This window comes from Phocoena sinus, chromosome 3 (assembly GCF_008692025.1).
Source record: "Phocoena sinus isolate mPhoSin1 chromosome 3, mPhoSin1.pri, whole genome shotgun sequence".
In the NCBI taxonomy this organism is placed as follows: Eukaryota; Metazoa; Chordata; class Mammalia; order Artiodactyla; family Phocoenidae; genus Phocoena; species Phocoena sinus.
In genome coordinates, this window is record NC_045765.1 from 88,343,535 (window position 1) to 88,415,623 (window position 72,089).

A 72,089-nucleotide genomic window follows, 5' to 3' on the forward strand; every position below is an offset into this window, starting at 1 on the left:
CACGGGTATCTACATGTCACTTGAGGCTTTGCCCCACAGGGTTGCAAAGGGAGTTTAAACTGAGGAAGATAGGAGAGGAAAGACGAAACCTTAAGGTACTTCAGCTTGAGGATGGATGGTTACAGGAGAATGAAACTGCAAAGGCTGAAAAAGAGCTGCCTAAGTGGTATAGGAAAACTAGGAGAGGATGATGTTATGGAAGCAGAGGTAAGAAAGCAGTTGAGAGAGGAAACAACAGTGATGACAAATCACACCGATAAAATAAAGTGAGAACTGAAAAAAATGTTATTTGATTTATCAAAATGGAGTTTCAGGGCATGGATTTGGTAGCAGATTACCCCAGTTAGAATCCCACCTCCTTCATTTACTAGCTAGGTATACTAGAGGAAGCCACCTAAACTCTTTGCCTCAGTTTTCTCATTTGTAATACAGGCTGTTTTGAACAGTGCTTATTGAAGTGTGCTCTGCGGACACGTGGGGTTTCCAGAGCCACTTTGAGGAGATTTGTGAGATCAAAACTACTTTCATAATTGTGTTAAGAAATTATTTGCCTTTTTGACTGAGTTGACTTGCAAAAGCCAAGGAGGTAGCACTAAAATGTATTATTACCATTGTATTCTTCTCCACAGTTCACCTGCAGGTAAAAGAAAAAAAGTCAATTTCCTATAAGAATGTTATTGAAGAACCAGTAAAAATATTAATTTCAATACATTTTTATCTTTCATGTTATATAATGAAATGTGTAAATATTGCCAAGTCATATTATATAATGAAATATGTAAATATTGCCAAGACCTATGTATCTCAGTGAACCAACATTTTCCAAATGCCTAATGCATAATGTTCCAAAATTCTACATAGGTAAAAATAACCATTTGATGTTCAAAATACTCCAGCGTTCAAATGTAGCAGACTATAAAAAATTTATTGACATGATTTTGAATCCAAAACTGAAATAACCTTTAGGTTATTAAAATAGTCCTCCCTTTTCCAACTAGATATCTCAGTGAGGCTGGAATTTCTTCATATGATTCCTAAACATCATATCACAACAGATTGAATGCAAAAGAAGATATGAGAGTCTAGCTGTCTTTTATTAAATCAGTTATTAAAAAGATTTGAAAAATATAAAAGAATGCCACTTTTTTCACTACATTGCTTTTGTGCTGGAAAATATTTTTATTTGCATTAAAAGTTAGTTATGTTACTTTACAATGGCTTTATTATTGTTAAACTAATTACTAAATAAATATTTCAGGTTGTCTCAATTTTATTTTAGAATATGAAAAATGTCAACATATTAAGCCTAAATAAGCAATACTCAAATCTTTAATAATTTTAAGAGTAAAAAGTGATTTTGAGACACAAAGTTTGAGAATCACAGGTTTTGATGATAAAATAAGGTAACTCTTAAAAAGTATGAGTTGAGGAGTTAGTGACAGGGAGGGCAGGGGGCCTGGGCTTAGTATTGGGGGAGGAGGTGGCCAGTTTAGGGTCTTAGGGGACAGGTGGGGGAGATGGCAGAGTTAGATGGGACTCGGGGGGGTGGAGGGTGCCAGGAGAAGGAAGGTTGAAGGGGAGACTAGATGTTGGGGGAACTGTGCTGGGAAGAGGTGCGTTGGAAGTGCCCACAGTAACCCGCAATAACCCGGGGATCGGACAACACCTCAGGCCTGGCTGTCGCAGCTGCCTGCTGGAGAAGGGGAGCCTGACTTCTAGGAGGGTGCCGCTCCTGTGTAGGCTGAGCGGCCCCCAGTGCCCTGGTTTGTATGGAAGGAGGAAGGCAGAGAGACAGAAGGAGGAGGCTGATGGTCTCGCGGCCCCTGCTGGAGGCACACTTGGGCAGTCGACGCCCTGAAAATGAGCAGGAAGGAAGGCAGTGGGGTACAGGGACGCAGATGGGCAGGGAGGGCAGAACCTGAACTTGTCAATACCAGCAGCCCCCTTTTTTTCCAGACAGATGGTTGTGAACCCGCCTGGGGATGAGGCCTGGTGTTGTGGAAACTGAACTTAGCTTCGCGGGGCTGACAGTTCTGGCCCAGGGCGGTATGTAATTCTGGCTCTGCCTGGGACAGGGTCCAGCCAGGCCCAGGTGGGTGGAACCCAGGTCTGGGTGTGAGGGTGGTCTAGGGAGTGATGGAGGTCAGGTGCCACCCTGAGCGGTTACTGGTATGGCGCCTCGTGTATCTGACAGGCGGGAGCTGTAGGCAGACAAAATTGACGCCCACTTTATTTTCCAGGTGGCAGTGCACCCCTTTGGACTTTTCCTCTAGGTTCCATGCTTACCTCTTCTGTGACCTCACTCTGTCCCTCCTCCTCCCTCTAACTCTCTCGAGGTTACCCCTTTACTTAAAACGTTGCTTCTGGTAATCTGATAAGCCGGGAAAGTTGCTGGAGTCCCTGCCGGAGTCGGTATTGTTGATAATCCCGAAGGAGGAGAGGCGTCACCAGCGGAGACTCTGGGTGGGCAGGTTGGTCTTGCTTGCCGGTGGAGAGGGTGGGGATTGAAGATGCACCCTTGGGTGGGCCCACAGCGATGGTACCAGCTGAAAGCTACAAAAATGCTTCGTAGACCGTGGTTTGTTACTATAGTGTTCATCATGGCAAGCTGATGGCATCAGGAGAAATGGAGCTGCTGGCCAGTGTGAGTCGTAGCAGTGCAGGAGGAGAGACCCTGGAGGAGGAGAGAGCCCGCCTAAATTGATTGAATTTCCAGAGGCTTAGGAGGAGGAGTTCTCCAATGTCCTGTTTCCAGGCCTTGCTCAGGAAGCCCTGTATTCGTTCAGGAGACCATCCTTTAAGGTTTTCAGATGAGCTTATGAGGGGGCAATCTTTAAAAGTCAAAGCAGATGCATTCGGGGCCTTCAGCAGATGTGTCGCTTTTGAGTGTGTAATCCGGGAGCAGTGATCTCTGGGCACGTGAATGCCAGCAGGCACCTCTCCTGTTCTGCGGTGGAGGTTTTCAGATGCTGCATCTTCTAAATTCAGTCTCCTGTTGTATTAGTTCTGTGCTACGAACCTTGCTTCCAGAGGACTCTTAAACTGTAGAACATTTCAAGGCGATGCCACAACACAGAGTGCTACCTTGTAGATGGAGCTTACAGATGGATCCCCGTGACCCTCTCATCTACCAGCCCGCCTTCCTGTACATTGGTCAGAGGAATTCTTAGTGTGATGATATAATCTGTGTGTTGGGAAAGTGTTCAAGATTGAAATGCCTTAGGCAAATACTTAAATAAGCCAACTGGCAAATTGAGGGGGTCATTGTACTGTGCTGGAGGTACGAGTTGGTCATGCCCAAATTGTGATAGAAATGGCAGGTCTGGTTTGGGCATTCCTACTAAGAAGGGAGTGGTCAGGATACCAATAGTGATCTTTGATTCATCTTGCTCTATGTGTTTTTTAACTTCAATTTTACTTGATCAGATTTCAGAGTAATCTTAGTGTTCAAATGGGAGGACCCTGAGGTGACGGGTGGTGGGGAGGGAAAAGCCTGCAGCAGGTTCTGGGAGGGGTGGGAGTGAAGAAAGGGAGAAGGGGGGAGGGTTGTGGTTAGGTGTAGGTTGTAGAGGGTGGGAGTGGTAGGGAATGTGGGTTGAAGGGAATTCTCTGGAGAAAAGATCAGTAGGCAGAGCTCTGGGGAATTATATAGAGCTCATGGGCGAAGAAAATACTAGTTAATAGTAAATTGTTAATGCTAGTTAAATTATCACTTGGAAGCACAAAAAATAAGTGACTTGGAAACTTTCTAAAATGCTTAGAACTCTGCTAAGTGCAGGGGACAAAGCAAAATTGTTTTGCTTTTCTGCAAGATGGGGAAGACTGAAAAGGTAACTGAAGACCTGGTTATCAGTGGCTTGAAAGATTGGTGTCAGAAACTTGCATCAGGGCTTCCCTGGTGGTGCAGTGGTTGAAAGTCCGCCTGCCGATGCAGGGGACATGGGTTCGTGCCCTGGTCCGGGAAGATCCCACATGCCGCGGAGCGGCTGGGCCTGTGAGCCGTGGCCACTGAGCCTGCGCGTCCGGAGCCTGTGCTCCGCGACGGGAGAGGCCACAACAGTGAGAGGCCCACGTACCCAAAAAAAAAAAAAAAAAAAAAAAGTATGAGTTAATTCTCGTAAAGTACTTAGAACACTGTCTCAAAATTCTTTATAAGTGTTGATAAATAGAGATAGATAGATGATAGAAAAATAGATTAGACAGATAGATAAGTAGACAGACAGATAGGCAGGTAGAGAGACAGATACACAATAATTGGTTAAATTAACTGAAGTGTTTTGGGTAAATACGGAGATGGAAACCAGATTGAAATATATAGGAAAGAGGGAGATATTTTGGAAATACAAACATCACCCATAGGCAAACTTATTTTCTGCCTCCTCTCGAATTTGATCCTGTATGAAAATACTGATGTGTTACCCCACTTACTAACCTATAGATGTGACCTGACACCTTTTATAAGGAGACACAGGAGAAAAAAATCAATGAAAGAAAACTAAAGGCTTGATAGAGCAGTGTGATAGAGACAGAAACTTCAGTGAGAATTCCATTAGGCAAGTTAGTGCTTCAGGGAAGGAAAAACACCTGAAAAACAGAACTTAGATACTTAATTTTAAAATAAAGACTCCTAATCTGATTTTCTCTGTGAGAGAAGTCTGCTTCTTCTCTTTATCCTAAAAGAGTCCTTAAATATGCCGGCTGTTTATAGTTAAAAAGAAAGTCACATAGACAAAAAGCCTCTTTCTCATTTCTACAAGTCAAAGGTTCATCTGAAAATCCATCAGAATATTTTAAAGAAATGTGAAACCCTGTGAAAAGAAGAGGCTCATGGTACATGATAAATGCATTTATGGAGGCAGTAGGTCATATATTAATTATATCTTTGGCAGCCTGGAACTTTAACACATGTCCTTAACATGCCTTCAAGGAGTAGGAGTGAGGAAAAGGAAAAGGAAAAGGACAGTGGCCCTTAATTTTTTTGTTGGAAAGGAGGTCATTTTTCCATTGTGACTCCAGTGTTAGATATGGACACTCACCCCAGAAAAATGTGCATGGACCCAGTCTTCTAACATACAATCAAGAGACTATACAACCTGCCTAAAGACCATCCATGGATTTTCCAAAAGATGATGGACCCCAGGTTAGGAAATGCTGGAATCAGGGAGAGTAATTTAGGAGTAAAAATGACACTTCCTAGCACCATTCTCCATCAAGTTGCTCTAGATTTTTAACACACCAAAACCAGTCTTCTGTGTGCCTGGCATATAGATGAGGCTTAATAAAGGAATAAAATTGTATTCATGGAAAGAAACACTCATTTAGCCCAGCTTCCTTACTTCACATAAGTGATAATTAAAATCTAGAGACATTAAAATTTTCGCTCAGTTACAAAATCAATCAGAGAACTAGCTGACCCTTTTCACATTCGAGTCGTTTTTCCCCAGCTCTCTTGGAAACAAAGAGTTACATCTGCTCAACATTGTAGAAGATTAGTGTCCACACACTGTTGGATTCCAAATCTAGGAATATACATGATCAAAATTGGAAGACTACATAGTAAGGTAAGGGAGATGTTTTACTTCGGGAAACTAAGAATACAACTGTAGAATAAAAGTTGATGAGACACAATTAAACAGCAGCAGTTGCATCCACAAAGTGTAGAAAACATCTTAGGAATGCATCATACATGGTAAAGGCGCATATGGGTTGAATCGGTTGTGAATACAGTTCAATATATCGGTTGGGAATATAGTTATTCACAACTGTAATCATATGATTACAAAACGCCCTTGTATCTGCCAAAGTCACAGAAGGAAAGATATTATAACAAAAGGGGTAAGGGAGGAGCACTTACCTAAGGGACTATTTACAGACTCTGGATAGTGTTAAGGTAAACCAAGAAGAGATGATGCACAATGCCAGGGCTGGCAATGTGGAAAGTCATTACACTCTTTAGGACTGAAAGAGCAGCTGCTGTAAAGGAAGGCAGTAGAGGGGGAGGTGTGGGAATAAATGCCCCTGCCTCACTCTCCTTTCACCCTCAAATCTCCTACCAATGACTTACTTGGCCAAATCAGAAGCCAGAGGTCAAGGGTACCCATTCACGCAGTTGAAAATGATTAACCTCTCAGGCCACAGAACTAGGTGAGAATGACAGATCTGGAGGGATAAATAGAGAATATCTGGAAAATCCCTAGAACATATGGTTGGCTTCTCACAAGCTGTAGGAAACTCAGAGCTGCTCCTTGAGCACCCACAAAGTTCTGTGCATAAGACCACATATTTCTAGATCTCATATCTCTAAGGGGAGCCACTGAACAGAGGGAGCAATTGACTCCCATATTCAATTTACACTAATGCAGCCAATATCAGAAATCACCTTAAACTAATGGGCTATGGAAGAAATACAAGGATCTCATTCTGTGTTTCAAAATCTAACTTCACCAGGCAAGGTGAAGAGATCAAAAAATGCTTCCTAAGGAGATGTTGCCTGAAGGAATAATGTTCAGCAATGTAGTGCCCATGAGGAACTCCGAATGGTAAAACTAAAGTAATCAATTGATGAGGGAGGGGAAGAATCAACCCCCCAAGATTATTGCTTGCTACTTCTCAAAAGGGGTCACACAGTTATTGGCCAGTAGCCCCTCAGAATAGCTTTCTGCTAAGGACGCTGGGAGTTCAAGACTAATAAGGAAAAGTCTTTGGAAGCAGCTAACAGAACTATAATACTCGGCTCTAACACTGAGGGAAAATTTTGCCTAAAAAGTACCCAAAGCCTAAGGCAGCCAGTAATGCCTGGAATAAAAGATGTAATGCAAGGAGGCATCTGATTCTGTGCTGGGGATAAGAAAGGCTTTAAGCCCACAAGGTACTGTGCACATTCCTATCCCTCCTACCCCTTGCCCATTCTTGGGGTACACAATAATTTGTAATAGGAATGTAACCTTTACTGTTTGAATATCTCCAGCAAGAGGACAAAATGCTGCCCCAAAGTCTCTTTGAACAAAGAGGAAAAATATTAGCCTCTCAGTGAATCCGAAACCTAAAGGGACACTGAAGTCAATCTTCAGATTGTCAGCAGTAAGAGGTGCATGAAAGAGGTTTATATTTCACTTCACTTTATAATCTTGACCTTAGTCAAAATAAATTTTGATATTCAAACTGAAGCATAATCCCTGATTGCTATTCTTACTTTAAACTTGAATAACCTCAGTAAATTGTGCAGACAGGTGCTTAATGAAGCCTATATTTATAAAACAATATTTTTCTTCACAGGAGTATGGACTCTAATACATCTCTTCTAATTGGAATCAAGTTTCCTGATCAGAGCTCCTCTGGCCTTCCTTAAACCATATGTTCAGAGTATATGGAATCAAGCCACTGTGCCAGCTGTGTTCTCATTATGTAAAATGCACTATAGTTTGGATAGCATGGTTGACACAGATTACTCGGTTTTGACAGAAGTATGCCAACAAACATGTATGTGTAAACATGTGAGGTGAAACTGAAGACTGGGAAAGCAGGCCTAGAGTGGGGCTATTCAAATAAGTGAATTTTCAGAACACAGACTATTTCTCATTGTAAATACAGTTACTCCCAAAAAAATGTATTGGGTTGGCCAAAAGGTTCGTTCATTTTTTTCCATAAGATGGCTCTAGTAGCACTTAGTTGTCTTCAAATTCATTAAAAACAATTTTGTTAGATTGTATGTGACAGCTGTCATATCAGCATGCATTTAAAAAAAGACATCAAAATTGGTGAATTTTTGTGTAGCCATTTCAATATTGAAGATGGAAGAAAAAAAGCAACATTTTAGGCATATTATGCTTTATTATTTCAAGAAAGGTAAAACTGGAACCGAAATGCAGAAAAAGATTTGTGTAATGTATGGAGAAAGTGCTGTGACTGATCAAACGTGTCAAAAGTGGTTTGCGAAGTTTCGTGCTGGAGATTTCTCACTGAACGATGCTCCACGGTCAGGTAGACCAGTTGAAGTTGACAGCAATCAAGTCAAGACATTCACTGAGAGCAATCAACATTATACGACGTGGGAGATAGCCGACATACCCAAAATATCCAAATCAAGTGTTGAAAATCATTTGCACCAGCTTGGTTATGTTCATCGCTTTGATGTTCGGGTTCCACAGTAGTTAAGCAAAAAAACCCTCTTGACCGTATTTTTGCATGCGATTCTCTACTGAAACGTAAGGAAAATGTTCCGTTTTTAAAACAAATTGTGACAGGCAGTGAAAAGTGGATACTGTACAATAGTGTGGAATGGAAGAGATTGTGGGGCAAGCAAAATGAACCACCACCAATCACACCAAAGGTCAGTCTTCATCCAAAGAAGGTGATGTTGTGTATATGGTGGGATTGGAAGGGAGTCCTCTATTATGAGCTCCTTCTGGAAAACCAAATGATTAATTCCAAAAAGTACTGCTCCCAGTTAGACCAACTGAAAGCAGCACTTGACGAAAAGCGTCCTGAATTAGTCAACAGAAAACACATAATCTTCCATCAGGATACTGCAAGACCACATGTTTCTTTGATGACCAGGCAAAAACTGTTACAGCTTGTCTGGGAAGTTCTTATTCATCCGCCATATTCACCAGACATTGCACCTCTGGATTTCCATTTATTTCAGTCTTTACAAAATTCTCTTAATGGAAAAAATTTCATTTCCCTGGGAGACTGTAAAAGGCACCTGGAGCAGTTCTTTGCTCAAAAAGATAAAAAGTTTTGGGAAGATGGAATTAAGAAGTTGCCTGAAAAATGGCAGAAGGTAGTGGAACAAAAGGGTGGATATGTTGTTCAATAAAGTTCTTGGTGAAAATGAAAAATGTGTCTTTTATTTTTACTTAAAAAGTGAAGGCACTTTTTGGCCAACCCAGTAGAAGGGAATATTGTTTTTGACTGACTTGACTATCAATGGAAAGCACTGGTAATCCTGGAAAGTTATATAAGTGTGTATGTAGCACAACACAGACTTTTCTTAGCTACGTTTAAGATATAGCAAAAACCAAGGGAAAATATTCTCATATTCCTTTGGGATAGAAACAATTTTTTAAAACTCTGTAAGTCAAATTTTAAAAGATAATTTAAGTAGATATTATTAATGTTTAAAATTATTCCTTCACCTCCCTTCAAAATTATTATGCACCCCTCCCCCACTACCATCAGGTTGTGACGTGCGTCTCCTGTTTCCTTCGTTGCCTTGTTGAACTCAGGCATGGACACGGTGATTTATTTAGGTCCATGAAGTGTCATTTCTAAGCAAAAGTTTTAAGAACCAGCATGTGAGTCGTCTACTCTCTTTCCTCTCTCTGGAACAATCAGTAGTAGTGTTCTACATAGAGACTGATCTATCAGCCTGTATCCTAGAGTAAATAGGTTAGAACAGAACAGTAACTGATGAGTGATGGATGTATTGCACAAGGTAGAAATAAGTTTTCTTGTAAACCATTTAGATTTTTCAGGTTGTTACTTCAGCATAATCTAACCTGTCCTAACTGATGTAATAATACATTGAAAAATTCATGTTAATAAGTCCAACTTTTTAATCTTTTTCCCCTTGTTGGTGAGATTTTAAATAGTGTGTGTTCTTTATTGTGCTTCCAAACTGGAGGATGAATCCTAATCAAAAAGTCTAAAAGAAATTACACTCTCACACTAAAGATATTTAAAATAATTCACCCAGGGAAAACTACATTATATTTGTTACGATTTTTGTTGTTTATGTTCCTTATACTTGCAAGCAATTTGTTATGAAGCAGCTACAAACTGTTTACAAAAAAACCTAAGTGTAAGAATAAGATGCCAGTCATCCTTAGTGTCACTTAGCACCAGAATTCTAAAGATTACATAAAAGTCAAAGTCAAATAAATGCTAAGGAGCCAACAGATTTAAATTCAGCTTTGAATTTTGGCCGGTGATTAGACTCCATTTTTGAGAACTGAGCTATCCAAAGTTAGAGAGGATTATTTACTCTACTGTAGTGGAACTAAAATATCCAAAGCAAATTCAGATAGAAAAAAGCAAGTTTCTAATCAATAGGAATCCATTCAGAACTCAAGATTTAATCACACTAATATGATTACAGTAGTCCCCACTTATATTCAGGGAATATGATCCAAGATACCCAGCGGACGCCTGAAGCCTCTGATAATACCAAACCCTATATATAGCATGTTTTTTCCTATACCTAGGTATATCATAGGTATCTATGATAAAATTTAATTTATAAATTAGGCATAATAAGAGATTAACAAGAACTAATAATAAAAGAGAATAATTATAACAATATACTGTAATAAAAGTTACACAAATGTGGCTTATTTCTTTCTCAAAATATCTTATTATGCTATATTCACCCTTCCTCTTGTGATGATATGACAAAATGCCTACATGATGAGATGAAGTTAGGTAAATGATGTAGGCATTGTGATGTAGCATTAGGCTACTAGTCTCCTTACATCAATTTCAGGTGGTCTTGAATCATCTAGCCATAATGATGTCAATAGTTAGATATCAGGAGCAGAAGATGTTGATGGCTGGGGATCCTGGGCAGGAAGTGATGGGACAGCACAAGATTTCATCACGCTACTTGGAATAGCACATAATTTTAAATTTATGAATTGTTTATTTCTGCAATTTTCCATTTAATATTTTCAGACTACAGTTGACTGCAGGTAACTGAAATGGCAAAAAATGAAACCTCAGAGAAGGGGGGACTACTGTACATATATTATTCAAGGTCTTCTCTCAGACATGTCAAAGTCACGTGGAAAGTATAAAGAATATGAACAATGAAGTCAGATATAAAAGGGCCTAAATGCCATCCTGACTTCTTACAAACCACATGACCTGAAACAAGTTATTTAATCTATTTCCTCTTCAATGAAATGGGAATTAGGCTACTCATAGGTTTGGTGTAAATATGACATAGTGTGAAATGCAGCTATGAAAAAAAATGAATATAGTATTACATGAGTTCACTTTATATTGATTTATATTTTAGTTATGTACCTACAACTATATTAATAAGAAAAAGGATATATTGTGTTAGGTGGTAAGAAATGCCATGAGAAAAGAAATAGAGCAAGGTTGGAGAATAAAGAGGGGGTGTGGTACCTGTTGTGAATTTAAATAGGATGGTCAGGTAGGCCTCACCGAGAAGATGACCTTTAAGCCAAAATTTTAAAAGATAATAGGTAAACAGAGTAATAACATATCTTCTAGAACAAGGGCTCTATACAGTGCATTACTTAGCATTTGCAGGAGGCTACATATTGATTCATGGATGGAATGAAGAATGTGTGTTCATCTAGTCTCAAAATTTTTCTTTCATAGGGGTAAGCTGCAAAAATACTGAGCAGCAGTCTGTAGACTTACTTCACGGCAGCCTAGAGAGAGGAAATTATATGCTCAGTTAATCTTTAATATGTAATTTCCTTACTGCAGGGAGACAGCAGAATGTAGTAAATAGCCCCAGAGAAGTACACTCTGGAGCATAATGTCCTTTTCGGAAGATGCATGGTGTCAGTTTATCTGAGGTAATATATGAAAAAGAAGCAATTGTGCAACTGCTTAGGGGAAACTCCTATACCTCTAACATTATGAATCTAAAAATCCCTAAAATAACACATATATGAGGGAAAAAGTAAAAGTAAACATGGGTCTGAACTTCATTAGGCAGCTTTCCTTCATCCTTCAGTAGTCAGCCATGTTAAACCACAGTGGGTCCCAGGCTGAATTTTAAACTTTCTTTATACCAGGAGCTGATCTAGACCCAAGGGAGTAAAGTCACTAAGCGTGTCCTAACGAAGGTTCCCAAACCCTCCACAGCCTACCTTATACCTCACACTTCTCTTAGTGCTGAAATAGCCAACTACTTTGTTCCACCCATTTCATCCCTTTCACCACTTGAAAAAATAAAATGGCTGAAGGATTTGGTGACCCCTGGGTGAGGCAGAAATTCACAGGCTGTATATTTGCATTCTTTTATCCTGAATATCTGGCTCAATATAAGCACGGAGAAGTCAGTTAAGGTAGTACTTCAGAGGCTAAAAGGAACAGACAGTGTAACACTCAAAATTGATTTGCCCCTGGGGATCTAACTCTTCTGCAGTGCTTATTAAAACTTAACTTAGATTTTAAAAAGGTTTAAAAAACCCTTTTAAAAGTGTTTTCCAGTGTGACCTCACTCCAACTGACTGTCCTGCTTGGTTAAGCTTACGGTAGAAGGAATGGAATTTTTCTGCTGGGTTGTAAATGATTGTATAGACAAAGGGAATAGTTAAAATGCTTTTACTTGTGATAAAATTGACTGAACTACCATAGAGGTTCCAAATCTCCCTAATTAAGCTCTGAAATGGCTTCTGCATTCTTTTTTGAAACCAGGGGGAATTCTGTTGAAATGAACAAATATTTCATATGGTTAAGTATTCATTAAAACGAGCAACAGGGAATGAGCACAGTATCCAATATCAAGAGGAAAACTGTAAAATGGAAAAGGATAGATAAATTAATAACCTAGGATTTTGGTACCCTGACCAAATCGTCACCTGTTGTTCTTGTTTTTCTAATTATTCTTCCTTGAGAATTATAGCTGCGCCTGTAATTCTCAAGTATGTACAAAGTTAATAAAAGGAGTTAAAGTTGTTAAGTTCAGGCTGTTTATTTTACTTACAACCATTTGAATAAAAGATAATACACATTTCTTTTTTATAAGAAATTTCAAAGAATAAGAGACTTAGCACTTTCTAAAAATAAAAAAGTAAATACCCATGCAACTGATTTGTACATTATGTAGGGTACCATTTAGTATTTTGCTGTCTTTTTTTTCCAGATACAAAAGTGTTGAATTCAGTATAGTAATTCAATTTAAATTCCAGGAATTATTTGCTGATATTAACTTGTAATCTTTAAAAAAAGATGCTTAAAGCAAATTAAAACAAAGCTTTGTCTAAGTGAAACTGTTATAGACAATTTGCTCTAAATGGACATTTACTTGTTATTATTCACCTAATTTATACTCAAACATAAAGTTATTTTGCAATGTAAAACTTAGATATAAATAGCCATTAAATACTGAAAAAAATTAAATACTAAGACATTTCCAGTATCATATCAATTGAAGTATCCTGTACACTGCATTTCCTCATCAAACACAACACACAGACACACACATTCACACATACACTTTGCATGGGTGTGACCATTAAAACAATAACCCTGTGGCACAGTGGTATTGAATAAGGAACAATTCAATTCAAATTTCACTGCCAGTCAGATATGGAATTTTTCAATGTGAGCAGTAGTGTTTTAACCCAGATGCTTATATTTTGTCTTAATTTTGAGAATATATAATGATGAGGCAAAAATTGTCTTTAGTGATGTTGTCTTGATAAGGTAACATCTGGAAGATCTTCCCACTCCTATCAGATAGCAAATAAATATTTCAATGGACTAAAACTTATGCCAAAATAGAAAGATGTGTTACATTTTGCTGTCTCTGAAATAAGGAAGTTAAAGACACAAGTTCATACAAAAGAAAGATCATGTTTAATAGGCATTGTTTACTCTCAGTGAAAATAGAGGCATCCTATTTATATCCGATCATATGTTCTAGGACCAAAATCACCTAAACCACAAACTATAGCAACCCCTTTGGGAAGATACATTCTTATCTGGTATACACCATGCTCTTAGCATTCTATTTTTTTCCATAATTTTCTATATTCTATTTCACCAAGTTTGTTCTCAGGAGTCTTGGTAACACCTCATGGCAGTCATTAACTAACCAATAATTTAGAAGTCAAGAGGCTAAAGGAAAGTTTTTCCTTTAGGGGTACAACTTTCAACAAGACGGGCAGACACAGAGACTGAAACAAATTTTGAAAGTTGTATATACAACAAAGAACATATTAGTTTTGAAAATTTCTGTCATGACACCTGTTGGAAGCAAAATTACATCTAGTTCCAGTTCTCTCAAACAGAGTATACAGAAGATAAAGACCTATGTCAAATAAAGTGGCTTGTCCAGAAGGAAGTGTTTGAACTGTGACAAAGCTACATTCTTAGCAATTTTCTCTTGGTTGTATATTTTAAAGAGACACAAAATATCACCTCTAGAAAGAAAAGACCACGTTTCAATTCCTCATATAATTAAGCAAAAAAGACCTGTATAAACTGGCTTCAAAAGCATAATTGTTTTTCTAGCTTTTGTACCTCTAGAGGTACATAGCATAAGGAGCAATTTAATTTCAATTTATTTGAACTTCTTGACAAATATAGAATACTTGAACTTGAGCAGTATTTGTTTAACCCAGACATATGATGTTGAAATGTGTTAAATCAGAAGACAAATGAATCCGGAAACCTGCGATAATCAGGAAGATTTGACCACCTGGCAGCCCTGTAACAGTATAAATACACTTTTAGCGTTGTCTTTTGTCCCATGAGTTAGGGCACTAATTTTATATTCAGGTTATGTGGCAGAGACTATTTCTGGATAGGGACTAAGGACTACCAATATTTGCTGGGTCAGTGAGAAGAGTGTCAGCACTACTGTTGCCACTCCCAGAGAAAATTAATGTATGGAAATTAGAGAAGTTGGTTTGTCTGAGTACTGGGCTAGAATGCCAATGGATGAAAAAAAGAATGACCTTCAAACACAGAAGGGGAGAGCTTTAACAAAGACAGCAAGGCAGTGGGAGCAGGGAAATAATTATTCACAATTATTTGCAATTCACAAAAAACAAATACTAAAATGAAATCATCTTTAGATAGAAATACAAAGAAAACTTCTATATCCAATTTCAGCTTTTCCTTCCTTGTAAGGAAACACGAATGTTGTATTTCTCAACATATAGTTTGACAAAGACCAATGTCAATTATATCTAAAAAATATTACTGAAATAGCTTTGGACCCTATATTCTATTCATCTTTTTCTTATTAAATATCATGGATAGAGTTCTAAACTTTTTAAATCAAGGTTAATGATACTCTATTATTATTTTTTTCTTCCTCCTATTTTTGGGATGACTCACAAATAAGATATAAATATAACTGATAATAGAGAAATGTTAAAGACACAACACAATTATTTCCATACAATATATCAGAGAAATGTAAGTGCCACACTAGTAATTCACTTTCTGCCATATTTTGTGTGATATTCATCCACAGTATAGAAAACATGCAACATAAGACAAGTAAAACAATAAACAAAAGCCCTTATGGAAAAGAATTGAAGTGCATCATAAAAATGCTTTGTTTCAACATAAGGCATAATTGGGTGCTAATGTGCATATTAAAATCAAATGTGTGTAAGCAATTTTCTCTCTAGTGCCCTTAGTTAAATACAGCCTTGGTTATCCTACTAGTTCTACTTTGGAAGGAGTACCTGGCAGTCACAGAATGGCTTGCCTCACCCTGCATTTCAAAAAAAAGGTACAGATAGTAACTAGGAAATTGTGTTAATAAATTAAAGTTTGCTACCACTAGTTGTATTTTTATCCTTTACTTAAGAATTAAGGGATCATGAGGGAAAGAACGAAGGCACGGATAGTTTAAAATTAGACCTGAAAAAAAGAAAATTGTATGTTACCATAGCACCCCTGATTCTCAGGCTTGATTTTCTTTACACTTGGAGAATAAATGTTCCATTATCAAATATATGTTACTCTGCTGACATTTGTGAGTATTTTTTCTGTCCAATTCAGAAATATCATTACTAGGCATAATCCTCTCTGGGTGCCAGGGCAGTCTGCTTACTTGGAATTTTTCAATTAAGCATCTTAATTGGACCTACAAGGGCACTGGAATTAATTTAGAATATGAAAGCAATGAACCATTTGGGAATAAAAATCTCAAAGTAACATTTTACTTACTTATTATCCATATTTCATTCTGAAAGTTACATTGGGGGTACTACTGCATCAATCTGCATGGTTTATGAAAACACACTTTAGAGGTGCCTACAAGGTTCTTCATCTTTTAAAGTGTCAGTTCAGGGTTTTCCATTTCCCTGGACATAATAGATGCCAATCCAATGTCCTTAAAAAAAATGCACAGGAAACGATCCCTTTTTTACATGAGGTCATGGGTGAATCCAAATGTCATAAGCTGATTTCCCCATTGATCAATTAAGGTGTTGTACTTGACCCATTTAAAAAATATACATGCATAATGTTAACTTTACAATAGAATTTACATAATAAATACATTGTTATATTTTAATTTCTCTCTACTTTTAACATTCTGTATCAATGACATTGCTGAACAGTCTGCTTCAGAGCAAATATTTGCTGGAATATTTGCCAGGCTAACGTACTTTCATTTGTGAGTGATTCCTATCCATATGCTTATGTATCAATGTATTATTGCTCAATTTTTTTTTTTTTTTTCTGTACGCGGGCCTCTCACTGTTGTGGCCTCTCCCGTTGTGGAGCACAGGCTCCGGACGCACAGGCTCAACGGCCATGGCTCACTGGCCCAGTCGCTCCGCAGCATGTGGGATCTTCCCGGACCAGGGCACGAACCCGTGTCCCCTGCATCGGCAGGTGGACTCTCAACCACTGCGCCACCAGCGAAGCCCTCAAATGTATTTTTTACAACTCATTAAACTCTACTTTTTCACCAAAATTAATAAAATACAAATGTTTAATGTAATAAGTTCTGATTCATATTTTCTAGTCTGATAAAAAATTGTAATTTAAAGTCCTTTAAATTTTCAGCATTTCTTATTTCATTCTTGACATTGATAGAAAAAGCACAAATTTAAAGGAGGAAAAAGTTCCCCTTAACCTTCTTAGAGCCCCTGACTGGGTCCTAAAATTAAACTGACAAGGGCAATTTGACAGAAGAAAAGCATACAAAAGTATTTAATGTAAGTTTTATGTGACATGGGAACCTTCATAAGAACATGGAGACCCAAGAAACTTATCTGAGTATTTTTATGCTACATTTGATGAAGAGTGGACACTCATGGAGAAATATGATAAGTCAAGGAATATAAGGCAAGTGTACTAAACTGGAGGAAACTTAGGAAGGCCTGTTTGTTAGGATTTTTCTCAGGGTTTTTTTGTCTTTGGACATAAGGATACTCCATTTCTCCTGGAATAGGAAGGACACCTCTCATACAAGGGTTTTCTAACATGTTTCAGGGGAGAAGAGTAGGAGAAAGGTCAAAATGAACTCCCTGCTTCTTCCGTTTTCTCAAACTCCTTCAGTTTAAAATACTCAATATGCCAAGGTACCATATTTTGTGCGTATGTGTCCTGAACTCCACCACAGATCACAACTCAGATTATAATTGCATAAGATTCATTTCATACAGAGTAGAATTCTAAAGTCAACTAGAATTTTTGAACTAGTTATGCAAACAGGTATGAACTGGACTGACCATACAATTTATTTTCTAACCCAGGGTATTTTAGAATGAAAATGGGTGCTAATAATAGTTACACAGCTAGCAAAGTTACAAAACAGGAAGGAAATATGGTCACTCTGGGATAAGCAAATGTTGATTGTGAAGCAAAATATTTGTTTGGTATGTGCAGAAACATTTCAAATGGGATCAGCATTTCAAGGGAACTTATGAATTGAGAAAAACTAAAAAGTGACAAATTACTGCTTTTTCCAGCTTTTAGGATTTATGACAGAGACATAAAATTAGGACGCTGCATAACATGATATAGGCAATGATACCATCTCTCATCACTTAGTAACTGCATAATATATTCTCATTTTGAAACTATTTTAAGGTAAGAAAGAAATCTTCACCCAGTTGTTTCACTCTCATTTTTGCAATTGTATGGGGGACACCGAGGGATATATGAATTCATCATACACATTTTGACTCCATAATGTAACTTCTAACTGTTCATTCACAGATATTATGTACAGATAATGGAAGATGATCTTGGGAATCATAATTGCCATAATATAAATTAATTAATAATTATCTTTAACTTTAAACCATCCTTTGCTTGAGGAAAAAAGAGTCATAATTACTAGAAAAGGGTCATTGTGTCCAAAGCAAATAACAAAAATTCATAATAATTTACCTTATCTCTTTAAGCTGAATAGACCACATAAAGCAGTGCCCAGAACACTGTAAATAAAATTATTTGCTTTAAAAAGCATACTAGGTGGGAGTCAAGAGGGCAGTGTAGGAAGACGCAGAGTTAGTGTCTCCCCACAGCTAGGGCACCTGCCAGCCACTGGTGGGGGACTCTGATGCCCAAGGAGACAGGAGGAATCCCAAAGTGAACTGATAGGTCATAGGGGGACTGAGGTGGGAAGAGAAGTGGAGGCCAGACAGGATCGGCGCCCCTGAGACTGGGGAGATCAGGAGAGGCAGGCGGGAGGGACTCTCTGGGAAGAGTGGGAGAGGAGCAGAGGGTAACTGCCCCGCCCACTCGGGCACTGGGAGCCTGCTGAGCTCCCAGGCCAGTCCCCTGTCCTCTAAGGCCCCCTTCAGGCCATGTGGGTCTTTGGGGGCATAGGAGGGAGGCTGGGGAGATCAGGAGAGGCAGGTGAGAGGGGTCCTCCCAGACTGGAGGAGCAGGAGAGGAGAGGAGGGTGTTTGCCCCACCCACTCGAGCCCAGGAAGCCTGCTGGGCTCCCAGGTGAGGTACCCTGCCCTCTGAGACTGGCGGTGGGGGGCATGGCTGGGCCACTCCTGTTCCTTGAGCCTAAGCCCCACCCCGCACAGCTCCCAGGGCCTTTTACAGCCTATGGGTCCTGAGCATTGGCCCTGCCCACTGCCCAAACCTTGCCCTTGCTTAAGCCCCACCCTCCACAGCCAAGGCTTCCCCCCCCTTTTGTTTTCATTTTCCTCCTCCTCCTTTTTACTACTGTGGTACGTACCTTACAGTTGTTAATTCATCTATATTTTTATGTTCTTCCTAATATATCTGTTAGTTTCCTAGTCTAATTTTATTTTTTAATTTGTTATTGTTTGTTTTTTTCGTTTTTTAGGGTTTTTTTTTGCCAACCCAGGTGGCTTGTGGGATCTTGGTTCACAAGCCTAGGGTTGGGCCGAAGCTCCTGCAGTGGGAGCTCCAAGTCTGGACCACTGGACTAACAGAGAACCTCAGATCCCAGGGAATATTCATTGGAGTGAGGTCCCACGGAGTTCCTCATCTCAGCACTGAGACCCAGCTCTATGCAATAGCCTACAAACCCCAGTGTTGGAAGCCTCAGGCCAAACAACCTGTAAGCCAGGAACACAATCCACTCATTAAAAAAAAAAAAAAAAAATGAGATGGCAAAAAAATATGTCACAGATGAAGAAGCAAGGTAAAAACCTACAAGACCAAATAAATGAAGAGGAAATAGGCAACCTACCTGAAAAAGAATTCAGAGTAATGATAGTAAAGATGATCCAGAATCTCAGAAATAGAATGGAGGTATGGATTGAGAAAATACAAGAAATATTTAATAAAGATCTAGAAGAACTAAATAACAAACAAACAGAGATGATAAACACAATAACTGAAATGAAAAATACACTAGAAGGAATCAATAACAGAATAACTGAGGCAGAAGAACGAATAAGTGAGCTGGAAGACAAAATGGTGGAAATAACTGCCAAGGAGCAGAATAAAGAAAAAAGAATGAAAAGAATTGAAGACAATCTCAGAGACCTCTGCGAAAATGCTAAATGCACCAACGTTTGAATTATAGGGGTCCCAGAAGAAGAAGAGAAAAAGAAAGGGTCTGAGAAAATATTTGTTGAGATTATAGTTGAAAACTTCCCTGACGTGGGAAAGGAAATATTCACGCAAGTCCAGGAAGTACAGACAGTCCCAAACAGGATAAACGCTAGGAAAAACACACCAAAACACATATTAATCAAAATAACAAAAATTAAATTTAAAGAAAAAATATTAAAAGCAGCAAGGGAAAAACAAAAAATAACATACAAAGGAATCCCCATAAGATTATCAGCTGATTTTTCAGTGCAAGCTCTGCAGGCCAGAAGGGAGTCGCAGGATATACTTAAAGTGATGAAAGAGAAAAACCTACAACCAAGATTACTCTACCCGGCAAGGATCTCATTCAGATTCGATGGAGAAGTCAAAAGCTTTTCAGACAAGCAAAAGCCAAGAGAATTCAGCACCAACAAACCAGCTTTACAACAAATGCTAAAGAAACTTCTCTAGGCGGGAAACATAAGAGAAGAAAAAGACCCACAAAAACAAACCCAAAACAACTAAGAAAATGGTAATAGGGACATACATGTCAATAATGACCTTGAATGTAAATGGATTAAATGCCTCAACCAAAAGACACAGACGGGCTATATGGATATAAAAACAAGACCCATATATATGCTGTCAACAACAGACCCAATTCAGACCTAGGGACACATACAGACTGCAAGTGAAGGGATGGAAAAAGATATTTCATGCAAATGGAAATCAAAAGAGACCTGGAGTAGCAATATTTGTACGAGATAAAATAGACTTTAAAATAAAGACTGTTATAAGAGATAAGGAGGGACAGTACACAATGATTAAGGGATCAATCCAAGAAGAAAACATAACAATTATAAATACTTATGCACCCAACATAGGAGAACCTCAATACATAAGGCAAATGCTAACAACCATGAAAGGAAAAATCGACAGTAACACAATAATAGTAGGGGACTTTAACATCCCACTTACACCAATGGATAGATCAACCAAACAGAAAATAAATACGGAAACACGAACTTTAAATGACACAGTAACAGATAGATCTATTGATATTTATAGAACATTCCACCCAAAGTGGCAGAATACACTTTCTTCTCAAGTGCACATGGAACATTCTCCAGTGTAGATGACATCTTGGGTCACAAATCAAGCCTCAGAAAATTTAACAAAATTGAAATCGAATCAAGCATCTTTTCTGACCACAACGCTATGAGATTAGATAGAAATCAATTACAGGAAAAAAACTGTAGAAAACACAAATACATGGAGGCTAAACAGTGCGCTACTAAATAACCAAGAGATCACTGAAGAACTCAAAGAAGAAATAAAAAAATACCTAGAAACAAATGACAACGAAAACATGACGACCCAAAACCTATGGGACACAGAGAAAGCAGTTCTAAGAGGGAAGTTTATAGCAATACAATCTCACCTCAAGAAACAAGAAAAATCTCAAATAAACAATATAACCCTACACTTAAAACAACTAGAGAAAGAAAATCAAAGAAAACCCAAAGAAATCATAATGATCAGAGCAGAAATAAATGAAATAGAAATGAAGAAAACAATAGCAAAGATCAGTAAAACTAAAAGATGGTTCTTTGAGGAGATAAACAAGATTGATAAAACTTTAGCCAGACTCATCAAGAAAAAAGGGGAGAGGAGGCAAATCAATAAAATTAGAAATGAAAGAGGAGAAATCACAATGGACACTGCAGAAATACAAAGGATTATGAGACTAGTACAAACAACTAAATGCCAATAAAATGGACAACCACAAAGAAATGAAAAAATTCTTGGAAAGGTATAATTTTCCAAGACTGAACCAGGAAGAATTAGAAAATACAAACAGACCTATCACAAGTAATGAAATTGAAACCGTAATTAAAAATCTTCCACCAAACAGAAGCCCAGGACCAGATGGCTTCACAGGCAAATTCTATCAAACATTTAGAGAGAGCTAACACCGATCCTTCTCAAACTCTTCCAAAAAATTGCAGAGGGAGAAACATCCCAAATTAATTCTACAAAGCCACCATTACCCTGATACCAAAATCAGAAAAAAATATCATAAAAGTAGAAAGTTATAGACCAATATCACTGATGAACATAGATGCAGAAATCCTCAACAAAATACTAGCAAACAGAACCCAACAGCACATCAAAAGGATCATACACCATGATCAAGTGGGATTTATCCCAGGGATGCAAGGATTCTTCAATATATGCAAATCAATCAATGTGATACACTACATTAAGAAATTAAGGAATAAAAACCATATGATCATCTCAATAGATGCAGAAAAAGCTTTTGACAAAATTAAACACCCATTCACGATAAAAACTCTCCAGAAAACAGACATAGAGGGAACCTACCCCCACATAATAAAGGCCATATATGACAAATCCACTGCAAGCATCATACTCAATGGTGAAAAACTGAAAGCATTTCCTCTAAGATCAGGAACAAGACAAGGATGTCCACTCTCACCACTATTATTCAACATAGTTTTGGAAGTCCTAGCCACAGCAATCAGAGAAGAAAAAGAAATAAAAGGAATACGAATTGGAAAAGAAGAAGTAAAACTGTCACTGTTTTCTGATGACATGATACTATACATAGAAAATCCTAAAGATGCCACCAGAAAACTACTAGAAATGAATTTGATAAGGTTTCAGGATACAAAATTAATGCACAGAAATCTCTGGCGTTCCTATACACTAATGATGAAGAATCTGAAAGAGAAATTAAGGAAACACTCCCATTTGCCATTAAGGAAACACTCCCATTTACCATTGCAACAAAAAGAAAAAAATACCTAGGAATAAACCTGCCTAAGGAGGTGAAAGACTTGTACTCAAAAAACTATAAAACACTGATGAAAGAAATCAAAGATGACATAAACAGATGGAGAAATATACCACATTCTTGGATTGGAATAATCAATATTGTGACAATGACTATACTACCCAAAGCAATCCACAGATTCAGCGCAACTGAATTGTATCAAACTACCAATCTATCAAACTACCAATGGCATTCTTCACAGATTTAGAACAAAAAGTTTTACAATTCATATGGAAACACAAAAGACCCCAAATAGCCAAAGCAATCTTGAGAAAGAAAAACAGAGCAGGAGGAATCAGGCTTCCCGACTTCAAACTATATCACAAAGCTACAGTAATCAAGACAGCATGGTACTGGCATAAAAACATATATATAGATCAATGGTACAAGATAGAATGCCCAGAGATAAACCCACGTACATATGGGCACCTAATTTACGACAAAGGAAGCAAGAACATACAACAGAGAAAAGACAGCTTCTTCAATAGGTGGTGTTGGGAAAACTGGACAGCTACATATAAAAGAATGAAATTAGAACACTCCCTAACACCATACACAAAAATAAACTCAAAATGGATAAAGACCTAAATGTAAGGCCAGACACTATAAAACTCTTAGAGGAAAACATAGGAGAAACACTCTTTGACATAAACCACAGCAAAATCTTTTTTGACCCACCTCCTAGAGTAACGGAAATAAAAATAAACAAATGGGACCTAATGAAACTTAAAAACTTTTGTACAGCAAAGGAAACCATAAATAAGACAAAAACGACAACCCTCAGAATGGGAGAAGATATTTGCAAATGAAACAACAGAGAAAGGATTAATCTCCAAAATATACAAACAGCTCATGGAGCTCAATATCAAAAGAACAAACAATCCAGTTAAAAAATGCACGGAAGACCTACATAGACATTTCACCAAGGAAGACATACAGATGGCCAAGAGGCACATGAAAAGATGCTCAATGGCACTAATTATTAGAGAAATGCAAATCAAAACTACAGTGAGGTATCACCTCACGCCAGTCAGAATGGCCATCATTAAAAAATCTAGAAACAGCAAGTGCTGGAAAGGGTGTGGTGAAAAGGGAACCCTCCTCCACTGTTGGTGGGAATGTAAATTGATACAACCACTATGGAAAACAGTATGGAGGACCTTAAAAAGTAAAAACAGAACTACCATATGACCCAGCAATCCCAGTACTGGGCATATACCCTGGGAAAACCATAACTCAAAAAGAGACATGTATCACAATGTTCACTGCAGCACTATTTACAATAGCCAGGACATGGAACCAACCTAAATGTCCATCGACAGATGAATGGATAAAGAAGATGTGGCACATATACAAAGTGGAATATTAGCCATAAAAAGAAATGAAATTGAGTTATCTGTAGTGAGGTGGATGGACCTAGAGTCTGTCATACAGAGTGAAGTAAGTCAGAAAGAGAAAAACAAATACTGTATGCTAATGCCTATATATGGAATCTAAAAAAAAAAAAAAGGTACTGATGAACCTAGTTGCAGGGCAGGAATAAAGAGGTAGACATAGAAAACTGACTTGAGGACATGGGGCGGGAGGGTGAAGCTGCGGTGAAGTGAGAGTAGCATAGACATACATACACTACCGAATGTAAAATAGTTGGCTGGTAGGAAGCAGCAGCATGGCACAGGGAGATTGGCTTGGTGCTTTGCGATGACCTAGAGATGTGGGATAGGGAGGATGGGAGGGAGGCTCAAGAGGGAGGGGATATGGGGACATGTGTATGCATATTGTTGATTTGCTTTGTTGTGCAACAGAAACTAACATAGTATTGTGAAACAATTATACTCCAATAAAGATCTATTTAAAAAAATAAAATAAAAAGCATACTAGAAAATCCTTTATACGTCAAATACAATTAGCAACACTGAATTTCCTACAAATTCAGTTATCTTTTGGTAAAGACTTCTGTTTCTGCCTATTCATGAACATCTAAAAACTAAGTATAATCTTTAAAATATTATAGACAACTAGGGGTCTTCAGTATTTTACTGAAAAAGGATTTCACTAAATCTTGTCATGTTCTCTAAAAAACCAGCATATTATGTGTTAATGCATAAAACCTATAGAAATAACTGGCTGTAAAATAATACAATGGTATAACCTTACAAGTCATCCCATGATTATCGGTGGCAGCAAGGCTGTGCCATGCAATGCAACAGACATTTTGTCAGGTACATGCTTTAATCACAGTCTGATTCCTCTCCCCTGCAGGCTGTTGAATGAAAATGCAAACTTGTAATTTCTATTGCAAAGAACAGAGATCAACAGGGGGATCAGGAGTTTCACACCTCTCAAATTGTCCCCTCTGTTACAAGCATTGATGACTCATGGTGAAGTGAAACTAAAGGAAAACTAGCTCTAGAAGTACTCTGCTTAACTTACTCAAATGCAATAATGTAACTCTAGCAGATGAAGTAGTTCTCACAAGCACAGTGTACTGCAGATGCTACACATTTATGATTCCAACCGCATAAATTCATAATGATTTCCTCTGGCTATCTAAAGGCCAAAATATGACTTTTGACAAATTATATATTTTGGAGTTCTTACTTTGAATAGTTAATTTTAAGAGCAGTTATTTCTGAAGGAAAATACACCTAATAACCACTAGGGCATGGTTTTCCCAAAGCATATAGTTATGCTTGCTTGAAGGAAATCAGTCATGCAATACCAATAGAAGTTAGCACTCGTGTTGTGCCTGATGCTATTCCCATTTGTGGCATTTTCTAGGTTTTATGATTTTACCACCTTTTTTTTTTTAAAGTCAGGGATTCCCTTTCTTGGGAAGTTTCTCTTCCTTATTTCTATAGGAAAAAATTCACAATGCACATGGTGCCTTTTGTTGAACTAAATCTAATCAATTTTAAAAGAAAAATATGGTGCTTCTCTGCAACAAGTTTCATGTCCTAAGCATCAATGAAAACACAGGTAAGTATTTTCCATGTTATGAAAACACAAGAGTGGTTTGTGAAAGATAAAGCAGAGAGATAGTGCAGGGTTCTATATTTTCTAAATATATTCCGGTCTGTCTACTGAAGTGGGTACTTCAGGGTACATCCTGACTATAATTTAATCACTTTTGGTAAATGAGTACCACTTTCTGTAAATCTGATCATACTCTGCTCTCTCTGCTCTGAAATATTTATGCAATCTTTTTATTTGCTGTCAGTTCCATTTGACAATAAACTTTTGCGCTATAGTCTTACCCTTAAAGTCACAACAATGCTTTGCAGGGTTCTTTGTGAAAGAAAACATAAGCTAAGTCAAATATGTGAATTGGCAGCTCATTATATCAATATAAAACCATAAGCATTTGAAACCTTTTGGCTGACTTCTATGTAGTAACTAATTTCATATGTTGTTATAAATCATACAATTTTTTCAAAAGATTGAAGAAATTGCTACTAATTATTCTTTACTTTTTTTGCTGCTAATTTTTTTAAAAATTTCAATATACGCAACGAGATAAAAAATAGAATAAACCTGCATATCTCTATCACATATTGACAATTATTTTCAATAATGGCCAATCTGACATTTTCTATACCCTCATCCACTTGTCCCATCCAATATTATTTTGAAGGAAATCCTGTACATCATATAATTTTAAAAAATTGCTTTTCTTGTGTAAGGATCCAAATGAAATCCACACATTGTTACTGGTTGATACGTGTTTAATAAGTCTCTCCCTTTTTTAAAGTATATTAACGCTAATTTCTACTGGTGGCTTAACTTTAATAATAAACCTCCTACTTTTTTTTTAAAACCACTTTGTTGAGTTATAATTGACTTACAAAAAGCTGTATACATTTAATGTATCCAACTTGATGAGTTTGGAGATAAGTATATATCAGTGAAACCATCACTACAATTGATGTCACAAATACATCCATCACCACCAAAAGTTTCCTCCTGCCCTATTTATTTATATTTATTTATTTGTGTGTGTGTGACAACACTTAAGATCTCTTAGCAGATTTTAGCAGATTTTTAGTACAATACTGCTTTAATACAATACAGTACTGTTAACTATAGGCTCTATGCTGAACAGCAGATCTCTTGGATTTATTCATTTTGTATAACTGAAGCTTTGTACCCTTTTACCTTCCTGTTTCCCCCTGCTCCTAGCCCCTGGCAACAACCAATCTACTCTCTGTTTATATGAGTTTGACTACTTTAGATTCCTCATTTAAGTAGTATCATGTTGTAGTTTTCCTTCTGTGTCTGGCTTATTTCACTGAGCATAATGTTCTCCAGGTTCATCTACGTTGTTGCAAATAGCAGAATTTCCTGTCATATTTTTAAGGCCAAATAATATTCCACTGTATGTATATACTGCATTTTCTTTATCTGTTCATCAAATGATAGGCATTTAGGTAGTTTCTGCCTCTTGGCTATTGTGAACAATGCTGCAATGAACACGGGAGTGCATCTTTTAAGTCTTCTTAAATTTATAGGTTTCCACTCCTCTCGCACGCACATTCTCTCTCTCTTCCTTGCAATTTATTGTTAAAGAAACTAGATTCCTTGTCCTATCCAGTTTCCCACGGCCTGGATTTTGCTGACAGCGTCTCTGTGTTTCCTTAACACTTTTCTCTATACTCTGTATTTCGTATAAATTGGAAATTGGATCTAGAGGATTAATCAAATTCATGCTTAATATTTTTGGCAAGAATACTCCACAAGTGCTATTGTGAAGTATTCTTTAATAGTATAAATATTCACATTTTGACAGTGGTAGAGTTGTGGTCAAAAGCACGGGCTCTGGAGAACTGAATATGTGGAAACTAATCCTGGTTTTGTCTCGTTGCTGTGGTGAAATCTTAGGCAAATGAATTAATCAGTACCTCACTTCCTCCACCTGTGAAATGGGAATAATAAACATACCTGACATGATTTCTGTCAAGACTAGGTAAATTAATTCAGATTAAGCACTTCAAATAATTCTTGGTACATAGGAAGTATTCAATATATTTTAGCTATTATTACCAAATAGTTGACTTAATTATAAGGAGGAACATGCAGAAAATATTTGCAACAGTTTTTATCCATATAGTACCTGAACTGACAAGTCTAGGTAGGAATGGCTTTTCAATACCTAATATAAAAGTTGAAGTGTGAGTAGACTAAAAGATCCAAATATCACAGGGAAACAGTGATGAAAAGATGCAGCCTTTTACTGGTAGGTCAATGACTGAACACCCCACAGGTTACTAGCAATTGAAAGAAATTACTGCTCTCCAGTTCTGTTGTGTCCTTCCATATATACCATTCTTGACTCAACCTCAGAAAATCACCCACAAGCATGATCAATTCACATTTTATTCTTTCTTAACGATACTTTGACAGCATCAAGCTAAGCAAAATAATTCTCTTAGCTAGGCAGAAGAAATGAACTCATGTCTTGCTATCCAGAGCAATAGTTTGTGGATGAAGTTTTTACTCTTTTAGATATAGGGCATAAATGTTTCACACATTCAATCAGTAGTTTATAGAATTTCTAAGGGAGCAAAATCACTTAATATGCATTTTAAAAAAAATCACAACCTTGAGAATAGCTATTAACTAAAGATTTAGCAAACATTAAGTTATAAAATCCATTAGGTTGGAAAATTATGAAGATTTAAAGTCAGACGAGCAATGGAAAATTTAGACTAGGTATTTAAGAAAACTGCCTATTAGCAAGAACTATTAGATAATGGAATGGTACTTTTCTTAACCTCCATAAATTCCAAAAGTAAACTGGAAAACATACTGGAAGAAAATGTTCCACTTTTCCAAGGAAATACATGAAATGGTCTTTTCATCTCTTTTTTCTATAAGCTGGTCTGCAAATTAGATGTATAAAATTTACCTATCCAAACTATGAACACGACAAGTCCAATATTAGGCTTAGTCCGAGTTTCACTGGGAAAAAAGCTCCATTTCCAGATCCTCAGCCAAAAGATGAATAACACCAATATGGAAATTTGGAGCAAAATCAATTGTTAAAGTCAGATTATGAGATTTTTAACTGCCATTCTAAAACTACTTACACAGTCTTTCTATGTTACTTCCACTTGCCAGATCAACACCCAAGAGTCATTCTGACATTTTAAAAAAAAATCCCAGTTACACATCCAACTGCTGATTTACAAAGCAAAAGGCAACCTGTGATTTTGGCTTTAAAACCCCATTTGCCTTAGGGATAGACGGATGAAAGAAATTTTAGCCTACTGTTTAAGGGCTAATATTCCCACATTTCCATATCCCATTTAGCGCAGGCAGATTTTAGCACTTCAGCTTAAGTGGTATCACCTTTTATAAGGTGCTTGAGTGGAGCAGGCAGCAAGCAGGAATGGGAAAATAAATGGCAGAGAAGCAAAGAGGCTGCTGCTGCAGGTAGCCTCCTATGCCAACTGCCCAAGGAAAACAGTTGTGAAAAGCACACACTTCCTTCCATGAGCAGAGGATGAGAATTTAATAGAAGAGTAAATTGAGTGTCTGTCTTTTTACCTCTTACTAGAATTTCTTTGTTGTCCTTTGCATGGGGAAGGTTAACAGCTTACCCTAATTCTTCACTTCAAGGAACTTTACTGGCTGTCATTTGGTTAAGGGCTAATGGGCCTTCTGGGATTTGATAGCTGAATGCTGAGCTCACGGGAGCAGGCTGCTTACAGAGGGCCTGGAAAAGAATGTTTGAGTTGGAGAGAGGGTGCTGCTCCAACTGCTTTTCCACCTGCAAAAGCAGAAACTTTGGGGACAGTAGCACTGCAGTTAACAGGGGATCCCAGGAATGAGAAATGTGTTAAAGTAGCCAGTTCTTCTGTTTTGCCAAGGATTTTCTGACTTTCCTGTTTTTGGCAAAATTTTGAAATATCCCACTTCTCTCATCCTGAGCCTTTTCCTTCCCATTTCTCAGGGATGGTTTTAAGGACTGGGATGACTAGTCCAAACAGAGAGACAGAATTTTAAGAGGATGTGAGAGTCACACTCCTGGGTTCCCCACATACCTCTAACTCTCCACTAAGCGGTGGAGAGTTGCTGGGAGCTTGGAGGGAGGGGCTGCGGGAAGCAGGCAGCGAACAGCAATAAAAGGACCAAGTTGCCAGCCACCTGGAACTCCACTCCACACTGGAGAGGGACACTCCTAAACCCCTTGCTGACTAAATCACATGGACAATTTCAAAACATTACAATTCAAAATGCCACAGATTTCATTCAGTGGACTCTCAAAATCAAGTTCATATTTAACCATGTTGAACTGAGTACAACATTCCTTATGAGAGCACCTTACGAATTATTTCTTTTCTAAAATTTCCAATGAAAAACCTCAATCATCTGCACTGTCCCAAACCTATCAATTCAAAAAATGTTACCTTTGGGGCTTCCCTGGTGGCGCAGTGGTTGAGAGTCTGCCTGCTGATGCAGGGGACACGGGTTTGTGACCCGGTCCGGGAAGATCCCGTATGCCGCGAAGCGGCTGGGCCCGTGAACCGTGGCCACTGACCCTGCGCGTCCGGAGCCTGTGCTCCGCAACGGGAGAGGCCACAACAGTGAGAGGCCCGTGTACAGCACACACAAAAAATGTTACCTTTGATTATAAAACATACAATTTAATTTTTTCTTATGCTTTTTAATTTTTTTACTGTAATAAAATATGTAGGACATAAAATATCACCATTTTAACTATTTTTAAGTATCCAAATCAGTGGCATTAACTGAACTCACAACATTGTGCAAACATCATCACTATTTCCAAAACCTTTTCATCACTCCAAAAAAATCTCTGTAAAAAAAAATGTTTTTAAAGAATGGTTTTTGCTATCATGACTGCCATAAGCTGTGGTCAACACAACCTCAAAATAATTAAGATTAGCAGTTATGTATGTATTTTCTAAAAGGAAATGAATTAGCTTAAAATAATTATTGGGAAAGCGTAAAACCATTGCCAACTGATCACTAAACACGTATGATCCATACTGTAGCTTTGATTAATTTCATCTAACTGATCAGGCTTTTTTTTTTTTTTTTTTTTTTTTTGCGGTATGCGGGCCTCTCACTGCTGTGGCCCCTCCCGCCGCGGAGCACAGGCTCCGGACGCGCAGGCTCAGCGGCCACGGCTCACGGGCCCAGCCGCTCTGCGGCACGTGGGATCCTCCCAGACCGGGGCACAAACCCGTGTCCCCTGCATCGGCAGGTGGACCCTCAACCACTGCGCCACCAGAGAAGCTCTGGGCATTTTTGTATAATATAAAATTTAAATGATCAAGATTGATGACCTAGATAATAATACTAATGATTGAAAAAATTGCTTAAATAATAAAAATAAACAAACAAAAGCAGATGTGATGTCAAAGGCTAAAAATGTGAAACCACAAAGATGAGTTAGTAAGGCCAGAAGAATCAAAGCATGATTAAAATCTAGAACTCTAATATATTATCTTAGAAAAAAACCTCCAAATTAATAATTAGAGTTCAAGGCAAATTTAGATGAGATTTTGAGATAGCTTTAGGTAAGGATCCAGAATATAAGTTTAGCAGGCTCATATATAACGTTATCTCAGCCACTGATCAAATAAATTGTCCTGTCTTTCAAAAGGCAAAAGTAAAATATGAAATATAGATTTACCAGTTTTAGGCACAGCTTCTCATTTCAGTCAATTCTTGCTCATTGATTAGTAAATCCAATCAATGGCAATGACAATTTGAGAAGTAAATCCCTCCATCAAACTTTAAATCTTGCACATTGCATCGTTGAAGTTCACCCTTTCCTTTCATCACCATGAATTTCAATGCCAGGTGAGGTAAGTGCATCATTTATTTTAATCCTGTTGAAATGAATGGAAGAACTTAAATAGCAATGCAAGCCTTTTTCCATATAGTGCTGTAATTCGCTTTGAAGTGATAGTACTTTTAGGATTACTATGTATACTTTTTGGTTCTTTGTGACTAGTTGTCCTTTCTTTGTGTACTATATTAAGAAGAATTTACAGCAAGTCTAAGTCACATCTGCCTCCTAATACAAGTCTTAGAGTCTTAAACAAATTTTACGAAAGCAGCCACCCAGATGAAAAACTATTTTGAAGAGAATAAAACTATCATTTTTATGGTTTTCTATTTAATCACTTGTGTTAGAGTGACTATTGATAAAAACAGTCTTGAAAATATTTTCATCTATTACCACATTGCCAGCATTAAAATGAAAGAAGCTTGAAATACTATTGCAGAAGAAATGAATAACTATTTAATTCTTAACTTGATGCTTACTGCATGAAGCAATGAATTCATCCACCATTTAAAACAATTTTATGAGATGTTCAAAATAGATATTGTCAAAAATATATTTATAAGAGGAAATATGCTAGTTATTTATTTAGAAGATATGGTAAGTATCAATGTAATACAACTTTCTGAAACTATTTCTAGAAATAGTTACATACAAAACTATATTATGCAATATTTAGATATTAACATGTTGACTTATTTTAGATAAAATTTAACTGTTAATGGTTTCTATTATAAAAATTGTTGAAAAGAAAATGTCAAAAGAAGGAAGTCTTCTAATACGTCACCACCTAAAGATAATCATCCTTAATATTTTAGAATATTTCTTCCCATATTTTCCTTCTATAACGGTATTTATTTTTCCCAATTCAAAAATAGTAAATACCAGGTTATGAAAACCTGTAACAATTCACTGACACAACTTAAAATAATAATAGTAATAAAAAAAATAATGTTTTAAAAACTCACATATTTCAACCATCTAATCATTGTAAATAAATTGGCATATGTCCTTTGAGTTCATTTTTGAGTGTTTATTTTTATATATTTTTCTCCAAACGTATTTTAACATTAATAGTTTTGTTTTCCCCTAATTGAAAAATTACTAAGTGCTTAATGCACAAAAAAAAAAGTGGCTGAGGGAGAGAAAAAAGGAAGTAATAAAATCATCTATAATCTTAGCCAACAGAAATGTACTGATAATTTTATACATAATATTATCAATATACTTTGAAGCCTACATACTTCCATTATCCACAAATAGTTGCTAATCTTTTTATTATTCTTCTGAATATCTCAAAGCAGTATCTAAGGGTTAACTTAAGGAAGAAAAATCAGAAATATTCTCTGCTATTATCAGGGTAAGCCGTGGTAAATGGTGAGTCTCATTTTTAGCTATCAAGGCCCTCCAGTGTCCTTGTACCCTTTCTGACAAACCATTTCCTACCCTCCCCTTCTACCCATCTCTTGGCAAGTCAGCTCCCTTATTGTCCTTTATTTCCTCTTTGCTGTTTTCACTGATGCTATTCCCTATTCTTGTAATACTGCCTTTCTTGTTGCCATTGATGCTGTGGTTTCGCTGTTACTGTGTGTGTGTTTAACAAATCCAGTGTCTAGTCTTCCTAGAGGCCTGAGTCAAAGCTTCCCTAAGTGATATGTCCTTTTCTCCAGCTCTGAGACTATATTGCCTGAAAGATACTCAAGGCAGGGACGCAGACATAGGAAAACAAGAAAGGGACTTAGTTATTAGAATAGACCAGGCAATGGCAAGAAACAGGGGAAAGGTACACAATTCCTGGAACCTAACTACCATACAAGATCAGAAAAGGATCCATAATATCGCTGACTTTTGCAGACAGAATAAGCTACTGCTTTTAAGCTTTGGCTGGGAACAGGACTAATTTCTAACTGGGCCTGATGTTTATCTAAGTGATGGCTAAATATCCCTAGCAGTAAAAATGAAATATGCTGGAAGACGAACCCAGGCAAGTCAATACTCTGAACGACTTGAGTGGAATAATGTGATAATTAGGGATGGATCCAGATTTTGTGAGACATGAAGTTTGTATAATTTGTGGGGTTCTCTAAGAAAAAGAATACAAAATTACAAATACAAAGTCAGATATGAAAGTGATCATTGCTTTAGAATGAGAAAAGAAATGCCAACAAAACACTGAAGATGCAGAGATTCATGTATGTCTATATTTTCAGATCTCTTTAGAAAATTTACAAGTATAATTACTCTACCTAGAACATTCTACAACTTGCAGAACTCACAGGGAGGGGCCTGTTCAAGTAGAGGGCACTGAAGCTGGAACTCTGTTGCTTCATTCACCTCTGGTTTTAATTGTAAAACTTCAAGCAATAGGATCCAGATGGTGAGATCACTTTAGCAGGCAAGCAGTCCTTCCTAATTTCCTTGAAAGTATACCAAATAGAATTCTCACTGAGTGCTATAAAGGTATAAACAAAGTACAGTACTATGAAAGTACTATGGTTTTGCAGAGGAAGGAGCCTAAATGGAGTCTGAGGGAGAGGTGTGAGGGGTTGGGGAGGTTCCTGGAGCTGGGCCCTTAACAGTGCCTTGGATTTCAACACAGAGGCAGAACGCATTCAAGACAGGAACAAAAACAAGCATGAGAGAACAGGGCAGCCCAAGGAAAAGCAAGAGTTTCAAGTGGAATTTGACTTATGATATGTGGGGATTTGGAGAAAGAAAAATGAGTGTAAGCATAGACTGCCTCAGGATGTCAGAGGGTCTTGAGTTCTGTGTGAAGGAGTGTATGCTGAATTCAGATGGCAATTAGAACAACACAGAATAAGAACAAGGCTTTTCTGTTTGTTTTTTGTAAGGAAAATCTTTAACAATATGCTTAGGTCATCCAGCACATCAACGGAGAAACCAGAAAGTTGCCAGAGTTTTATTATTATAACACCTTAGATCGGTAGAGAAAATTTTATATGGGTGAGGGTGGAGATGAGAATACAGGTTAAAGAAGAGGAAAAATCAATAGGTTTCTTCCCATAGGGAAAAGTTCTCCAAACTCACAATGCATGTAAACTGAAGACATTTGCTAAGGATTAATCTAAGGAGTTAACAGGAGAGTTCTACTCAGAGTAGTTAAGGAGGCAAGTCCCAGAGTTAGGCTTTCTGAAGTTTGAATCTTGGCTCCATCATTTACAGTGAAATTTTAGCTATGTTGCTCCATGCTGTGCCTCAGTTCTACTATAAATAGAATGGAGTTTGTAACATCTACCTCATGTTGCTGTGTTGAGAATTTACAGGTGGTAGGTTAGGAAAGCAATTAGCAGCACCTGGTTTAGTTAATGTCAGCTATACTGTTAGCTGCAGTTCTCCTTATTCCTATTTCTGGTTCTAGTGTCACTTGGAATACTGAGACAATGTCCTTTCCTCAATTCAAAATTGGATCACGTAGGTTGAATCCTGTTCTTCTCAATTCAATCTCTAAACCACAGTCAGTGAACTTTCTAAAATTCTAATTTGATCATATCATATCTGCCACAAACTCAGGTCAAAGCCCACATTTCTTACGTGGCCTGGTTTCTGTCTTTCCAAGTCATTTTCTATCACTCTCCACCTAACATTTTAAGATCCAGTCCTCCTAAACTCCAGACCATTCAATTTCTGGGCTCCAGGGTTCAGTAGAAGTGGTTACCTTTGTGGTTCCCCTATAATTCCTCTACCTGGCTAATTTTTCCCCATCTTTTAGCTCTTGGTTTAGTCATCCATCCCACTGGGATGCCTTACCCAATATTTGTGCTGGATTTAGCTGCCCTTCCTAGGAGCTCCCAGAGTGTACCCTTCTTGATCATAGCCTTCAGCACTCAGCATTAACATTTCCTGCTTATAGATCTAGATTTTCCACAATAAATTTCTTGGAGGTAGGGACTAGGTTGTTCACTTCTAGAAACCAGCACAGCAGCTAACACGAAAAAGCCTCACTGAATAAATAATTAAGAGTAAGAGTGGTGGTTACCTCTGGGGAGGGGATGAGTATTGACTAGAAAGGAGCAGGAGAAAACCTTCAGGCATCATAGAAATCTATGGTTACCCAAGTATATAAATGTGTAAACATTTATTGAGCTGACCTCTTAAAATTTCTGTATTTCTTTTGCTTCACTGAAAATATTTTTTAAAAATGAAAAGAAAAACAGTGCAAAAAAAAAGGCAAAACTCATCTATACTATTAGAAGTCAGGATACTGGTTACCCTTGTGGTGAGCTTGTGACTGGAAGGGTACAAGAGTAAGCATCTAGAAAGTAATCTTTTTTTACTTGATGTAAGTCCTAGTTACCTCGGTATTTTCTGTTTGTGAAAATCTATCAACCTGTACACTTATGATATATGCACATTTATGTAGGCATATTATACTTGACAGGTTAAAAGAGTGAGAATGAGTAAATAACAAATGTATATGTACATGCATGTGTGTGTGTGTGTGTGTGTGTGTGTGTGTGTATGGCAGAAGACCTCACTATTTGTGATGAAAAAACAAATCAGTTTCTTCAAACTATCCTCCCTAGTCCCACACAAGAATCAGCTGAAATAAAATTGTAAACCCACTTTCTCTTTCTACGATATGGCCCATTTGTGTAGATGAATGTTTATAAGGACAGCCTTGTATTATGTATACTTGGTATTAGTACATTTAACAGTAACTTTTGCACAATAGTGAATTGCAAATCTCTGCAACACAACTCTTTCAGATGTTATTTTTAACACATGGGCTTTGAGAATAATTAGCTAGAGTTACTTTTGGTGTAAAGTGTTTTTTAAATTATTTTCTTTCATAGATTTTCTCAGAGTCACAAAAACCTTTCCACATTTTTCTTCCCTCAGATGAACTATTATTTAAAACATGACTTAAATAGCAATGTAATTTAGATGCTTCTGCTAAAGATGTTCTTAAAACATTCCTAGGGCTTAAGAAAACAAAAAAACAGTTTCACAGACTTTGCCCAATTCTCCGGTAGAGCATTTATGCATGATTTGGACTCTATTTGCTATACCTATACCAACAGCAGGAATTCTTAATATAGGTGTACATTTAGCAGCTACATTGTGAACAGCATGAATAAAGGAATAAGCATGACCTCAAATCAAAATATCAGCACAATGCCCTTAGCACCCAAAAGTGAGGAGGGAGCCTTCAGCTCCAGGGTCCATGGATGGTACTCAACAAAATACCAGTTAATTAATTGCAGTCAAGTCTGTGTTGAAGAGCAAACACATGGATAAACAGGTACCAGACCACAAGGCAGAAGCAAGAAGCTAGGATTCAATCCACCCTACCTTACTCCACATCATTTCAGTGCAGGGGTCCCCAAATCCCGGGCCGCCGACCACGGGCCACACAGCAGGAGGTGAGTGGCAGGCGAGCAAGAGAAGCTTCATCTGCCGCTCCCCGTCGCTCTCCATCGCTGGTATTACCACCTGAACCTCCCTCCCCGCCCACATTCACCCCCGTGGAAAAATGGTCTTCCACGAAACTGGTCCCTGGTGCCAAAAAGGCTGGGGACTGCTGTTTCAATGAAAAATCTAAACTGTAGTGTTTTAAAACAGAATAACATTTATCAGAAACCTTTTTATATTATTGTAGAATTCAAAGTGCCAAGAATGCATTTTATTTAACTAAAAAACCTTATCATTATATTTTTCTAAATTCTCTTTTCCATGTATGACTGATTTTCCAAATACATATTTCAACAACCCAGACCGTACTATGTTTGGAGAGGGGTTTGGGTGCAGCTTTCCTCTTCTGCAGAGGCAAGATCTAGAAATACATCAGTCATTCATGCCAATTTGTGGTACTTCAAATTGCCAAAGGTATTTGTAAACTTTAGTCACTGTCACAACTCTAAAGGTTACTAAGCAGATCCAACACAGATTAATTACCACAGCATTGCACAAATGTGAGTGGGTATGTGAGTGAATGCATGTGTGTGTGACCTTAACTGTTAAATCTTCTGGTATATCAGACTTAGGTTCAGCTACATATAACAATAACAACAGCAATAACAATAACAGCACCAACAAAAGATGATGAACAAGATGAACATTTATTCTTATTTAGTAACAGATTTAGGCAGCTCAGGGCTGTTTTGTAGAGTCCTGATAAAGCTTCCATCTTTACTGTTCTGCCTCATTTCACAAAATGGTTGCCTGTGCTCTAGTCATCATGATCACATCCCAGGAAAAATTAAGAGGGAATAAGTATGGAAATTTTATCCCCTTTGAGGATATTTCCTGAAAGTTGCACATAACACTTAGTTTTCATTGGTCAAAATTTATTTATAAGGCCACTACCAATGAGAGGAAAAATCAGTTTTGAGCTGGGCAGCAAGGTAGTCAGCTAAAATTTGGGGTTCTTATTAACAAGAAAATGAGGGGAATTGATATTTAGAATGTACAGAACTTTTTCTCTTACTTTAAAAACACTAAAACAGATCCCTAGCCTCCTAGGAGAAAAAAAAAACCCTACTAGATGATTCAATCAAATAATTAAAATGAAAATATTCAGACTGTTATTTACCACAGTGTAAAAAAAACCTTAAGTTTTAATTTTAAACTGAATATTTCACTGACTTTTATAAATATAAGTAAAGAAATATTTCCATTTATCAGCCACATACAAAACTGTATAATTATATTTTATTAGTGGGGGAGTAGAAGAGGGGGCTGATTAATTTCTTTTAAAAGAGAAAAGTTAACTTAGAAATAATTTCATCCCACTCCTAAATCAGAATTAATGCTCTGAGTTGGGAGTTATGCTGTCATATTTGAGAACCACTAATTTGAACATACTATTTCTGGAAATGATTTATTTTACTAATTACTAACAGTTTATGAAAAAATCTGCAATTTTATTTTTCCAAGTGTTCAAGTAATCTCAACTCATCAAAATGCTAAAATCTTTTATATCAAAGTTGTCTAAGACTTACTCATGTAAATAGCCTGCCTGTTCCCTGACAGCTGGAACCTCTTAGTACAGATCTGCAGCCCCAGCCCCACCCTAAGCACTGGGACTCATCTGGCCTCTAAGCTGGAATCCAGAGCTCACTGTCCAACTTGCAGCTCTACTCTGACTTGGCAACCAGGCTTTGGTAGCAGAGCCTCTGCACTTTGCACACTGCCAGGCTTTTCTTATATCAGGCTCTCCAAGAATCCTTCCACAGCACACCAGACAGTGCCTGTCAAGACTGTGAATAAAACTTCCAGTAATGGGAACCCACTACCTCATAAAGTATACCATTTGTTTGAACACCCATTCATGTAATTATTCAGTAAACCAACATTGAAAGCCGACTACAAATCAGGCATGCTGCAAGACACTGGTAATAAAAAGAACAAAGGCAAAGTCACCTGCCCTCTAGTAGGAGAGACAGTTGTTAAGGTTAAAATGATCTTCCTAACAAAGAATGAGATTTGGTCTCCTAGGAATTTTCATCCATTGTTCTTAAGTCTGAAGTATTAAAGTCACATGGAATAGATTCCATTCAGACTTCCACAAATCCACCCTCCAATCTGGAACATTTCGAATAGTAGTATATTCCCTTTAACTTCCATCCCCAAACCCTCATTGCACTCCCTGTGTCCTACAAATAAACTTTATTCAATATCATACACACATTCTTTTCTCCTCCAAGCTCTTAAAACCCTGTAACTTTTACTGTAACTCTTTAATGAAAGGGTTTTTAGTTTCTTCACTCTCTTTTGGGATAAATTCCAATTTGAAAATATTCTTCTTAAAATGCAGCATTGAGAAATGAATACACTAAAAGAAAACACCCTAGTATGTCTTAATTCTATTTAACAAAACTTAGTTATTTCATCGAGAATAGCATGTCATAATTCGTGGCTAAAAAACAAAGCTGCAAACAAATTTAAGGACGTTTTCAGATCACTTTTGAGTTGATGGTGATTTTAAGTTCTCAAAGTTCTGGTTCTCTTATCCTTGGAGCCTTCCTTTAGTTGGTTCCCTCTATGATGCAGACTGGCATCATGGTTACTCTGGTGTCAGAACTGGGTACACACACTGTTCCTCACTTTCTCGCTACATGAACTTGAGAAAATTTAAGATTCTGAACCTCAGTTATTGTAAAGTCATGAAAATAAGGTTACTTTCTCCTTAAGATTTGTGAAAGTGATATCAGCCAGTATATATAAAGAACATTGACTTTAACAGATTAAGGACTTGACGTATGTGAAAGACCAGAATTAACTGTAACTTTCCTAGTTATGAGGGATTCACATGTAGCTTAGAAATCAGTCACCAAAATAGACTTTAAGTAATCTTAAAGTTATCTAGTATAGCCCTGTCATTCAATTTAAGTCTTTTATTAACCACTCAATATGTGTTACGTATTGTGCAAAGTTTTGGTGATCCAAAAATGAATTAAGTTGTCTTAACCTCAAGAAGCCCAATGTGGGACTTGCCTGGAGGTCCAGCGGTTAAGACTTCGCCTTCCAATGCAGGGGGTGGGGGTTCGATCCCTGGTCAGGGAGCTAAGATCCCACCTGCCTCATGGCCAAAAAACCAAAACATAAAACAGAAGCAATATTGTAACAAATTCAATAAAGACTTTAAAAATGGTCCACATAAAAAAAAAAAAAAAAACCTCTGGAAAAAAAAGGAAGCCCAATGTTTAGTGGGAAAGCTGACATGTACAGAAACAGTTATTCCACTACCACACAGATAGGGCTTGACAGGGCAATACTCCTGCCATCCCATTGTACCACATTCCATTCTAGAACATAATGCTCCTCAAAGCATGCAGTGAGCACTCAATAAATGTTGATTAATGTTCTATACTCAAATATTTCAGAAGAATAGTAATGCTGACCTGCTCATAAAATTCTTTGGTTTGTATCTTTATAAATTAACTTCTTTTCATCTTGGAGTAGATTTACACACACTGGTAGTTCCTATTTCTTGGGATTTAAGGGATGGTGAAAGACACCGCTACCATCTCCCAGAAGAAATATCTAGGAGGTTGATGACATGAAGTTTAATATGTATTTATGTAATATTATGCAAACTTTTAAAAGTATCTGGGGTGGAAAAAATGCTTTGAAAGATACACACCAAAATATTAAAAAGTGAATATCTCTGGGTGGTGAGACCATGAGAGATTTTGTTAATATCCTTACACTTTTAAATGTTTTAAATTCTTCTTAACGAGTGTGTGTATAAAAGATATATATATATATACAAGGAACTCTAATAGGAGAAACGAAACAGATGAGGGAAGGGGGACCAGGAATACGGATGATAAGAAATTAAGAGGCAGTATAAGGGTCCTAGGTATTTGAGGGTTACAAGTTGAAGAATAAGATCAACAGTAGAAGGAATTAGAATGATATAAAATGTAGTTTTACTACTATTATATCTAGTTCCATTTATATTTTGGCAAGTCATATCTCCCATTTTGTTACTGAGAAAGTCCATTGGCCAATGTAATGATTGAAGTATCCAAATAATGATTTTAGCCTATCAGCTTCAAAATATGGGAATTAAACTTGTTGCAATTTTTTACAAAATATGTGTGGATTGTCCTTAAATGTACTAGTTTCACAACAGAAAAAAGTAAATTAATCTCTGAACTATACAAACAGAGCCTTGATTTACTAATGAAGTAATGCATTTTCTAAATCCAAGACCCTTGTTTTTAAATATAAGAATCAGAAAAAAAAAGGGCTTCCCTGGTGGCGCAGTGGATGAGAGTCCACCTGCCGATGCAGGGGACACGGGTTCGTGCCCCAGTCTGGGAAGATCCCACATGCCGCGGAGCAGCTGGGCCCGTGAGCCATGGCTGCTGAGCCTGCGCATCCAGAGCCTGTGCTCCGCAACAGGAGAGGCCACAACAGTGAGAGGCCCACGTACCGCAAAAAAAAAAAAAAAAGAAAGAAAGAAAGAATCAAGATAAATACTTGTAGAATTAATGAACCAAATTAATCTTTTTTTATTGCAGTTGTTACCTTAAATCCTTCTCTCCAAAGAAAAATTCAATGGATGATAGATAGATAGATAATTGGCAGAACTATATCACTTTAAAGTATTCTTTGATTTCCCCTAATGGATGCGAAGTTCCTTCCTCTGAATTCTCAAATCAGTATTTTAATCATGTAACTTTCACATTCTCTTCTGTGGTATAGATATTTACTTAGACATTTTATTATACTTCTCGGACTGTTAGTTCAGTGAGTTCATTATTTGTGATTTACTCATTTTATATCCCTTAAGAGCAGAATTAAATTATTTTTAAGACTGGCATTATAAAAATATAATAAATAAAAGTGTTCCGCCAAATATTCTGAAAATATTTTGTGGACTCAATCAACATTTATTACTTCAATAAAAAAATATTTTGCACTTTGTGAAACTAGATTGTGGAAACCAGCCAAACACATTTCAAAGCTACTTCTCATATGAGTGGCTGTCAATCTTTTATCTATTCTCAATCTTTCCTTATGATTATTATGCCTTTTATCCCTGTGCAATTGATTTCTTTTATCATCCCTCTGCACATTCAGGATGGGGGCGAGGAGAAGCTTCATGGAGAGGGTCTCCTTTTGCTGAACATTCCCCACACTGATAAGTTCTACACTGAAGACTCTTTCTTAGATTTTGTTGAGTTGTAGTTTTCTTTTAATAATGATACAGCAATCCATCAAAATAATGTTACACCAATCTGATTTCATATATATTTTTTTCTGCTTAAGTAGAAAACTCTCAAGTTGCTTAGTGAAGTGCTAAATGCTTTATATTGACAGACTACCGCTGTTCAGCAATCTATATTTGCAGCCTGCCAAAATGAAAGTCGTGGTTGGATCTTCTTTGTTGTTCACAGTATTTTAAATTACAAATGATGTTGATTTTAATCATCTTTGCTCAATTCACTCACAAAGCTGGGTGCTGCACGAGTCAGCTCTCAGATTCAATATAAAATACTTTTTATTGGGCTTAGCACTTGCATAGCACTTTATACCTTCAAATACTTTGTAAACATTAACTAGTCAAGCCTCACCAAGATAGAAAAAAGAAAAAGAACTTGATGTACTGATAGGTATGTGTAAAACAGGTCTTAGGAAAAGAGCTTTCCTATAGATTAAATTTGAAGTCAAGATGTTTATCTAGCTGTTTATTTTCAGCCAATAGAGTATATAGAGTATATTTCAGGATGTAATGGTCAGTTCTTCACTTCCCATTGTAACAAAGCACATAATTTCAATTTTAGTAATCATGTGAATTACAGAAGTATTAATATTGTTAACGACCAATAGAATTTATGCCACATGAGGAAGTCTTCACATATTGATCACTGTTTTGCACACTATACACTGCAAATGTTTTGTTGTAAGTCGATAAGACTCAACTAGTCTCAGAGAAGTGAAATATATGTTACTGCTTCTCCTTCCTCTCCTATATGTAGCAGCTACTTCACTTGGTAGAGATACAGGTAAGACTAACTTGGTCCAAACATAAATGAGTCCCCAAGTTGACATTAAATATATGAAAATCTATAGTACAGCAGGAGTCAAACTAATATTTATTTAAGGAGTACACTATAAATTTAGTTCCTTGTTTTCTAAGTAAAATATAACTTCTGTCTTCATTGGCTCTGCTTTTCTCCCATTCTTCCTTTAAGAGTCTCTCATTTTAACCTATGCTTTTAAAGGGAAAAGTCTGTATATTCCTCTTGGAAAATGATACAATTACTCTGATCATAAAAAAGACTCAATGAACAGCCTAAGAAGTTATTAATGTTATATACTGTATTGAATGTTGATTAAGGATTTTTTAATCACACCATGATACAAAGGGAAGCATTTGTCACTATTGCTTTTTATAGATTTGTAAACTGAAAACAGAAAGAAAAGGATCATATTAAGAAAAAACTTTAAGGCCAAGAGTGATAGATGATTTGATATCCATTTAAGCTATGACCATAGCTCAGAAACTGAAAGTTGTACTTGAAATTAGGTTAAAGAAGGCCTGCACTATATTTTCAACAATTAAACAATCAAATGAAACATACTATAGTCTCAATTAAAAGCTAAATGCCTAAAACTTTCGATTTCAATTAGGAAATACTGCAAATCTACTGATTTATTGAGAATCACATTTCTAAATTCTTTGACAATTCTTCATCCAGGATGGACAAGTTAGAGACTGAAACTTAAAATAAACTAGTGAGAATTTCAATTTAAAAGCAATAGATAAACCAAATTGATCTCATGATCTTCAATCTCCTTTCTTCTATGTAAGAACCATAAGATTTACTTCTGATAAACCGATGGAAATATGCACATCCATCAAAGTTTGACATATTTAGGACAATCTTTAAAAATGCACAGCAAATCTCTTAATTATATGATAATGTAGCAGAATTTTTATAATGAATTTTATATCTAATTGACACTTTCATATCATTAGCAACATCTTAATCTTGTTCAGGTACCATTGCAAAAACATTGATTTCAAAGGTGGGGTTTTTGATCAGGCAAAGATTCGGGAGACTGATGTTCCAACTCTAAAAAAGTAGATCTAAAAAAATTTTAATATTACAATTCAAGAGAAGAACATTAGCATTCTGCAAACTAATGTGTTTTGATGAATTCATTATGACCTCTAAAGGCAAATATTTAGAAGTCCCTTTAAACAATATTTCATGTATATGTATACATTTCAATTCCTAAATAACTATTTTCATCTTTCCCTCCAGAAAGGCAACCCATATCATATGCCAACTCTTTACCGTGTACTCCAGAAAAAGGTTAAACAGGTCTGGTAATAAATTTAGAAATAAAAAGAAAACAAATGACCACTTAGGATGTGGTTCCTGTAGCCCCAAGAAGGACTCTCTGCCTAAAAAGTAAATAAATAAGATACCCTTCCCCTGTTCTCAAGTGCCTGAAATTCTACAATTTGAGAGTTCTGGATTAACTATTTGATTAAGTAAACATTCTCAGGAAAAAACAAAAAATGCTTTAAGCTGTAAAATTCTTAAGCAACCAAACAGCATCATTTACTTGACAAATTCTGTCTGGTATCAGCCTAGTGATTATTTAGACTATATATAAAAATTGACTACTAATGAAGGCTGTGTACTGAGAGCCTGGCCATGTCTCATACACCTGGTTATAGTTACTGCATGACTTCTATTTTATAGTTTCCACATATACCTTGATGGAAGATTGGCTTTGACATAATAAAATGTGAAACAGCAGGAAAATATAAGGCAAAGAAGTAAACTATTTTAACAACTCACTCTCAGGAAAATTTTCCTCACATTAAACCGAAATCTCTCCATTAATGGCTAAGTACATTTAAGGCCATTCTCAGTTGTTCTAGAGTTTGACTGATTTCCTTTTTCTTAAGCTTAGGACTTCATATTTTCAAAGTGCTTTCCAACAACATTTACTAATTTTTCCTCACAATATGCCTGAAGTTTAATACTTTTCTTCCATTTTTTTAAACAGATCCTGATACTGAAACACAGAGATATTAAGAGGCATGTTCAAGGTTACACAGCAAATTAAAAACCCAGCAGGGGATGGGCTACAGAGCACCTGAGTTTCCAGACTGCTGCTTCACCAACTGATCCATCAGGACTCTGTTGGTACAATGAATTAAGCAAGAGAAAGAAAGTTAAACTAGAAAATAAAATAATGGAAAAAAAATTAAAATTACAGTTTCTTTTTGCACAGATAGATTATAAATACCCCATGATGTAATATTTGCCATCAAGCTTCTAGGTACTTTTACAGACTGATTAATCTACTCCTGTCTGTCTTCATACTTTTGCACTCATTTATATCAGGACATAAAACATTAAGAAGTAGGTCCTATATCTGATGGTTGAAATGAGCATGTTCTGTTGCCTAATCTCTGAGGGCCTGAAATGTGGAATTTTTCAGAGAAATGTTTGAGCTCCTATGCTCAACTTCTTTTTCCTGGTTCTGTCTTCCCATTAATCCTTAAGATGGACATCAGGGAAAGAGAAAAAAAATTAAAGACTTGAAATTTGAGTTCTGAAGGTTAGAGCAATGAATTTGGAGATCAAGAGCTCTTGAACTTGCACCTAAATACTAATCTGGAATGGAAGTTCTGGGATAGGAAATATGATGAGATAGTAAAATAAGAAACAGAGATCTCAGTAACTCCCACATAAAGATGGAAGAGATTATAGCTGAAAACTTCCCTAACATGGGAAAGGAAACAGTCACCCAAGTCCAGGAAGCACAGAGAGTTCCATACAGGATAAAGCCAAGAAGGAACATTCTGAGACACACATTCAACAAACTGATAAAAGTTAAATGCAAAGAAAAAATATGAAAAGCAACAAGGGAAAAGCAACAAATAACATATAAGGGAATCCCCATAAGGTTATCAGCTGATTTTTCAGGAGAAACTTTGCAGGCCAGAAGAGAGTGGCACGATATATTTAACATGATGAAAGGGAAGAACCTACAACCAAGAATACTCTACACAGCAAGGCTCTCATTCAGATTCCACAATGGAGAAATCAAAAGCTTTACAGAGAAGCAAAAGCTAAGAGAATTCAGCATCACCAAACCAGCCTTACAACAAATGCTAAAGGGACTTCTCTAGGTGGGGAAAAAAAAAAGAGGCCACAACTAGAAACAAGAAAATCACAAATGGAAAAGCTCACCAGTACAGGCAAACATAAAGTAAAGGTAGGAAATCATCCGCACACAAATATGATATCAAAACCAGCAACCACGAGAAGAGGAGAGTACAAATGCAGGAAATGGGAACTGCACTTGAAATTAAGAGACCAGCAACTTATAACAACCTTGTACATATATAGAGTGAAATATCAAAACCACATGGGAGCTGCAAACCAAAAATCTACAATAGATACACATACAAAAAAGAAACACAATCCTAACACAACACTAAAGATAGTCATCAAACTACAAGAGAAGAGAAAAAAATAAGGGGAGAAACAAGATCAACAAATCCAGAACAATTAAGAAAATGGCAATAGGAACATACATATCAATAATTACCTTAAATGTAAGTGGATTAAACGGCTCCAACCAAAAGACATAGACTGGCTGAATGGATACAAAAACAAGACCCATATATATATATATGCTTTCTACAAGAGACCCACTTCAGACCTAGGGACACATAACAGACTGAAAGTGAGGGGATACAAAAAGAAATTCCATGCAAATGGAAATCAAAAGAAAGCTGGAGTAGCAATACTCATATCAGACAAAACAGACTTTAAAATAAAGACTGTTACAAGAGACAAGGAAGGACACTACATAATGATCAAGGGATCAATCCAAGAAAAAGTTATAACAATTGTAAATATATATGCACCCAGCAGAGGAGCACCTCAATATATAAGGTAAATGCTAACAGCCATAAAAGGGGAAATTGACAGCAACACAATAATATTGGGGGACTTTAGCACCCCACTTACACCAATGGACAGATCAACCAGACAGAAAATCAATAAGGAAACACAAGCCTTAAATGACACATTAGACCAGATGGATTTAAATGATATTTATAGGCATTCCATCCAAAACCAGCAGATTATACTTTCTTCTCAAGTGCACATGGAACATTCTCCAGGATAGATCACATCTTGGGCCACAAATCAAGCCTTGGTAAATTTAAGAATATTGAAATCATACCAAGCATCTTTTCTGACCACAATGCTATAAAACTAGAAATCAATTACAGGAAAAAAAAAAAACCTAAAAACACAAACACGTGGAGGCTAAACAATATGCTACTAAATAACCAAGAGATCACTGAAGAAATCAAAGAGGAAATCAAAAAATAACTAGAGACAAATGCCAACGAAAACACGATGATCCAAAACCTAAGCAACACAACAAAAGCAATTCTAAGAGGGAAGTTTATAGCAGTACAATCTTACCTCAGGAAACAAGAAAAATCTCAAGTAAACAGCCTAGCCTTACACCTAAAGCCACTAGAGAAAGAAGAACAAACAAAACCAAAGTTAGTAGAAGGAAATAAATCATAAAGATCATAGCCAACATAAATGAAATGGAGACAAAGAAAACAATAGAAAAGATCAGTGAAACTAAAACCTGTTCTTTGAAAGGATAAACAAAATTGATAAACTTTACTAGACTCATCAGGAAAAAAAGGGAGAGGGCTCAAATCAATAAAATTAGCAATGAAAAAGGAGAAATTACAATAGACACCACCGAAATACAAAGGATCATAAGAGACTATTACAAGAAACTATATGCCAATAAAATGGACAACCTGGAAGAAGTGGACAAATTCTTAGAAAGGAACAATTTTCCAAAACAGAACCAGGAAGAAATAGAAAATATGAACAGACCAATCACAAGTAATGAAATTGAAAATGTGATTAAAAATCTTCCAACAAGGGCTTCCCAGGTGGCACAGTGGTTGAGAATCCGCCTGGTTGAGAATCCCCAATGCAGGGGACATGGGTTCGATCCCTGGTCCGGGAAGTTCCCACATGCCATGAAGCAACTAAGCCCGTGCGCCACAACTACTGAGCCTGTGCTCTAGGGCCCACAACCCACAATTACTGAGCCTGTGTGCTGCAACTACTGAAGCCCACGTGCCTAGAGCCAGTGCTCCGCAACAAGAGAAGCCACCACAGTGAGAAGGCCACGCACCGCAATGAAGAGTAGCCCCCACTCACTGCAACTAGAGAAAGTTCGCGTGCAGCAACGAAGACCCAGTGCAGCCAAAAATAATTTATATATATATATGTATATATATACATATCTCCCAACAAACAAAGTCCAGGACCAGATGGCTTCACAGGAGAATTCTATCAAACGTTTAGAGAACAGCTAACACCCATCCTTCTCCAACTCTTCAAAAATTGCAGAGGAAGGAACACTCCCAAACTCATTCTATGAGGTCACCATCACCCTGATACCAAAACCAGACAAAGATATCACAAAAAAAGAAATTACAAGCCAATATCACTGATGAACACAGATGCAAAAATCCTCAACAAAATACTAGAAAACCAAATCCAACAATACATTAAAAGGATCATACACCATGATCAAGTGGGATTTATCCCAGGGATGCAAGGATTCTTCAATACCCACAAATCAATCAATGTGATATATCACATTAACAAACTGAAGAATAAAAACCATAAGATTATCTCAATAGATGCAGAAAAAGCTTTTGACAAAATTCAACACCAATTTATGATAAAAATTTTCCAGAAAGTGGGCATGGAGGGAACCTACCTCAACATAACAAAGGCCATATGCGACAAACCCACAGCTAACATCATTCTCAACAGTGAAAAACTGAAAGCATTTCCTCTAAGATCAGGAACAAGATAAAGATGTCCACTCTCACCACTTTTATTCAGTATAGTTTTGGAATTTCTAGACATGGCAATCAGAGAAGGAAAAGAAATAAAAGGAATCCAAATTCAAGTTGAGAGTTCAAAGATGAGTAAGAGTTAGCCAGACAGAAGAGATTGGGGAGAAGAGCTTTCAGGCACGGGAAGCAGTAACACATGAAGAGCCCAAGGTAGTAAAGGGCTGGAGACACTGAAGGAACCACAAAAGGTCAATAAAGTTGCAGAAGGAGACAAAGAGACACCAAGTGAAGTTTGAGATGTAGGCAGGGACCAGAGCATGCCAGGCCTTGAAGGTACAGGTGAGTATTTCCCCCCCTTTATTCCAATTGCCACAAGAAGACTTAATATGTTTTAAGAGAAAATTTTGCATTTTTTAAAGATCACCCAGGCCTCTGCATGTATTTACCTGTTATCCATATTCTTTCCATGTCCACTTGAAGGTATTTTAGCTCTTTTTATATATAAATCTTCCTTCATGAAGAAGATGCGGCTGTTGGGAAAGTCAAGTCATTGAATGATGTCAATTTCCTTGAATTCCCATAAGTTACTGTAAATTTAGCTTCCAACTGAAATAAACCAACTGGTATGCTTGTGAAACTCAAAATTATGCTATCATCAGCTAAGCTGAATGAAAAGAAATTAGAAATGGAAGTAATAGGCAGCCATTTTAAAATGGTATCATTTATAGAAAAATCATTATATGGGACAATGAAAAAGGAGATTTATTTGAATACACATTTTTAAAACACAGTTCAACAAAAGCAAAACTCCAGCAAAAGTACAAAATAACCCTTTTAAACAGTTAAAAGACTACACTCAGAACATGAGATTAAAATCTAAATAATAAACCATGAGCTAAAATTCAGAAATATAAAGCTTAGTTAATATCCAATTGATAGTCAAACCTATTAAAATACTAAGACTAATAAGATACTACTTTAAATAACTTAGCAACAAATTTATACATTATTTTATATCATGCCTTCTTAGTTATATCACAGTAATCACATCTAAGTAGGCATTAAATATTTAATTACAAGTAACTGGTAACTCCTTTCAGGCCAGTGTATGTGCTAGGTTATGTTGTTATTGTTGTTGTTTATTTCAGTTTCACTTAAATTCTAAACCTTTTAAATTAATACCAAATATGTCAAACCCTTAATTTAATTTTGTGTAGATTGTATTATAACATTTACCAGGACTAAATAAAATTTCCCTACCTTGAGAAATGTTTCCTTTAAGCAAAAATGGTGAAATAGCAATTCCCTGTGAAAAAATGATTTATGTTTATGACTCAACATTTTTTCATAGTAATAAGTATCCAAGCAAGATGATGATAATTTATTTTAAAAGCCAGTTAACAGCAATATATAATGGCCAGAATTAACTTCTGATGTTTATCTCCTAAATTTAGACCAAAATTGTTTCATTATTGTAATGATTTCCTAAATGATTCTAATCAGAAATAGCCATTAATCAGAAATGTCTAAAAAACATTAAGGTCATTTGCAAATGATGTGACCAACAAGGGGTTAATATCCAAAACATACAAACAGCTCATACAGCTCAGTATCAAAAAACCAGACAACCCAGTCAAAAAATGGGCATAAGACCTAAATAGACAGTTCTCCAAAGAAGACATACAGATGGCTAACAAGCATGGCTAACAAGAATAATGGCTAACAAGAATAAATGCTCAACATAGCTAATTATTAGAGAAATGAGATATCACTCCATACCTGTTAGAATGGCTATCATCAAAAAGTCTACAAATAACAAATGTTAGAAAGGATGTGGAGAAATGAGAACCCTCCTACACTGTTGGTGGGAATGTAAATTGGTACAGCCACTACGGAAAAGAGTATGAAAGTTCCTTTAAAAAAAACTAAAAATAGAACTACCATATGATCTAGCAATTCTACTCCTGGGTATATTACACAGCCAGAAAAAATGAACACACTAATTCAAAAAGATACATGCACCCCAGTGTTCATAGCAGCATTATTTACAATAGCCAAGACATGAAAACAAGCCAGGTGTCCATCAACAGACAATTGGTTTAAGAAGATATGGTATATTACAGTGAAATATTACTCAGTAATAAAAAAATGAAATATTGCCATTTGCAGCGGCATGGATGGACCTAGAGAATACTGTGCTTAGTGAAATAAGTCAGACAGAGAAAGACAAATGCTGTATCGTATCACTTACATATGGAATTCAAAAAACAACACAAACAAATGTATATGCAAAACAGAAACAGACTTACAGGTATGGAAAACAAACTTGTGGTTACCAAAGGTGAGAAGAGAGTGGGGAGAGACAAACTGGGGGTATGGAATTAGCAGATACAAACTACTATATATAAAATAGATCAGCAACAAGGATATACTATATAGGACAGGGACTTACACTCATCTTATAATAACCTATAATGGAGTATAATCTGTAAAAATACTGAATCACTTTGCTGTACACCTGAAACTAACATAATATTGTATACCAGCTATAGCTCAACTTAAAAAAAACAGATAAAAATGTTAAGGTTTACATAGATTTTCAGGTACTAGACTTTTCTAAAATTAAAAAAAAAGAAAGAACAGAGATTTTAATTCCAGACATTTGGAATGTGCTAATTTCAGCCGGTTTCAATTTTGAAGACCCTATTTTAGAAGCATGGGTAAAATAAAATGTTTCTCTATCACTTACTGCTGCTGATATGCATTTGGAATAAAAGAATATGCTTTGAAAAGTATAAAATGATGTGTAAATAAAAGACATTAAAATCACATTCAATAAACTCAGTTGATCAAGAAGTTATTGGGCCTCCCTGGTGGCGCAGTGGTTGGGAGTCCACCTGTCGATGCAGAGGACACGGGTTCGTGCCCCGGTCCGGGAGGATCCCATATGCTGTGGAGCGGCTGGGCCCGTGAGCCATGGCCGCTGGACCTGCGCGTCCGGAGCCTGTGCTCCACAACAGTAGAGGCCACGACAGTGAGAGGCCCGTGTACCACAAAAAAAAAAAAAAACAAAAATGATCTATTTTTCCATAGAATAACTCAACTTTTCTCTTTTGAACTCACACTCCTCCTTGTGGTAGAACTTAATCCTAGCCGATCACCATCATCTATTCATTTCCCCACTCACCACCCCTGGTATGTGTCCACAGATTAGAGGAACTAAGTGATGGAGTGAAGGTGCACTTTGCCTGGGTCATTAGCTGTCCCCTGAGCATCCACTGAAGTACCTCTGTTCACATCTGGCCTTCAATTTTATGTCACACAAATCACACCAAACCACTCTCTACCAAAATATTAAGTCAAGCCCAGCTCTTTCTACTATAGCAGTATCCTTCTTGAGTTCACAGGTCCATTCTTTCTCTAGAAAAGAATTCCCATTAAAGAAAGTTTTCCATTCAACCCTGTGAAGCTAAGGTTCTGTCTATTCCCCTGTCACTTATGTATGCATCTTCTGTCCCTCCAGTGAGACTCCAGGTACCCAGAAGACCTGCCAAGTTTTTTTAAGACCTCTCCACACAGGGCCTGTTTCCTGATGTCATGCTTGCAGTTTCTTGAGCGTTACTCTAGAAGTGAGGAAAATATAGGTCCTAGGAGTACTTGTATACTCATCCTACTTGGGGTTTCTGGCACAGTTCCCTCAGGGTCTCCTAAAAAGTACAGAGCAGATTTTGCCTCACCATGTTGTTAAGAAATCTGCTTTAGTCCCAGGGAATGGAAACCTTGCTCCTGTAACAGGTAAAAACAATCTGCTAAATCTATATTATCAAAAAACATCTACTTATTAATCCCCATTCCATTCAGGAATAGAGGCATATTTTGAATCAATTTAGGCCTCTTCCTATTATATCCAGGGTTCTATTAGGTTTAAGGGGCTTATATTCTGCCAGGGCTGGGATAGAACCATCTAAGCAGGCACTGAATCCATACTTAGCTCCATCGGGTCTGCAAATGTCCATACCTGTAGGCTGTTAAACCATCCCTTTTCCCAACTACAGAACCTCTTTAGAAATTCCTCTTCACTCATTTACTAATGCAAATTGGCCAGAGGCATGTGAGTTCATTCCGTTACTTGGGAACATCACTGGAGAGCATGATACTTCTTGACTCAATCTGTTTCTCTCTGACTACAGAAACTTCACAGCCACTTCCTCTCTGGATCCTGATGCTATCTAAACTTTGTACAGAGAGGGAAGAGCAGACCATCTTTGCCCACAAACTGCCCCAAAACATCAGTGCTTTACCCAGGCCCATTACTGGCAAGCAGTGATTTTGAATGCCCTTTCTTCAGGGATCCACCCTATCTACGTACCCACCTATTTATTCTTTTATGACACATTATTTCTCCTCCAATTCTGTTTTTCTTGTTGGAGTATAGGATGTAAACAGGAACCATAATTCTTGGCTCTTAATTTGAATTGGCAATCTTAATATCAAAACTCAAGAATTCACATGCTTTGTTTTCTCTGCTTTCTGTGGTCTCATCCCTTTCCGGAAGCAAAAATCACTGAGGGCTTAGCTGTCTGAATAAAACAACTTTATTAAGAAAAAGAAATTAAAAATAGAGAGAGAGAGAAAAATTCAAAAATACGCCATCATATCACTATTCTCATCATTCCATGTGAGTTTTATGTTCCCTCATTCAAAAAAGTTTATTACCTATTTGAATTGATTAGTCTTTTTATTTTCTTTATGGTTTCTAGCTTTGGAGTTTTTCATGGGAATCAATAATCTGGTTAACAGAAAACAGTATGAAATACTGTTGGGGAATACTAGAGTACGTTAGATAATCTGCCTTACTTTTAGTCCTTAAATACAAACAATAAAGACCCTACTAAGTGGATGGTGAATGAGAAAGTTTTTATAAATTGTAAGGTCTTAACATAAATATTATATTATAATCTGAGCTCCTAAAAGGAAGACACCCTCAATCATCTAAAAGGTAGTGTTATTGTCAGCTGAAAAGGGTTATGAAACATTTACCAGTTTGGAGAAAATGGAAAAAAAAAGTTATATATTAAAACACCACCTTTTTGCTTCATGTCAACAATGATAAGGACTTCAAAAGTGTTCTGAATCTCTACCTCTGTGACAGAATGTATCAATATAAGAAAACGTCCTATTTTTCTCAGTATTCAGCAAATAACAAAAGTTATGTCATTATTTTTAGCTACTGCTGCTCTTTCAACTTCATGATAAAATATGTGGGACCAGCTATGGTGTACCTTTTGTATTGACACTGTTACCCTGTGCACCAGTCACACAGAATGTCATTCCAATTGTACTCTTTAACATTTGGGAAAGCACAGCGACAGTAGAATTGGAGCCCCGGGCCCTGAGCAAGCAGAGGTTTTCACCTACATCTCCAGCACTGCACCTGAATTAAGGACTTGACTCATTACTTGCTATTTCAGGCTTGAGTCTTTCTTGGTTATACTGATAAAGTGCAAAACACTGGAAGCAGACATAGGCTTTTGATGCAAGCCTAACCCTGTAAAAAACAGCAGCTTTTTAAGTGCAAAGTGCACTTAACTTCCCATGGGTATCATTTATCTACCAGTCAATTGCTAATCCTCAGTAAATGAAGGGAAATTGGGATGGGCTTAGCATAAATTCTCCTCTTTCACAAGACCTAACTGGCAAAACTCACCAGGCAACTAACTGCTTTTTGAAGTGACAATAGTCAAATTACACTGAGATGTACAGAAATGGCAACATTCTTATGAGATATATATCTTCATCAGATTGATAAAAAAGATTAATATTGTGATCTAAGCTTCATAAAAATCTATCCATATTATGTAAGAATATATTTGAATTTCACCCCGATTCTGTGTTGTGTTCATTTTTTAGGTAACCATATTTTTTATAGAAAAATGAAGACTCAAACTTTCTCTTTTTTCTTTTTAGGAGGTTAAGACATCAAAATTTAACCCAAAGCTGTTGTTCTTATAGAAGACCAGTAAACTCATCCTTATAGCTAAAACAAGCAACCTGGCCCTCAAAGACTGTTTTAAAGCACTTAAATGAGTGCTTTTCTGCAAATGTCAAAAAGAAGAGAAGATTATTTTGAGAGCTTCTAAGGTATAAATAATTTTTCAGAAATACAAGAATTATGCTGGGATGACTTCTGCCTTCGGAAAAGATAATTGCAATTCGCTGTTGTGATACAGCTTAAACAAGTATTTCTCATTGTATTTAATATTTAATATCATTTTTCATCACTATAACCCAACAGTTCTTTCTGTAGCAAAATTATCCTATTTGACACTCTCTTTCTTTTCTTCACCTCCTGGCACACTCCCACATGTGCAGGATTATCTAAACAACTATTTACACCAAAATGTGCAGAGTTAGCCTGTAATGGAAATACTGAAAATATATTTTCAGTAGATTTTAAAATTCCAAGCAAGCCTCAATATATTCAGTAAAATGTCAGAAACAGAAAAACTTTAAATCTTTCAATTTGCTCATTCTTATTCACACATATAGAAAAAGAAAAAAGCTACTCTAGGCCTAACACATATGGAATATGTTTGTTTCCTGGTGCTGATGGTCAGTCATGATCAGGTACGTGGTTATGTTACTTACTGTGCTATATATCTGGCAATACTGTGCACTGTCAAATGAGCTTTAGGTCTGATGGTAATTTTATTCTAAGGTTCAGTCATATGATGCTTCCCTATAGGAATAGGTTCTATCACAGGAGAAAATTATTCAAATCTAATTTAACAGACTCAATAGTTCTCCTCAGTTATATCTTGGGCATTTTGTATTCCTTTCCCTACATCTAGTGGCTATGTAACAATTCAATTACCAAAGTTCTTCATCCAGAAAGTGCAGTTGATTTCCGGTAATTCTTATTCTGTTTGATTTCTTTTTTTCTCCTAGTTTAACACATGCCAGTTGGTGTTGACTGAGTTAAAAATCTTGAAATAAGCCTGGCACTGTGTCAGTATGTAGGTTAATAAATGAGAAAAAAATTTAATAAAATACACACTAGAAATGGAAAACAAGATTAGCGGTGACATGTCATGAGGGCATTTTTCGTCTACGCACACAAAATAAAACGAGCTCAACGCAGCTGAAGAAAAGAGGAATGAGAGAGATGATATAAATTGAAAGATGAAAAGGCAGAGGGTAAGTGTAAAGAAGCATGTTGAGGGCACACAGAGTCAGCTGGCAAGAAAAGGCAGCTCTAAGAACCTTAGAGGTAAAACCCCAATAAGCAGATCAAAGGGTAGGAAGCAAGTTTTAGAATATAAAAGCAGTAAGATAAGGAACTTCAAGGACGATTAAAAGAGCAAGGCGATAAAAGCATGCAAGAGTCTTTGGAGGTTATTAAGAATTTTAGGGAATTACAATAATAAGAAAGTTGTAAGGGAAAAGAAGTCTTTACATAGTCTTTCATAAAAGAAAAATCACCTGTCAAAATCTGTCTGCCTGGACACTAGAATTAGATTCCTGTTCTTCAAAAATAAGGTATGTCTTCTGATCAGATTTGGCTTCATCTTTCTTTATTTCTCTAAATAATCTTTCTCTGTTTGAAGAAATATGCAAATAGACTTATATACCTATACATAAACAATGGAACTGAAAAAATAGACTTAATGTTGGAATTTCATGAAATTAAATTTGAAATGAATTTCCATAAATCTCATAAGTATATTAGTTATATATACAAATAATAAAATCATTAGAGATCAGCAAGTATCTGATTAAATTATTAACACAAGAAGTAAATTCAATTGAATCAGATAGATAGATACTTGGAGAGGGGACCTGAGCAAACTCTCTTTATCAGTATTGATTAAATGAATCAGAAAATGAGTTTCTACTTAATATCTGACAAGTACCCACAGACCCTCTTAAAGATTCCCTTTAGGGATCTGCAAGTTAGGTAACAGAAATACATATAATTAACATCTTGGGAACTTGTCTACCCTAGTGTGTACTCTTGTGCTCCATAAAGAGTCTTAATAGACTTCTTTAGAAAGAACACTGTAGATTCAGATACATAGTCATAGAAAGTTAATAAAAACAACTACCAACTATTCAGCCTTTACTATGAGAAATGTGCCTTACTGTCCCTATTTTGAAGATGGCAGAACACGGGACTGTGAAGTTACCTCACTCTTTTGTCTTCTTTATGTTTAGATTTCAACTAGATTATACAAGGTACTTTTACATATCAATAAGAAAGAAGATTTATAGAAAAATTGTCAAAGCATAGGGATAGGCAATTCCCGGGGAAAAAATAAATATTTGAAAAGCTGATCAGCACTATTATTAATCAAAGAAATGGAAATGAAAATAATAATGTGATAATTTATAGAAAATAATTATAATTCACTATATCTGACTTGGCACTGGTGGAGACAAATGATCACTTACATGTTATTGATAGGAGAGGCACTGTGGCAGGATGTATCAAACTCAAAGTGAGCATGAAGGAGAACTATTAATTCTGTTTCTAGAAATATCTGTAAGAAATACTCACTTGTGTATGGAGGCATACAAAAAAAGAAGCAAATGAGCACAGTTGAACAGCAAAGATATGGACGAATTGCTCAACAATGAGGGAACTGTAAATAAATTGTATCATATTGCTATTGTGCTCTGAAGTAATTAAACTCTAAAAAAGTAATTAAAAAGAACAAGATGAATCATATGAAAAGAGCTCCAAGACACATTTTAAGAAAAGAAAAAAATCAAGTAGTAGTAAATAGATAAGGAAATTGCATTGTTACATCAGCAGAAGGAAATGGAATCTGCTGCTGAGAATGTAAAAGTAGGCTATCCTAGTCTTAATTCCATATACTTCTGGGTTTTGAAATAATTTATAAAGTGTTTCTGTATTATTCATGTGATTAAAAAACACAAATATGAAATTCTTTATGGGTTCTATATTTCTCTCAATGACTTATTGGACTCAATTTTACATATAAAATTGTCTGTCTGAATTTTTATACCCTACTTTGTATATGTGTTTAAAAATGGCTCAATGAAATAAAAAATTCTCAAAAAATATAATAAACCCCACTATACTGGAAAGAAGTACACATTTAGAATCATAGAACTTTGCACTTACTCTTCACACTAACTTTTATAAAAATCCCTTGAAGTCTGAACCTCAGTTTTCCTTATTCAAAGTCATATCTTTCCTGCTTGACTTCTCATCTCCATAATCATATCCACCCTAATTCAACTTCCAGAGCTACTGTCAAATGCAAAAGAATTCTATAAAATTCACTTTGCAAACAGCACAGCATTTTATGTATTGATAGATGCAGATGTGGATATTTAGTTAAGCTGAGACTATCAAAGAAAAATATATAACAACTATTTTTTAATGTAACTTACTAAGCAGTTATAGTAGAATCTAGAGAGAAAACGCAAGATTCAGCTGCTTATACTTAATCTTTTACATCTCAAAAATAATATTATCATCAAAAAATGTTTATAAACTGGAAAAAAGTCATTGGAATTGTTTCAGAAGTTTTATTATAAGTCTACAATCAAAAAAGGCTTTGTAAGACTAAAAGAAGAACATTCAAAAGTTTTTCTCAGCAAAACATTCAGAGTTTGTTAGCAGTTTGTTGTAATTATTGTATGAATGTTCAGAAACAAATTAATTATAATAAATAGGAATATCTGTGTTAATTTGAAAAAATCTATTAGAATCATTCATAAAACTGAGTAAATACTTTAACTTAAAGTTGCTTAGGTTAAAAAATCTTATGTTAAATAATTAAGATAGATATATTATAGATAGATAGAAATGTAACAGATAGATGTATACATGCAATCAAAGAAACAAAGATGCAAGTTCATAAATTACATTAAATTCAACAAAAAATAAGCCATTTGCACTCTTTTCTCTAACATTTACCCAGAACTTTTCATAAAAAATAACCTAATAAGTAATAACTAATAAGTAACTTCATGGCTTAGAAATTAATGTACACAAATAGTTTTGATGGTGGAATATGAAACGTTTACTTTAGAAAGTGATGGTTAGCTCACAAAGGAGAAAAAAGAAAAAAGAAAAGAGAAAGGGAAGACACAGCAAGAAAATGATTTAGATTGAAGGTTATAGCAGCTGTACAAATAAAGAAAATGGTGCAATCAACAGTTCACATCCTTTTGATGGATCACTGAAAAAGCTCTATGTAAATAGTTTTGACATTCAAGCTCCTGTAGAAAATAATACAGTAAAAAACATACAAGCAAGAAGCTATAAAGCATAAAGAATCTGGCAGTCACTTTTCCCCCAGAAGATACAGGCCACTGATCAGCTGATTTATATATTAAAAACAAAAAATAACTCTCAGGACAAAGAACTGCAACCTTAGGTGGAAAACTTAGTAAAGTTTGTGAGGGCAATATGTTCTGTAGGCTCATGGGTACTCAGCAAATGACAACATGATGGCCCAGACTTCAGTCTCAATGCTAACTCAAGTCTCCAAATGGAGAAATTTCTCTCACCTTAAGACTTTTTAATAAAATAAAGTAACAAAAGTTAATGGCCTGCCAGATGTTCACCACAGGGAGTTTGCTTCAAGGAAATTGAAAGAAGAACTTAATTTTGAATTTATGGGAACATTTCCCCCCCATTTTTCCTTGTTTGTCCCCTGTTGCTTTTCAGCTTTGTTTGACCAATGCCAGAAGTGCCACACTGGGACTCTTTCAGTGCTATTCATCTCTGCATTAGAACAAGATGTGTTTAACTCCCCCCAACCTTTTTTTTTTTTTCTCACGAGGGTACAGATAGAGGTAGCAGAAAAATTATTCTAAAACTAACAATTGCTCTGACAACTTTTGATCAGCTCAACAGAAAATGAATCACATGAATCAATGAAAACATCTTAAAGCATAGTCAGATATTCAAGCTGTAGCATTCTGTGAAACACGGCACTTTATTTTTCAGCTTCCATATTTAGGGCCTGTGAGTGTGTTTTGTTCACTTCTTAAGCATTTTTGAAAATGATATGAAATCAAAACATTGCACTTGGGTGATATCCAAGATTATATAAAGATATAACAGTGGAGGAGTCATCTTTTTCAAAGTAGTCTTAGGTCTAAAAGTTGGAAACCTACATGTGTTTGCTTTAGGAGGGGGTTTAAGCAAAAGGGAGAAAGGAGAAGCAAAGGAGGGGAGTTGAGGATGAAAGAAGAAAAAAGCAATCCACTATTCCTCAAATTATAGGCCCATATTTACTAATAATTTAAGGAGTGTGTTTTACATCCATTCACATGTGGAATTCTGCACAAACTCTTGACTCAGTCCCTACTCTCTTCTTGAGTGGCTCCCAATCTTTTAAGTACAAACAGAAATCACGTAAAAACTTGTTAAAAGTGTGGACTACCGGGCTCCACTCCTGCAGAACTTACATTTTGGAAGGTATCTCAGGAGACTTTTCTTTAGAAGGGTCAGTACCCACAACTTGAAAAATACTGCTTTAGATTCCTTTATGACAAAAAAAAAGCCCAAATCCAAGATAATTTTACCTAACAATTGTGGGTAGCTCTCTTTTCCTTGATTTTAACAAAAATCAAGCAAGCAATTAAAAAAAATGAATATTATAATAAGTATTTTATAGTTAACTGAAAGAGATGATAGAAACCTAATAAATATTTGTTGGATGTACAACAAATGTACAAATGGAAGAATAAATGTGTAAGCAGGTTTACCCAACACATGCTCTCTGGATACTCAAAATTTCTAACCTGGAATAAGAACCTTATGTAAAACTGATTAACTTTCTTCACAATATACAATTTAAAATCAATTCTTGTGTTACTTAAACCAAAAGAAATATATTAGGCAGTACATACAAAGTTGCTTATGTTTTGTCAATTGGAAGATATTAATCTAATGCACTCACTCTTGTTCATTGGTGGTGAAAGCAACAAAATGCTCAGTCATCACTGAAAGAAGACAAACAGAATGAAAAATATATAATTCACCTAATTTTTCCCTTTAAAGGCAGTGTTTCCCAAAGTGCATTTACTTGTATAATATTTTCATGATTTTGGCCATATCCTTGTAAGATATGTATGTCAATGTATCATGAAAAAGAAAGGTATTTGCTGAGACACTACCTATCTTGTTTCAAGTATTTCACACTAACTCCAGTTATCTTCTGAAATCTCTGGTATATTTTGTTAGCTGTATTTCCCTACCCCACAATTTAAACAGAAAACCTCAGTTACTAAAGTGAAAAAGTATTTGTTCTTCTATCACCTAAAATTAGCTCATGACCTAGCAGTGGCTTATTCACAGTATTTTGAGAAACTATGCTCAGAGTCCCAATCCCAGAAGCCCCTCAGATACTCTCACACTCACCTATGAATGAAGGACTGTTCCAAATCTTTCCATGTATAGAAAAGTCTTAAAATGTTTAAAATACTTTAACCTTAAAGAATCAAACATCTTTTCCCAGTGATCTTTGACTAGGAGAAATGTAAGTGGTGACTTTAAATGTCTTTGTTCTCACCTCTGCCACACTTACAAAATTAAGGTTAAGTTGAAGAAGGAGTCCCCAGAAAACCTCTAGGATCACTCTCCATGTTATAGAGGGGAAAAATTTTAATCTACAAGATTCAATTTGCCGAGATAACTCAGACTAAAATGAGGTGGACATTATTTCTAAATTACTGACAAGACCATCTCTACCCACAGATTTGCATAAGGAGAATTGTCCTTAGTACAATGGGTCACATTTCCTAATTTGTTTTAAAAGTCTACCTTGTTTGTGGTTTGTTTTATTGTCTTAAGTTTTACCTAAGTTATTTATACTTCATATCTGGTTTGGAGCTTAAAAGAAAACAGATAATTGGCTTAAGTGTCATCAAGTATATAAGAAGGCTATGTATGTTTCTATTTTATATCACAAAAAAACTCAGGAGTAAGGAAAAAAGAATTGCCCTCAACCTTCAGAGTATTTCTGAAATGTATCTTTCCATTGAAAATACTACCTGCATCTGTAGACATTTGAAGAGCAAAGTTGAATAGGGCAGCATTTTTATTTCAAACTAATTTGTATCTAATCTCAAAATAATAAATCTGGTCCATTGAGGAAACTGAATAGTATTTCAATTATCAACCTTTGCCGATGAACTAATATGGTGAATTGCACCATGATCTACTTGAAATGTTTGCATTTTTTATTCACTTAAAATGGGAATTTTTAATCTCATAAGATTAAAGAGATTAAGACCTTCCATTTGTCTTTTCAGAATTACCCACTGTTCTGCTCATATATCATGAAATAGAGGTATTTGTGTAATCTAGCTCTATATTCTCACTAAAACTTATTACTTTGATATGACTAAACCTCAATATAAATAACTTTACCAAGTTAATAAAGTATCTCAGTTTTCTACCAAGATGGAAATACACAAATTAAATTGGTGATTAACAATATTTTACGCAACACTAATTATTAGAGAAATGCAAATCAAAACTACAATGAGGCAACATCGATCAGAATAGCCATCATCAAAAAGTCTACAAATAATAAATGCTAGAGAAGGTGTGGAGAAAAAGGAACTCTCCTACACTGTTGGCGGGAATGTAAACCAGTACTGCCACCATATGATTCTGCAATCCCACTCCTGGGCATATATCTGGAGAAAACTATAACTTGAAGAAATACATGCACCTCACTGTTCATTGCAGCTCTATTTACAATAGCCAGGACATGGAAGCAACCTACATGTCCATCGACAGATGAATGGATAAAGAAGATGTGGCACGTATATACAATGGAATATTACTCAGCCATAAAAAGAAACAAAATCGAGTTACTTGTAGTGAGGTGGATGGACCTAGAGACTATCATACAGAGTGAAGTAAGTCAGACAGAGAAAAACAAATACCATATGGTAACACATATATATGGAATTTAAGGAAAAAAAAGGTTCTTAAGAACCTAGGGGCAGGACAGGAATAAAGACGCAGACATAGAGAATGGACTTGAGGACATGGGGAAGGGGAAGGGTAAATGTTTATTTTAATGCTAAACCTTTGGAAACTCTCCAAAAAAATCGCAGCAACAGTTTCATGCTTTCCATGAAGATGGTGACATTTATTCTCTGGCTTTATGTGCCTCTATGACACCTCTACAGTTTGAGAATGTCAGCTAAATGATATATAAGAATTATAAAACCACATATTATAAAAGAAAATAAAGTTTTCAATAAAGATGAGAAATTCAAAACAGGAAAATATCTGAAATCATGAATGAATGCAGTTAGAACAGTAATGTCTTATCATCTGTGGCTTTGGCAATCATGTTTTTATTTTTCTATAGAATGGAAAAATATATATTATTTTATATTGTGCAGTTATAAATATTTGCATTAAATTTTTAAAGTGCATGCATATATTTCTACATAGAATAGTTCCAATCCTCATGAGCAAATAGTCTACTGGAATGATTACTTCCCCACTTTTCTGGGCCACTTAAATGAGTCTAGGGGATACTGCAGGTATAAGGCATCTGTTTAAACCACATGTTCTCAATATGTAGATAGAAAAGTATAAATACATGTCCTTCAGGATCTTCATAATTTGTGAACGTGCCAAGCAGTTATACAAGCGTTTGGCTGAGACTTACTAAAAAGGCAAAAAAGAATTTAAGTGTAAGATACATTAAATTTCAAGTCAGTAAGGGTTGGTTTGAAAACTTTAAAAAGAAATCACTTTGTATAATATAAAACTTCTAGGAGAATCTGCCTCAGCAGATTACACCACTTCAGCAATATTTCCTGAACAACTAAAAGTGATTCCAGAGAAAAGTTACCTCTAGTGTGTGTGTATATGTGTGTGTGTTTAACTAGTGGTTTGGTTTCAATGGGATGAATAAATTTAAAGCAAATTTCTAACTCAGACTGATCTTGTTTATTGTGGAAGTGGATTTTTACTATAATTTTTATTTCCTGAGGTTTAATTTTTTTTAGTATATTAAATGCAACTTTTTTCTGCGTTCTTGGTCTAGTCAACTTTAGTTTTGCCACACACTGTACTTTTCAGTAATGTAAAACCTATGGTTGGAAATGGATCACTGTGCAAAAAATAGATGCCAGGACGACGCAGTCCACTAAGTAGATGTGGATCCCAAATCCACTAGGGATTTGGACCCAAGATTTTAGAAATGCAATTGATTACATGATTCACAGCATCCAGGAGGTAATAATAAACCAGTGACAGTCAGGACATTCTTGATTTCTCATCTCAGGCTCAAAGTTTCTGGAGTCATCTCTGATGTCTCCCTAACTTCAGGTCCCATATTTAATAATCAAGTCCTGAAGTTCCACTGTCATGGATCTTTTAAATCAATTTCTTCCTTTCTATTCTCTTTGCCAACACCATATTTCAGACTTGCATTATCACAATCTGTCTGTCACAATACAGACTTCACGCTAATCAATCCTGAAAATGCCATCAGGTTAATCTTCATAAAACGTAATTCCGGGCATGTCACTCACCTGCTCAAAAATTTTCAGCAGCTCCCCAGTGTCTAGAGAATAAAGTCTCTACTTCTTAGCTTAAAATCCAAACTGTCCCATGACATAGAAGCATGAATTCATTCTTTTTTTTTTTTTTTTTTTGTGGTACGCGGGCCTCTCGCTGCCGTGGCCTCTCCCGTTGCAGAGCACAGGCTCCGGACGCACAGGCTCAGCGGCCATGGCTCACGGGCCCAGCCGCTCCGCGGCATGTGGGATCCTCCCGGACTGGGGCACGAACCCGTGTCCCCTGCATCGGCAGGCAGACTCTCAACCACTGCGCCACCAGGAAAGCCCTGAATTCATTCTTATAGATTCTGTCATGACTCACATATCTACCTTTCTCAATTCTAACTTTTAATTATCATAAAATTACGCTCTCTTATTTTTAATTTCCTCTGGACAATAACATTCATTACTCCAGAAACTTTTCTACTATGTTTTTTCAGAATTAAGTATCAGAGACAGTTTCTCAAAAGTAGCATTATTTTTTCTGTATTACTGATATGAGACAAAGAAGAAAAGACATTCCATTACTTATCTGTGAAGCATAAAATCCTTGAGGTCAGAGATTGACCCTAATCTTCACTCCTCCTCAATCTACCTTTACTTCCTTCTTCAACTTCTCAGCAGCCTTGTATGAGTCCAACAGATGTGTTCACTAACTTCTGAATGCCCAGCCGTGGAGAAATCAGGTAAGAGAAGAAAGTATCAAATGATATTTTCAAAGGCCATATTTGTCTAATCACTTTATTCTGAATTAACAGTCCACCTGTTCTGGGTTGTTTATCAGTGCTGTCTCTCTCTGCAAGGAGAATGATTACAGGTGAATCTCCACATGGATAATTTGGATGGGCGATCACTCAGACCACTTGTGTTCAATTCAGAACTAAAAATACTATTGGGGCCCCATAAATGTTAAATAGCACTAAGAGTAATAATAACTAACCTCTTCTTAGTAGATGTGCTCCTGGGTACACCCACTTGAATTTTTCCAATTACAATTCAAGAACATTTCACTTCCCTTTATTCAGAACCATTATTCAGGCTCTTCTGGAAATGTTTTATTCAGTTTGCACATCTCTTCTCCACAATCTTTGATTTAGAATTCAGATCTCTAATAATGAGGGGAAATTGGGGTCTGAAAGAGATAAACACCATTTTCTTAAACGATGAATGCTACAGGCACACATTGTCTTAAATTACAATACAACTACATTTTAAAAATATCCATGATCACATCTCTGACATTACAGCATAATGACATGAGTAACATCAAAAACTGGTTTGAAAGGATTTTAGTGGTATTCTCTAGGCAAATGTGTGACCTGACTAGACAGGAATTGTGGATATAAGTAAAAAATAGAAAATATCTTTTTCTTTTTGTGGTGGTGGTTGCTGTTATTGTTGTTGCCGTTGATAATAAAGAAAAAGGTCTGATCCCTCTGGAAAGCTGTACTCAACCCTTTCCCCGGGCTGTAGTTTACTCTGCTATTCACACCAGAGGACATTGGGGCAGCATCTAAGGCACTGTAATGAGATCTGAGCAAAAAAAGCTTTCAAAACATCAATAAATCAGCCCGGTTTATCCCCAGCTCAGAGAGTTGGGACAACTCATTGTGAGACTTCCCTGTTTTTAACTGTGGAGCAGGCTGTTTTGCTTTGACTCCTTCGTAAACCCAAGTGTAACACATATCTACTTGGCCATTCTTGGGAAAAAAAGAAATAAAAAGAGTCAGCCCTGGAGCATCTGAGTACTATAAGTTTGGAGAGCTTTAAGGGTCCAGCTGAGGCAACAGGGAACTCACAGCTGAATGACTGCTTGCTAATGGAGGAATGAAAGGACATGATGGACACAGAAGCAGTGGCAGACAAGTGTCTTGGTGGGGAAATCTGCCAACCTGACAATGCCTTGCCCAGGAAATAGGGATGCATTTAGAACCACACTATTTTTAAATGACCACCATGACAAGAGCTGTTAAGTATTAAACAGGTGTGTGCTATCCGTGATTGCATTTGGATCTCGCAATTTAGTGGTGTCAGTAGAACTAATGACTGAGACGGATAAAGTGGCATACTTCCCTCATGGATTAAGATTCTGTATGAAAGCCAAAATAAAGTGCTGCACACCTGCCACATTTGAGAAAACAGAGTCATAATTCCTAAGATGCTTATCTAAACTTTCTGGTCTTAAATTCTCAAATGGATCAGCTGAAAAGATTTCAGATATTTGCAAGTTACAGAAAATCACAAAAATTCTTTGGGCATATATCAGTTCCAAATCTCTTACTCAGGTTAGCTACAAAATTATATTTACTATGACTCCTGCACGAGTGATCTAATAAGATTGCTGACATATATTAAGTACTATAAGATGAAAGAAAACAATGATGTAGAATAAAACAGTAGTTTAAAAAAAATCCCCATTTCCAATGCTTTACACTTGTATTTGTTAAATTTTTAAACATATACATAAACACTATTTGGCAGATGAAATAAAAACTTGCAAAATATCTTTGAAATTACCCCTCAGAATTTTAAGCTACTTTATAAACATTATCTTTCCTTCCTTTTTTCTTCAATATAAATAAGACTATAATTGAGTTTTTTCTGAAAATAGCTCAGTAATTCAAAAACTCTGCTCTATTCAAGAGGTTTTGCAATGAATTATACAGTGTAAACTAATAAATAAGACATTAGTCCATATCATCAAAAAAACTATTCTGTGAGTGGAAATTATATCTTCAGAAAACCACAAATATAATATATGAAGATTTAATTGCCATACTAGAGATACAAAATAATTGGAGCAATAAAAATTTTTAATTAAAAATTATGCTTTCAAAACTTGAAGATAATATTGAGACACATCTCAGACAAATGGAAGAATTTCAACAGAGGTAAAAGGTAAGGCCTTTTTGGGAAAAGAGAATATTTTAAGTAATATTAAAACAGATATAATAAAATTATCTTCAAAGATATGCAAATCAATCAATGTGATACACCACATCAACAAAAGAAAAGACAAAACCACATGATCATCTCAACAGATGCAGAAAAAGCATTTGACAAAATTCAACATCCATTCATGATTTAAAAAAAAAAACTCTTACCAATGTAGGTAGAGAGGGAGCATATCTCAACTTAATAAAAGCTATTTATGATAAGACCACAACCAATATAATACCCAATGTGAAAAACTGAAAGCCTTCCTGCTAAAATCTGGAATAAAACAAGGATGCTCATTCTCACTTCTCTTCAACATAGTATTGGAAGTCTTAGCCACAGCAATCAGACAAGAAAAAGAAATAAAAGGTACCCAAATTGGAAGGGTAAAGGTAAAATTGTCATTATATGCACATGACATGATACTATATATAGAAAACCCTAAAGACTCCACACAAAAACTACTAGAACTGATAAATGAATTCAGCAAGGTAGCAGGATACAAGATTAACACACAGAAATCAGTTGCATTTCATTACACTAACAATGAAATATTAGAAAGGGAATGTAAAAAAAACCAATACCTTTTAAAACCACACCAAAAATAAATAAATAAATAAAATACTTAGAAATAAACCTGACCAAAGAGGTGAAAGACTTATATGCTGAGAACTATAAAACATTAACTCATCATTGCCCAGGGGATTTTTGCAGAAACTAATGCCTGTGGCTGGAGATTTTTATTTTGGCCAGCCAAAAATTAATTCTGTTATTTCACTAACACTCTGTTGGTTATTACATTCAATAGTTACACCTGACACACCTGTAAAGTCTTCTAATTTTTGTGAAATGTTGTCTTCAATCAACTCTTCTGTAGAAGCAAAGGAGCATTTTCCAGCACTGTGAGTTTCATTTTCACTTTCCATATCAGAATCAATCACTAAAGTTTTTGTCTTTTTATTGGTCTAACTCTCACATCGTCTGAATCAGAACTATGTTCTGAAGAACTATCACCTTCTGAGACACTAGTATATGTGTCGCTCAGATAATCAGATAAAATATCTGCATAAAATTCACCAAAAAATTTTTCTTCACTCAAAATTTTGCAATGTGTCATTTTTGAAAATTTTTCGTTTATAACATACACAAGGTTGGAACAAAAACCTAATGGAGCAGAATGTGAATGATAATGACAATCATAAGTTGTATAATGAACCCTTGATCAATTGTAAGCTCTAACAACTTCGCACAGTGATGTTAATTGTAGCACTCTCTATAAACGTATTGATAACATCTCCAGTCAATAACGTTTGGGTAACAAAAGACATACTAATATGTCTCCAGTCAATAATGTGTTAATAAAGGAAATTAAAGATGATTCAAAGAAATGGAAAGGTAGCCCATACTCTTGGATTGGAAGACTTAATATTGTTAAAATGGCCATACTTCCCAAAGGGATATACAGATTTAATGTGACCCCTATCAAATTACCCATGACATTTTTCACAGAACTAGAACAAATAATACCAACATTTATACAGAACCATAAAAGACCCAGAATTGCCAAAGCAATTCTGAGGAAAAAGAACAAAGCAGGACGCATAACACTTCCAGACTTCAGACAATACTACAAAGCTACAGTAATCAAAGCAGTGTGGTATTGGCACATAGACAGATATACGGATCAATGGAACAGAAGAGAGAGCCCAGAAGTAAACCAACATACCTATGGTCAATTATTCTTTGACAAAGGAGGAAATATAAAATGGGAAAAAGTCTCTTCAGCAAATGGTGCTGGAAAAGTTGGACAGCTGCATGTAAATCAATGAAGTTAGAACACACCCTCACACCATGTACAAAAGTAAATTCAAAATGGCTTAAAGAATTAATTATAAGACACCATAAAACTCCTAGAAGAGAACATAGGCAACACATTCTCTAATATAAATCGTACCAATGTTTTCTTAGGTCAGTCTCCCAAGGCAACAGAAATAAAACCAAAAATCAACAAATGGGACCTAATCAAATTTACAAGCTTTTGCATAGCAGAGGAAGCCATAAACAAAATGAAAAGACAACCTATGGAACAAGAGAAAATATTGCACATGATGTGACCAACAAGGGTTTAATTTCCAAAGTATACAAACAGCTCATACAACTCAACAACAACAACAAAAAAAACCAATCAAAAAATGTGCAGAGGACCTAAATAGACATTTCTCCAAAGAAGACATATGGATGACCAATAGGTACATGAAAAGGTGCTCAACATCACTAATTATTAGAGAAATGCAAATTAAAATTACAGTGAGGTACCACCTTACACAAGTCAGAATGGCCATCATTAAAAAGTCTACAAATAACAAATGCTGGAGAGGGTGTGGAGAAAAGGGAACCCTCTTATGCTACTGGTGGGAATGTAAGTTGGTGCAGCCATTATGGAAAACAGTATGGAGATTCCTCAGAAAACTAAGAATAGAATTACCAGGTGATCCAGCAATTATCTGGGCAAAACCGTAATTCAAAAATATACATGCACCCCTATGTTCATAGCAGCACTATTCACAATGACCAAGACATGGAAACAACCTAAATGTTCATTGACAAATGAATAGATAAAGAAGATGTGTACATACTACTCAGCCATAAGAAAGAACAAAATAATGCCATTTGCAGCAACATGGATGCAACTAGAGATTATCATACTAAGTGAAGCAAGACAGAAAGAGAAAGACAAATACCATATGATACCACTTATATGTGGAATCTAAAATATGACACAAATGAACCTATCTATGAAGCAGAAACAGACTCACAGACATTGAGAACAGATTTGCAGTTACCAAGGGGGAGGGGTGGTGAGGGAGGGATGGATTGGGAGTTTGTGGTTAGTAGATGCAAACTATTACATATAGAATGGATGGACAACAAGGTGCTACTGTACAGCACAGGGAACTATATTCAATGTCCTGGGATAAACCATAATGGAAAAGAATAAACAAGAATGTGTGTGTGTGCATATATATACACACACACACATATATATGTATAACTGAGTCACTCTGCTGTACAGAAGAAATTAACACAACATTGTAAATAAACTATACTTCAATAAAAAGTTAAAATAAAAGGATTCAAATTCCAATGCAAAAAAAAAAAAAAAACCAAAAATAACATTTTCCCCATGTGCTTCCCTGAATACTTTAGGAAATCCTGTCCAGAATTAAGATTGATGTAAGAGAAATCTGAAGCTCTCTTCTATATTATCCCTAAAAGCTGATGAGTCCAAAAACCACAATTTGGTTTCTTTTATTTCTAAACAACTTACTAATACCCATAACTTATTTCTTTTTTAATATAAATACATTGGCCAAATCTTTTAATGGACTGTAGCTAGAAAAAGAGACCGTAGCTGCTTACTGGTAACATTTACACCTATAGTTTAAAATTCATGCTATCTGGGTGAACACTGGGACCTAATAAACACCTCCATATACTCATTAAACAGAAATTTTAGCAGGGAGGCTAAAATTTGAAGGAGCCATTAACAGTAGTACCCTCAGGTCTCACATTAATGGTAAGTAAAATAATTCCCAGGTGAGAAATGATGCTATTAAAACTAGGTTGGGAAAATGGAGGCACAAGTAATTGGTTAGCCATTTCCTTCTTCTCCTTTTTTTCTTTTCTTTTTTTTTGTAACATCTTAATTATAAGGTCTTCTTTTTTCCTCCCCAATGTCTTGGTGTTAAGGACTTTCAAATTGTATTAAAACTCGTAGCTGATTTAGGAAGATCTAGAATTTCTATGCTTAAATTACTGATTCTAACCCAGAAGTCATATTGCAGCAGGGGAACATAACACAGTTACCTGGGAACTTTTCAAACTAAGTACAGTCCCCAACACATACCTCATGCAATGGAAATCTTCCTATATCTGCCATTTGCCATTAAAACCACTACAAAGTAAGCCATTGCTTCTGATGGTAATGGATCAAATTTCTAAGGTGTGAGAATTATTTATGTATTAACTAAGAGATTGAGAAACACCTTTGCATCAACTAAGAGTTTAATTATGCAGTAATTCAATAAACATTTTTTGAGCAACTACTACCTGCCCAGCACCTAGCCTCTAGGAATACAACAGTGTGGAAAATAGACACAGTATTAAATAAGCCAGCAAGTTCAGCATGGAGAGAACTATGATAGGTATAAAACAGAGCATTATGGGACTATGCAGAAAGAATACTAACCCAGTCTTAGTGAGTCAAGGGAAAATGTCCAGTGGAATTGGAATCTGTATTGAAACATAAACGATGAAATGACTTAGGCAAAAAGGAAGAGAATAAAGTTCCCAACAGAGGCAACAGTCTATATTAATGCCCAGTGGTGGGAAATTATATCACATTTCAAGAACTAAAGAAATCCAGAATGACCACCATATAGAATTAAAGTGGAAGAAAGGGAAAGTAGATTGAGCAGTACAGAGATAAAAGATGAGGCTGGAGAAGTAAAGAGGGGTCAGATCAAGGGTGCTTTAAGCCATGTAAACGTGTTTGAATTCTATCAAGAGAACACAGAAGAACAGATGAAAATTTTAAGCAGGAGAGAGACCTAAGTTTTTCATTGAGAAAGAAAACTGACTGCAATGTGCAGAACATACGAGGGGGGGAGTGTCTAGAATCATGGAAATAGGTTAATATTCAAAATTGTTTTGTGTTTACTTCTGAATAAAAGTTCAACTAAGTATTAAACAATCAGAACTCTCTGGCTAACCACTGATTATTCTGTGAATTATCTAGTTAAAACACAGTGTCTTAACGATTAAACTTA